The sequence below is a fragment of the Podarcis filfolensis genome (genome assembly GCF_964270895.1).
Source record: "Podarcis filfolensis genome assembly, chromosome: 2".
In the NCBI taxonomy this organism is placed as follows: Eukaryota; Metazoa; Chordata; class Lepidosauria; order Squamata; family Lacertidae; genus Podarcis; species Podarcis filfolensis.
This window is the reverse complement of record NC_139605.1, coordinates 124,274,580-124,346,021: the sequence shown is the minus strand read 5'-3', so window position 1 is coordinate 124,346,021 and position 71,442 is coordinate 124,274,580. Positions and strand designations below refer to the sequence as shown.

Here is a 71,442-nt window from a genome sequence, read left to right as displayed (position 1 = left end):
GTTTGGGGGGAAATTCCCCAAAGAGAATATATGGGCCATGCCACCACATTTGCAGTATGGACCCGGGTAAATTACACTCCCACCAACAAATTATTGAAGTATTATAAATACTTTTGTTTAAACTGACTGGGCAAATAATACCAGTGGTGTGCTACTTTTAAAGCATTTTCTCAGGTCTTAACTTAGAACCAAATGGCAAAGTGTTCTGTCCCCCCCACCCCAAGTTGTTCATTCAGATTCTCTTCTTTTTATGTACTTCCTTTACAAATAAATAACCATAAAATGCTGCTGCCTGTTTGGAGGCATCTTTCTAATTGTTCAAAAGATTTCTGATTGATCAGTCAAACTGCAGTGCTATAAAATTATTCAAATGTCTACCTATGTGCTTGTGAATCCCATTCATCCCCAGGAATACTTGTTTAAATATAATACAGGAAAGTGCAGACGAGAGATTTACAACATCTGCTTAAAGAAAACCCACTGATAAGATTATAGACAATTCACCATATGGGCAGTTGATACATATTAGGATGGGATCGTGGGTGTAGCCAGGATTTTTGTTGGAGGGGGGGAAGAACCTCAGTTTGCTATGTATTTTTATTGATTTTTATTGACGGGGGGCAGCGGCCCCCCTGCCCCCTGGCTACGCCCATGGATGGGATAGTGATAGTACCACCGTCTCAGATTTTAATTCTGAGACAAAGTTAACTTTACTTTCAGTGGCTACCTAAGAACTATAGTGAGGGCCGTGCAAAGGACGATCAGAGGAAGAAGGATTTATTGGCACTGAGAGACCAGATGAGAAGTTCTCAGGAGATCAACACATAGCTGTCCTTTTGATAATGTTACCAGTGCTGTGAAAATGACATATTTTGTAAGCATTCGCCCTCTGATTAGACATCCATGGCAGCCTATCAGAAACCTGCTTATCTGAAAAAAATGTGTATGTATGTATTTGTATGTATTTTGCTTGTATTTTGTAATAATTATGTTAAATAAAATTTAATTAAATTTTTTTAAAAAGAAAAGAAAACTCAGAACCTGAAGGGTTTTCATTAGGCCATTAGGCTCCTTCTTCCAGAGAAAATAAAAGCAAGTGGAAGTATTGACTGGAGTAATTCCTCCCCAGGGCGAATTCTCATGTTGGAATTGTGTGTACTACTGTCAATTAACCTGCAAAGCGACATATTTACTAATCTTGTAGCCAGCACAGGATAAAAATTGAGGCTGCCATCCGAAACACTTCTGCAAATGAGTAAGCTCCATTGAGTATACAAGAGCTTCGTTCTGCGTGAACCCGCCTAGGCCTCCACTGCCTGGCATTTTCTACCTGCCACTCAGCATGTGGAGTTTATTTCATGTGACCCCTGGTATGTAGGGGAAATAAGGAGACCTCTCGAAGCAATAATGGGGAACATAAGAGTAAGATTTAAAAACAAGGACAGGAGCTCGACATCAGAAAAGCAGTTTTTGGGAGGAATACCACCACAAGGTACTGAAGCTGCAATCTGACACATGCTTGTCTGGGAGTTTAGTCCAACCTCGGTGGGACTAACATCTCAGCAGACATGCACACGTTGTGACTTTACTATTTGAGCATTAGAAAAGCTAAATAATGAGCAATTGCTACTCGGGAGATGAGCCTAGCAGGCCATTAGGCCTTTCTGCATGGTATCCAGAAGGTGTAAACAAAGAAATCATACATATTTTTTGTCTTTAGCTTAGAAATAGACATGTCCATTGCATCAGTTTTGAATGAAACTGAGGACTCTATAAAGTAGTATTTGGGAGACTCTTATACTTGTAACCAGTGCTATTTTTCTAGAAAAAGAAGTACTGGAGCTCACCACGAACTTCTCCCTTGTTCTGTTAGAATGGCAATGGCCCCCATCTGAGAGGTGCCGGAGCTGAGCTCTGGTGAGCTCCAGCTGAAAAAAAGCCCTGCTTTTAGAAATCATTAGCTATGTAATTACTGTATTTGGGAGGGCGTTAAGAGAAGGGGGTACATTAGAAAGCGGGGGGTGGGGGTGGCAATCTTGTATATGCCTCCCAAAGAGAAGCAAGCTCCACGGTGCTTTCTGGCACTTCCTCTGCGGCGAGTGTGCCCAGGGTTGAAGCCTAACTTGTATATGAAACTACAAGAGCTAAGATACTGGGTCTGAGACTGTATAATAAAACCTGTATTTGTGTTTTTGTAAAATAATGCAATTAATGTAAGACAATCCGATATGATAGTTTTCCTGTTTATGTGCTGTGTCCTTTTAAAAAGTCACCTGGTTTTATTCTCTCTGCTGGAAAAGTTTAGGTTAAAAGTTATTTTATGAAGTTGAATTTTACTATTTACTGTTTGTGTCTTACTCAGAGAACATTATCAGGCAGCCTGATACCAATATAGTAATTACATGCATAATACAAAACTAAAAACATAGAAGCTGTTCAATTAGCCCCTTTGTAAAGGGCTGCATTTGACGTGTGTGCTTGATTGAGGGGGTAGAATGAATGGCAGGGCTACTTTGAGAGAACGTTGGTGGAGAAAAGAGAGAAATGAACCTGGAACTCTGTGCTTGCTTGAAAGGATGCCAGCAGATAACCAGAGAAAAATATTTTATTCAGGACTAATAACACAAGCTGAAAAACAGCAGTTTTCTAGACTCGAAGGAGATAGCTATGATGAAGACTGGTTTTTTAAATAATAAATAAGACTTAAAAAACCCCAAACATTTATTCCTACATGACATTGGGTTAAGCATGTTTCACACCATAATTGTAAAGCACATTTGAAGCACATTCTTTCCCTTAAAGAATTCTGGCAACTGTAGTTTGTTAAGCCTTGATGGGAACTGTAACTCTTTGAGGGGTAAACTAAGAGTGCCCATATGAGTAAAATAATGTGCTTCAAATGTGCTTTAAAAGTATAGTGTGCACACAGCCTGCCTCTTTGCATACCCCTGAGCTCACAATTGATCTGACATAACCCCTGGAGTTAAGGGTGAGCAATGAAGGAGCCAAGTTTGCTGATGATCCCAAATACAGTGGTACCTCTGGTTACATACGCTTCAGGTTACAGACTCTGCTAACCCGGAAATAGTACCTTGGGTTAAGATCTTTGCTTCAGGATGAGAACAGAAATCGTGGCAGCGGGAGGCCCCATTAGCTAAAGTGATGCTTCAGGTTAAGAACAGTTTCAGGTTAAGAACGGACCTCCGGAACGAATTAAGTACTTAACCCGAGGTACCACTGTAGTTCAAGGTAGTTGAAAACCAAAAACAGGATTTCAAAGAGCTGCCATTCAATGTAAGCAGGTGTAAAAGGGAATGCAATTTTTAAAAGAAATACTGTCATTTAAATATAAATACAAAGTATCTCACCACCCAGTGATTAGTGGGTCTGTTCCGTCTACAGTCCAGTTGCTGCTAACTTTGGTGGGCAAATTCTTGCTCTCCCTTCCTAGGATTATTTTTCCTTCCAGCTGACTTTGAGCAGACAGCTCTTTCCAACAGTTGTCTGACAGCCTTTCAAGGTAGAGGGCTGTCCTCTGTAAAGTGGGACACACAGGGCCACCCTAGCATGACCAGGAGTGAAGCATGACACATGGATGGTCTCAGATAATGGGTGACCACGTAGCAAACAGGGTGACATCACAATGCTTCACTGCTCAGGGCACCTGAGACCAGTCATGTGTGAGAGAGGGCAGAGAGGCTGGGAGGCAAGGTCAAGGCAAAGGTTTGCATTTCCATCTGTAATGTCAAAAAACCACTTTTTATGCTACTGAAAATACCAGTAACATACAATGAGGAGTTTTACAACCCTATAAAGAACATGCTGCTGCTGCTTTATTGCTGTACTATGTATATGTGCTAATGTGCTAATATTTCATGAAGTTTAAAGTAGTATGTTTTCAGCTACACAAAGCACAAAGGTGTAGGAAACTGCCTAAAATGGGCAATAGGAGATTATAGATTCAGATGTGGCCTCTTCTCACAAGACTGAGGCAAAGGTAGCTCCCAAACCAGAAGAAGACTGTGTCCATCTATTCACAGAACTAGCGAACTGGAGCGCTGGAAGGGACCTTGAGGGTCACTAGCCCAACGCCCTGCAAGGCCGGATCTCAACTAAAGCTTCCATGACAGATGCATATCAAATATATTGAATGTTCTTGTAGCAGAGGCCAGACCTAAGTGGTGGGTGGCATGCACAGACTCCTGGATCCTCCCTCTTGGCTGAACAGCTGCAAAGTGGCATTATGGGTGATTTGCAAGAGAGAAACACTGCAGTGAATGGAAGGGGAATGGGATGACAGCTTCCTTAATGTGTGACCCTGGAATTCCGGATCCCCCATCACACAAACTGATGCCAAAGTTTAGTGCTAGTTTACCCTAGGAGACCAAGTCCAGTATACCTCTTTCCATAAGTAGCTAATTTCTGAATTTAACTTTTTATATGGTTTTATGTATAATAGTTGTAAAACCACTCTGCTTTTTTTATGAATAGCAGTATATATAGATATTCTGATCGCCAAAGAATTGATGCTTTTGAATTATGGTGCTGGAGGAGACTCTTGAGAGTCCCATGGATTGCAAGAAGATCCAACCTCTCCATTCTTAAGGAAATCAGCCCTGAGTGCTCACTGGAAGGACGGATCCTGAAGCTGAGGCTCCAATACTTTGGCCACCTCATGAGAAGAGAAGACTCCCTGGAAAAGACCCTGATGTTGGGAAAGATGGAGGGCACAAGAAGAAGGGGACGACAGAGGACGAGATGGTTGGACAGTGTTCTCAAAGCTACCAGCATGAGTTTGACCAAACTGCGGGAGGCAGTGGAAGACGGGAGGGTCTGGCGTGCTCTGGTCCATGGGGTCACGAAGAGTTGGACGCGACTAAACGACTAAACAACAAATATATAAATATTATAAATAAATAAGATAAATGCAACAAATACCATGTGCTCAACGGATAGAAAATTTCACTGAAATCTTCTCTCCCCTATGATAATTTTCTGTTGTCATTTCTTTTCCCAGTTTATGGAGAATGATAAAAAGCAATAACAAATCTTCAGCCCTGCGCTATTGGTAATGCCACTCCATTGATCAAATTAAAATGTTGCCTGCACAAGCTTGCTAGTGGCTTCTGAATGCACAGAAGATTGTGGCTCTGTTTCTTTCAGTTGCCTGGGGGTGTGAGGGGGGAGCTGATTCAGATGGAAACCACTTGGGGATGGAACTTTAAGCCATTCCCATTGGTGCTCCCCCCCAAAGGTGCTTTTTGCATTAGTGGACAAAACGTGCAGGTAATGTACCTTTAAGTCTTCTGCCTGAGACACAAAAGATACCAGGGTGAGTGGCTGGTTAATTAATCAAGAAAATGTTGTAAAGTGGGCAGGGTGGGGGGAATGAGATTGTATATGGCACAATCTTTGTGCAAAATACTTGCTCATGGACCACATACCTACTGTGAAATGTATCCACCTCCCTGAATGTAAGTGAAACAGCTGGATGTTGTTGGCATCAGCAGCGAGCCGTTGGCCGTCTCTTCCAGGGGTTCCCAAACACTGGTCTGAGCTTCATATAGATGACCCATGGCAGGCCAGCAAAAAACACAACCCAAATTCTATTCAAATTGTAAAACAATTAAGTACAGTATAAGAAATTAAAGGAGCAATAAATAAGCAAGTAAAATCATATAGCTTCTAGCAGAGTGCTTTACAATTGCCGCAATAGGCAGAAAAAAACCCTTAAGTGGTCCACCAAGACCCACAGCAATTTTCAAGGGGTCTGTGGGGGAAGATGTTTGGGAATCACAGAGGTGGAGAGCCTCTGGATTTTCACCATTCCATAGGCAAATTCAAATATCTGTTTAGAGAAAAACATCCTCCCTGAAATCTTCTCAAAGGAATTGATTTGTGCAGCACAAGCCCAAATACTATGAATTGGCAGATAAGACAGAATCACCAGGAAGGCTGACCTTGATTTCCTCATTGAGGAGCTTTTGCCTTTCAAAAGAAGGCATTCTCTCAAGTATCGACGTAATTATTTTTAAAACGTGCCAGATACTTCTTCGGACATTGGGTCCACAAGCGTACACTAACTACTTTGAAATATAAGCAGTGGATTATTGAAAGATTTAATGGTAGTGAAGTTTAGATAATAAAATCATATATATTGTAAGACAGCTAATAAAAAGAAGTTAAAAAAACAAATATCAGGAAAGGAGGGGTGGGAAGAAATTTTTGTTGGGGATTTTTTTTGTGTGTATATGATGATAAATGTTTTGGAATATTTTGGAGATGTAATAAAAAATATTTTTTAAAAAAGAATGCCTGCATTCTGCCCCTGAGCTAAGTCTTTTCCTCACCCTCCTCTGGCAGTGGAAACTCAAGAGATCTCCCCAATTTAGTTCTGTTCCTGTCCCCCAGACAATTAGATCCAAAAGCTCCCAGTGGATCTTGGAGAGACATTTACTTTCTTTGCTCATTTGAAGCTGTTTCTGCAACTTGCTCACTTCCAAAGAAAGCTTCAACCCTAAAATTGTAAGAAGAGATATAAACAAGCACCTGGTATTATGTGTTATTATAAAATTAATATTAAAAGGGTAATTTGTGGCAAAATGGCACATTTCCTATTGGGGCACAATCCTAGCATGCAGAAGTCTTACTCAACAAAAGATGGTTATAACTTATATCTTACAATTAGGCAGCAATGCACAATTCTATGCACACTTTCAGTCCTCGCACCAAGAAACCTCCCTCCAATGTCTGGAGTACATTCACGCAGTACTTAAATTAAGGTGTTATTTTTTTTTAAAGTTACCTTTCAGATTTTTGATTAGGGACGAAGACCTATGGCTCTTCAGATGTTGTTGAACTCCCATCCTTGACTGTTGGTTTTGCTTCCTCGGGCTGATGGGAGTTGGATAGCCACACATTCCCAGTCCCTCATCTAAATGAACAGAGCACCACTCTGATCTGCAGCCAACGGGCTTTTGCATGTATCATGCCACTATTTCATGCTCACGTTCTCATAGATTACTCTGGTTCTGTTGGGTTAAACATCAGTAGTGAGTGTACTTTTTGTTTTGCACATTTCTTACCCAATATAGATCTGGCTCATCAGGGGTAAAGGTAAAGGTAAAGGGACCCCTGACCATTAGGTCCAGTCGTGACCGACTCTGGGGTTGCGGCGCTCATCTCGCTTTATTGGCCGAGGGAGCCGGCGTACAGCTTCTGGGTCATGTGGCCAGCATGACTAAGCCGCTTCTGGCGAACCAGAGCAGCGCACGGAAACGCTGTTTACTTTCCCGCCGGAGCGGTACCTATTTATCTACTTGCACTTTGACTTGCTTTTGAACTGCTAGGTTGGCAGGAGCTGGGACCGAGCAACGGGAGCTCACCCCATTGCGGGGATTCAAACCGCCAACCTTCTGATTGGCCAGTCCTAGGCTCTGTGGTTTAACCCACAGCGCCACACGCGTCCCTTTCATCAGGGGTAGACGTTGGTAATCTTTTGTAATATGGTGCCCTGTGTGAGGCCAAAATTTGGTGCCCCCCAAGTGGATCTTCTCAGTTATGGATCTTCTCCATGCGACACTCTGTGCAGGGAAACCGCCTGCACCTCTTTAAATCTGGTTTATTGTGGGAATAAAGCCTGACAATCTCCTGTCTGCTTTGTCCAGTTTGAGAGGCATTGCTGTTAGGCATCAAGATTGGTCTTGGAGCACAATCTGCTGCCAGTTATGGTCCTGCCTCGAAGTTCTTCTGCCCCCTGCAGGCACCAACTGAGGCAACTGAGGTGTAGCTCATCTTGCAACTTGCTCAGTTGTGAGTCTTCTTTCAATACCAATGTGGTAATGGAGAAATGTGCAGTGTTGCTGGTTCAGAAGGGACAAGAGGGCCACAGAGATGTTCAAGAATGCCCCCCTCCTTTGCAGTGGGGTGATCTATGTCAGAGCCAAAGTACAAAGGGAAAGCATTCACCTCTCTCCCCCTGTGTCATGGTCCCAATCCAAAGCAGCCCCCTCTGCAGTTGCTATTCAGATAACCAAACCAGATATGTGAAGTTAGGGCTGCCGTACGTCCAGATCTTCCTGGACATTAACGAGATTTCAGAGGAATTGACGTCCTGGGGGGAATTTCCGAAAGGTGGCGCGCTTTGTCCTGGATCTTAGGCAAGTCAATTGAAAAATCACATTTTGGGGGGCATTTTTGGCTCAACAACTTCCGGGTTTCCCTTAAAACTTTTTGAAATGTGGCAGCCCTATAAGTGCATTCCTGGGTTTGATGCACCTCGTTGTCTCGTGACGCTAGTTCAGTTAGAACCAGTCTCTGGCCATTGGCTGTGCTTCTGCTGTCCCCTAGTGGAGCAAAACATTCTGTCGAGCATGGATAGCTTTCCTGCATTCAAGTGTTTAAATGATCATTCAGAGCATGAATGCCCAGGAAAGCAGATCTCCATTTCCACTGGGTGCAATGGAATCAATCTTTCAAAAGAGGAAAAGGAGAAGAATACAGAGGGAAAGAGGAGTCCATGTTACAAGTTTGTATGAGGCTCAGTGGAGTCATGCCTTGGCAGTGCCCATTACCCTCCAGGACTCATTTATTTACTGTATTTGGCAGCTGCCTAATAACAGTAATTCTTTGTGTAACATACATGAAATATTGGCATACCCAAAGATGCAGAGTTCCCTCTCCACAGTGGTGTGTCATGTGGAGGAGATGGAGGAGAAATGTGACTTGGCAGGCATTTCAAGACAAATCTGTCAAATCCACACTTTCCAAAGTGATATAAGAACCCAAACACTGCTATCTTTCAAAATTTGCATTTATCTGTATTTTGTGATTCAGTTCTCCAAACTATGTTTACAAATGTGTAAGTGTGCATAAAAATGAAGAGACTCATGAAAAGAACTTAAAGAAGCATATAAAAACACATTATATTAGGGAAAATAGCATGGGCTTGTAATATGCCCAGAAAATTGAAAACTTTATCAGGAGATGAAATGTGCAATAAATCTCTAGTCTCTTGCTGTGGTTGTTTTCTAGAAAAGCTAGGAGAAATCTAGTCGTTTTTCTACCACTGACTTCAGAGGTGACATTCCTTTTAAAAAGAACTTTTAGACAATTCTCTTGCACTGGAATTAATTACATAATGTCACAATGTAAGTTTCAGCCATAGCAGATAGCAAGATGGATAGCATAGGTCTTGGTAGAAGCCAAACTGTAGCTGAATGGAAACAGTGATAATCGCCATAAACCCAGGATAGGACAGGAATTGCTGCTTCCTTGCACCCTTCGTATACCTACTCAGACTATAGTTCAGCAGTATAAAACAGCACATGGTTTTCTTTAGTTCTCCAGAATTCTTCATCCAGCTAGTTAGTAAACCAAGCAAGGGGATGCAAGAGAAAAAATTGGCTGATGGTAACACCATGGGTTTACATCCAATGCGAGTCTCAAGAAAGCGAGTAGAATTCAGTGTTTTGCTAAGTTGATCTTTCCATCAGCAGAAGACTTTCTGCTTACCAGATGGAACAATTTCTCCTCCCCACCATGTATGTGCTGTTCTGGAGGGATCTGCAACTATGTGCAGTTTCAACCTGATCACTCCATAGCACCCAGAGGGTCCACCTTGAGTCTGCTGCCGGCTCCCAGACTTGCTCATAATGGCTCAGAGGCTTCTAGCATTACAATACACACACTGTGTGTATTCTGCATGTGAGTAGCCCATTGCAGAGCACATATCCAGGTTGCAACTCCAGTTTATGTATATATGCAGGAATTTGCTTGAGAATGCTCTCCGCACAAATTGTTTCAGCTGTACCCCTATCTGCAATGGCCATGTGAACCAGCTGCAATTAGTTTGGTGCTAATTTGCACAACACTTTTAAAGGTTTGAGGCTGATTTGAAGCTGAGATTTGCATGTAGTGACTTAATCTTTTTGCTGCAGGGTTATGGGTCTAGACCGGGGTAGGCAACCTAAGTCCCAGGGACCGGATGCAGCCCAATCGCCTTCTCAAACCAGCGCACGGAAGGTCTGGGAATCAGCGTGTTTTGACATGAGTAGAATGTGTCCTTTTATTTAAAATGCACCTCTGAGTTATTTGTGGGGCCTGCCTGGTGTTTTTACATGAGTAGAATGTGTCCTTTTATTTAAAATGCACCTCTGAGTTATTTGTGGGGCCTGCCTGGTGTTTTTACATGAGTAGAATGTGTCCTTTTATTTAAAATGCACCTCTGAGTTATTTGTGGGGCCTGCCTGGTGTTTTTACATGAGTAGAATGTGTCCTTTTATTTAAAACGCATCTCTGGATTATTTGTGGGGCATGGGAATTCATTCATTTCCCCCCCAAAATATAGTCCGGCCCACCACATGGTCTGAGGGACGATGGACCGGCCCACGGCTGAAAAGGTCTAGACTGGTCTAGACTGTCACTCACACTGCACTGAAAGCTTTTAGCCAAACCAACTCATGGTGAGTCAGAAAATCTGGGCAGGCACGGAAATATTCTCAAGAGTATTTCAGATCTCTCTTTGCCCCAATCAAGACTCAACATCATTGAATAGGAATAGATTAAAAATTGCACTGAGCTGCTGCTTGTCCAACTCACTCCCTTCCAGGGGGTCAGATGTCATCCACACCCTCACACCCCATCTGCACACAACAATGCCCCATGGACATCCTGTTCACACACATCCATATACCCCGCCCCCAATCTACACTTCCATAATGCACCTTCACACTCACCCATCCCCATCCTCCCACCTTGGTCACATGCAGGCTGCATACTCACTATGCATTTAAAGTTCTCCCCTGCCAAAGAAATCATGGGAACTGCAATTCCCAGCACCCTACACAAACACCAACCCCCAGAATTATTATTTGGGGGGGGGGGGTTACTTTAAATGTATGGTCATGTAAATTTCCTCTCCCCTTATTTTTCTTTCCTTCCTTTTTCTTTCATTCCCTCCCCTGGTGGGAAGTTTTACAAAAGACAGGTCCTGTGACATATAGAGAAACCCTGAAAATAGGAATTTACATTGACTTCAGCCTTACGATTTTGATTGCAAACCTTTAAAAAAATTAAATTTAGCTTAATTCACGTTGTGCAGAGTCCCGAGGCAGATCTACACACATGGTTTTTAATGTTAGAGAAGGGTTTTGATAACGTTTTTGGACACATGACGTCCTACTTTTAAATTTCATAATGCGTTATTAAAATGGGACACCAGAGGGCACCGCAGAGCAACCAGCAACAGGAAGGCAGCGTTTTCACGTGGGGGGGGGGGGGAGGGACCAGGGTAAAAATGCTTTAATTAGCAAGTATGCCCTGTGATGTTTTAGAACAAGATATCTAATAATGTTCTAATAATATTAAACTGGTCAGTGTAGAGCCAGTGCTTGTCACTCTAAAGCAAGTGGTTTGAAGTAGGCAGTCTCTGCAGAAAGAAGAGGCCTTTGCAATCCCGTTCTTGCTACTTGGTGTGTTTTCTCATGATGGTTCTTCAGGAAGGCAAAGGTTTCTCACATATGTAGAAGTTTGCAGTGGAACAGCTCTCATCATTCCATTCCCCAGAAAAATGGATCTCTGCACAGTCTTCCTTGTTCTGATAGTCACTGGGCTGACCCTGTCTCCAATTCCTGAATGAGGAAGGGATTTAAGATACATTGAAAAATGCAGAAATGGTTCTTCTCCAGCCACACCATCCTCGACTCGCTCCCCAAATGCAAGTATATCCAAGCTATTCTCTCTAGATTTTCCATTCTGCACTTTGGTGGCTTTGACACAGCAGGGGCATAGGAAGGGGGTGAGGTCCACCTGGGGCCTGGCCTGCAGCCTGCCCAAGCCACCTGCCTCTCCTGGGAGTGACGCTGCGCCCCTTTGAGCGGATTGCCCCGCCCCCACTGCTCTGCGTGCTGGAGCAGCCAGCTGCACCCCTGGGACACAGTGACTGGCTCATTTGTTTTGTAAAATTTACACACTGCTGGGTTGTAAATAACCTCAAAACAGATTACTAAGAGAATAAAACAATAAAGTTATTGGTGAAAATAGTTAAAAACAACTTTTTTGCAACATTCAAAAAAGAAATAAAAGCAGCAATAAAGTCAAAACAGATTAAAATGCACATCAACATTTTAGCTATCTGGGTAGGCTTGTCTACCCAGCTTTCTTCCAGGGAGCTCAAGGCACATCCCACCCAAGGAAGGTCTGTCACAAGACCTAGATCTGCTTACTTTCAGCAAACCAATTGCACTGTATGACTTCATATCACATCTTAGCATAAGCTGGGGAACATTTTAGCCCAGTAGGCCAGATCTTTTTCTCACTGGCCCACGGCAGGCCAACTTTGACAGGTGGGTGGGACCTATGCCATAATGGTAGCAGGTTATTGACACCCATCAAAGTTCACAGAAGGTTGGTGTAGCGCAACCTCCTGTGAATATGTACCCCCTGTGCCAGGGAGGCTCCCTTTAACTAAAAATCAGCTGGCGGTTGGTTAGAAGAAGCCCCTTTGAAGGGGGAAATGCTCCAGTCTTTGGGGCACTGCCGCCTCTGCAGAGAAAGCAGTTTCTATTGAAATCACTGGGGGAAGCACTTCCTTTGGGGGGCAGCAGCATCTGAGGGGGTATGTGAGAGACAGTGGGGCAGAAGAAGGGGGCAAGGGGGCTCACCAGGCCAAGACCTGGTCAGCTACTCCTGGGATAAAGAAAACATTGTAGACCGGGGCTCAGCAAAGCTCCTGTCTCTGTTGCCTTCCCAGGATGGCCAAAGTTTGGCTTGCTGGGGGAGGTTGCGGCATTCATAGTCCTGTGTCTTACTTGTAGCTGCTTAAGTAATTGGTGCCATCAATCCACCTCCATTCCCCTTCTTCATCGATGTCATTGAGTCCAATCCAATAGCGTTCATTCCTGGTTTGAGACTCGAGGAAATTCTGCAAGGAAACCCCCCACAGGATAGGGCAGGCACTGACTTTTAGTTTTAAGGATACAAACACACACAACTCATAGAAGTGGCCTTATTCAAGCAGCATTGCCTGCAGGGGTGCGATTGGAGGGTTGAGGGGTTGGGTGGGTGGCTGAAGGTCCCCTCAAAATTCTGTGGCCGTTATGTGTGCACACTGCGCCATGTGCTCATTTCACTCACATGCTCATGTCCCTTGCAACACGTAATGACACAACACGTCAGCACATCGTGGGGTGTGTGCACATTGCGCAGCCCTGGCTCCCTCAGTCATGGGGCAAGCCAGCGCGGAAGATGCTCCCTGTGTCTCTGCGTGAGTCCCTGCTCTGGTCTTGCCTTTCTCTACTCAGGAAGCATCTTGATCAGCAAACCTGGATTTCCAGAGCCACACTTGCCACTAAATATCTACAGAGTGTCCACATGGCCTACTTTACAGATAACAGTTCTCTGTTTGAAAGAGTTCTCTATTTTAAGAGCTGGCTAGTTGAAGTCTAGGTTAAAGATGCAGAAGGGAGAGCAGATATACCATATTTTTTGCTCTATAAGACTCACTTTTTCCCACCTAAAAAGTAAGGGGAAATGTGTGTGCGTCTTATGGAGCGAATGCAGGCTGTGCAGCTATCCCAGAAGCCAGAACAGCAAGAGGGATTGCTGCTTTCACTGCGCAGCGATCCCTCTTGCTGTTCTGGCTTCTGAGATTCAGAATTTTTTTTTTCTCCTCCAAAAACTAGGTGCGTCTTGTGGTCTGGTGCGTCTTATAGAGCGAAAAATACGGTAACACACACACACACACACACACACATCTATAAATGAGCATATGCAAATTTTACACCATCTCTTTTTTGGTGCTACATTTCATTTTTGTAATGTCCTCAATGTCTGACTGGGCTTTCTCTCTGGGTAAAACTGAAATTTGTGACAATCACCAGCAGCTGAAACATCACATGCAGGATGTATTTTGTGCTTTTCTCCTTGCCTGCTCAGCTTGCATTTAAAGGTGATCTTACCTAATTTGCACCTTCCAAAACAATATACTCAGCTATACTCTGTATACTCAGACTTATTTATAGCATATCTTTCCTGTGTTTAGAATGATCCACCCCATCCTTCAAGATTTGAATTTCTCTGACTTTTGCAATGCAGTCTTCCAGCCGAGTAATGTGTGTCACTAGGGTGACTTTGCATATAAATGCATATCAGTGAAGATAACATAAAAAATGTGTTATGTTAGAGGAGATTGCAGGCCAAAGATGTGCATGTTAGGGGAAATTTGCACTGGAAGAGAACGTCTTTTTAAAAAATCTCTAAAACCTGATATGGAAATGTGGAGAAGTGAACTTAAGACTGGCAATAATGAAGAACTGAGAGAAACCAAAATGGACATGTTTGCCCATCCCTAGCTGCCCACAAGGGAAGCTGAGCCCTGAAGTCATTGTAAGAGGCTTCCCAGCATCCCTCACCATTGTCATCTCAGGGCGGTTGGGGCCTTGTTTCAATTTCACGTTTGCGTCTTATTTCTACTACATTAAATGTAGTTTCCCACCAAAAGACCCTGGGAAATGTAGTTTGAGGTGTCAGTAAGAACTCATTTGAGAGGCAATATATCCACACACATACAAGGACCAATATTCTAGCACCTTTACCTGCTTGGCCTCATCATGAATAACCACCAGACTTGAATTACGTTGACCACATTGAGATTCAGCTATGTGCCAAGTAAATTTCTGTACAGAGAAGTAATAACACCGACCGTCAAAGTATTCCCATTCCCTGCTTCTGGAACCACATGGGAACACTGGCAAAAGAGAAAAGGCACAGAATGAAAGCCCTGACAATGGCTTCACCCAATGGACTGCAGGTGGAGTGGGCAATAACCACCAGGCTTGAATTGCGCTCTGCACAAAGTGACTTAGCCGTGTGCCAAGTAGCCTTCCGGAGGGAGAAGTAATAACACCGACTGTCAAAGTATTCCCATTCCCTGCTTCTGGAACCGCATGGGAACACTGGCAAAAGAGAAAAGGTGACCTCTGGGTGTACGGAGGACAGTCCTCCATCTGAAGGGCTTTCTGTACAGAGAAAGAGCACTAAGAAAGGAGAGCCAGAGGTGCTGGAAGGTGCCCATCAAGGAAAGGGAGCAGCACCAGGACTGCAGGTGGAGCGGGCACACTCCGGCCATCCTTCCACAGCCTTCCCCACCAGGAGGAGAGACGTACCACCTTTCTGTTTTAATATAGGCATGCTTTCTAAATTGTGAAGAACAGTTACAATGTGGGGCTTTTTAGGGGATAGAGAAAGCCTTTTCCCCCTCTCTCAGCATAGCACTGGATGGGGGCATCCCGGGAAGCTGAAGGCTGGAACATTCAGGAGAGACAAAAGAAAATACTTCTCCACAGAGTAGATAGTTAAGGTGGAATTTGCTCCTCTAGGGGGCAGCGATGCTCATCAAGGCAGCAGCAGCAGCAGCAGCAGCCAAGCCCATTTCATCCCTGTAATCCTGGGGGCGCTGGGGTTGTGAGGGTTTGCAGCACATCAATGGCACAAGCTCATGAGTTACACCTGTTTCTAAGCTCCTCCAGCTCAAGGGACTCACAGAGTTCCTGGTCCATGAGATGCTTAGAGTTCAGGCTTCCCTGCAGGATGCCACGTTGATGGGGAAGACCTGCCTTCTAAAGCCAGGCATTGGAGGAATGATTGTGGGTGATAAATTATGCCCCTCCTGCAGTGGAAACAGGCTCTCTGGCGTAATGCCAGGCAAGAGCCACCTCCCCCAGGCTATTGCAGCCGCAAGCCCCAGATGGTTTTGGCAAGACACTTACGCTCCTTGCTCATTTCAAGCTGTTTATGCATGTCATTCATTTCTGAAAAAAACTTTGACCCTGAAATTTTAAGAAGAAATACAAGTAAACTCAGAATATTAGAAATTCAGAAGAGAGAAAAGGAGATAGGGTGGGACTTCTCCCATTCCAGCATCACTTGTCACAAACCAGACAGGTAGATTCTGGAAATCCCAAATTAAATTAGTCCCAACACCTAATTGCTATTCCTCTTGGACAGCTTCCATCCTAGGATGAATAGCAGAATTGAGGTGAGGGGAGAATAATTTTTGTTAGAGTAATGACAGAGAACATTAGTAAGAGCACATATCCTGCATGCACCTCCGGATATTTTTTATTTATTTACATGGTGCCTGGGGGAATCCCACTGACCAGGGAAAGAACTCTGAGACCCTGGAGGAGACAGTGCTGGGCTGGTTGGTCCAGTGGTCTGACTCAATATCCGGCAGAAATGTAGATGCTGCCTCATCCCCCTTGGCCATTCTGGCTGTCTTGACTCACTAGTCAGCCATTGGCCATCCCACCAGCCCAAGTTTGATTTTCTGAACAGTTTTCCAGCAGCTTTCAAAGGTGAGAATCTGAATTGGGGTGGGAACCCCACATTTGGTCATAAAGCTGGAGCATTTCAGACTTTGGAGTCCTTTAATTACCACTGGAGATCAGTAGCCCCAGCAAGATGATGATCAGCAGGTAAGCGAGAGCCAGGAGCCCATAAACCAGGAAAGAGGAGCTCCATTTCCACTGGGGGAATGACCTGCCTTTCAAAAGAGAGAAAAAGAAGAAGGTAGAATCTTATGGCCATTTGTCCTTATCTTGAACACATTCCTTTGTGGATAATGGAGGTAAGAGAGGATTTTACTCTATATTTTCAAAGCATAATGTTTCTTCCCCCCGCCCTGCCCTAGTTCCCTCCTCTCTCACACACAGTTCCAATTTTGTTAAATTCCATATTACAGTGGTGCCGCTGGTTATGAATGCTTCTGGTTACGAACGCTTCAGGTTAGGAGCTCCGCTAACCCAGGAGTAGCTGCTCCTGGCTGTGAACTTTGCCCCAGGATGCGAATGGAAATCGCGCGCCAGAGGCGCACACAGCAGGAAGCCCATTAGTGAAAGTGCGCCTCAGGATAAAAATGGTTTCAGCTTAAGAACAGACCTCTGGAATGAATTAAGTTCGTAACCAGAGGTACCACTGTATATTGCAATTTCTTCCATTCTCACTAGTGCAGATATTTTTAATAAAGCTTGCATTCAGGGGAAGGTTGCTGTATCATAAATGTAGAGAAAAACTTTAAATAAGCAAACTGTGGGCTCCCCTCATCCCATCCTCTATTTCACCAAATTAAATCCACTCTCATTCCAAACCTTTTAGTTCCTTGTAGCTGGGTTGTTTTTGCAGTTTCTTATCTCATGATCTCTAGCACACACCTGTAGTTTAGTCCAATTAAAATCCAATTAACAGGATAACCTTTGCTTCAGGAACGGGGTGGGGGGGTCATGGCAGCCGGAGTGCCCCGTGCACCCAGTGCCGTTGCCTGCCCTCGCATTCCATGGGGAAGCGAGTGCCAGACTGCCAGGCAAACTGCAGGTGAGAGCCTGGTTCCTCTTCCAACCGAAGAGGAATGCAGATAATGAAATTCCCCCATCATTATCTGATTACCTCCATCTGTCTCTCTCCCGCAGTGTTGGGAGGGACGCCAATTCTGGTGCACCGGAAACAGGAAGGCCCTTGATTAGAATTTCTGATCCTGCTTCTCTCAGACACTCAAATCATTTTTTACAATTTTTACGTGCAGTACTTTGATGATTACGTAGTATATAAATATCTTACAAAGATAAATTAAACACTAGAGCAGATGCAACCAGACCCTCTAGGTCCATTCGCCCTTCTTTGTGAGCAGGCCCCAAACTGCTCTTGTGAACCGGCAAATGGCAGGCCGAATTGTCTGCCTGCCACCAAATCGACCCTTGGCAACAGTGTGTGTTCCCTGGGGCACGGGATCAACTGCCCAATGGTTACGCCTCTTCTTTCTTTGCAGGTTCTCCTACCCTCCCTCACTTCAGGATGTTGCTGATGGTACAACCTGGTTATGGACTATGTCGGCTGTCATATTTGGGGCCAGGAAGGAATTTTTCCATTTGGCAAATTGGCATCAGCCATTGGGTTTTTGCCTACCTTGTAGCAATCACCACAACTTTCTAAAGTGGATTGGCATTGGGTAAGCTTAGATCTTGGATGGAGGGGAGGTTGTAGCCTCTGACTGCCCCTCCAGGTAAGGGTATCCTGTTAAAAGGATCCAGGAGTAGTGACTTCTGTCCAACACCTAGAGGGGGGCTAGGGCCACTGCATTCCTCCATCAGGGACCACTTTTGGGGTGCCCCGATTTGATGGAGGTCATAGGGCATTATTCCCTGTCGGTTGGCTTCAACCTTAGAGGCCCTTCCAAGCAGACGGGCTGGAGTGATATTTGTGTGGCTTATCCCAATGCCTATGGCCAAAACCTACACATCTGTAACCAATAAAGTTGTGGCCTTATTGGATCCCATACTTATTTAATCCCCAGGGAACGGGGTGGTCATGGGGCCTCAACATGCAAGTCAGGGAAGAGAAGAAGTCAATTAATTAATTCCAGCTTCAACACTGCCAGTGAATTGCTGGTAGGAACTGAGTTGGTCAAAGAAAGTTTGACCAACATTGCCAGCCTGCTAACCTTCCTTCAAACGGTATATTGCGGGCATCTCCATACGCCTGCCAGGGCCAACTTCCTGTCCAAACATCTCCTCTTCCTGACACCAGGTACTGGAAGTAGGCCTGATTATCAGATCTGAAGCTGCTTTGTGCAGTTCCACTTTGGGTGCTTATTGTGGTGCCCACTCCAAAGCCACAGGAAGGAAAGCAAATCTTTCTATTTTTCCTCTACCCCAAGTCAACTGGAAAGACTCCTAGCACAAAGACAAAGGACCTGTTAATCTGGAATTTGGAAGGTTGCTTACCCCTTAGATGCAATTTTGAGTCCCCTAATAGTGACTTCAGATCTGGATCCAGTACTGGAATAGGTTTACCACAAAGGGCTTCCTGACTTGTTGGATCTGGATCCAAACCTTGAGGCCACTGCATGCCACAAATACTTACCTGTTTTTCTTGGAGCCATGGCTTTCCCCATCCTGGCCAGATATCCGTGGTCTCCGTCTTCCACTTGCTCATGGACACCAACAATACCCATCTTGCTTTCGTCTTCAAATTTCTCTTCTCATTGCATTTATAATAGGAGCAACAAATTGAGGAACTAAGCATCTATTTCTTTCCTCCCCCCCTCCTCCTGTTTGTTTGGAAGAATGGGGGAAGTTAAAACATGTGCCACCCACTGGTTTCAGGAATTAAGCTCCTTTTAAGAGGAACTTCTAGACTTATATAATGGCACTTTAAGAAATTGTCCCTTCCTCTGAGAAAACCAGACATGGCAGCATGATATCTCCATGACCCATTTTATCTGATCTTGGCTGGATCTAGAGACATCAAAAAAGCATTTCAGGAAAATGCATTGTAAACTTCATAGTGGGAAATCACATTGGCGAAATAAGGAACTCCATAGTGCGAGTAGATAAATAGGTACTGCTGTGGCAGGAAGGTAAACAGCATTTCTGTGTGCTCTGGTTTCCGTCACGGTGTTCCATTGTGCCAGAAGCGGTTTAGTCCTGCTGGCCACATGACCCGGAAAGCCGTCTGTGGAGAAACACTGGCTCCCTCAGCCTGAAAGTGAGATGAGCACCGCAACCCCAGAGTCACCTTTGACTGGACTTAACTGTCCAGGGGTCCTTTACCTTTCTTTTTTAACCCTTTATGGATGCTAGCACTGTGGAAACAAAAGCTGAGTTTATGTGAATGGAGGAGAACTTCCACAGACCATGTGTGGCTGTTTACTTTTACCCTACTTTTCTCTTTCTCTCCATTGTAGGTATTGCCATACCAGATACACTGCCCAAGAATCCTGGGAACTGAAGGGCCCTGGGAAATGTAACCGTGAGGGGTATAATATAGTTCCCAGGATTCAGTGGGGATGTGCTTTAAATGCATGTTGTGCACACAGCCATCACCTCCTCTTTCTGTGTTTCCTCCCTTCTCTTAGCATTAATTACTCAAATGCTATAATTAATTCCTAGACTCCTCATGCCGGATACATAATCTTGTTATTCTGAATTAAAATTAAAGGATCACTTCAAGCCAAAGTGTTTACTGTTAAAATATGTGTGAGAATTCCTCACCCCGAGAGGAGCCCATTCTGTGCGAATTACCTGCCCTGTAGAATCTGCCTTAGGAGTGGCAGGAGATAAGTCCAGAGCAGAGACTCATGCAGAGACATCGCTGTAACTGAGTCCATTGTGTGAGCTGTCCATATGCTTGGCAATGGCTGCTACCGGGGAGGGGGCTTGACCCCTGCAGCAGCAGCAGCCCAAAGTTTATACATGCCTCCAACTATGTGTCTTCTCCACTCTTCTGTTGACCTTCATGGGACTCTTGTGTTCACTTCCCTGAAAAATTATTTGGAAAACGCTGACTCCAAAAGTTGCTCAATCTAAAACAAGCAACAGTTCTGAGTTCAAGAAAGCATTCCTTAGCATTCCTTATAGAACTACTCATTCTGTCCTTATTTTAAATTATTCCTCCCAGTTTATCAAAATCCCAAAGCTTTGATCAACTTAATGTTGCAGCCACTATAAACTTTTCCCACCAAGAACTGTAGTATCATTGGGCAGCTCCTGGGGGAGCTCGACTGAATTGAGGTGCCTCCATTTGGGGCATTGCCCTTTAAGAAAGCACTCTGACTCCAGGGGAATTATCTGGTATAACAGGGAACAGATCTTTCAGAAACCCAAAATTTTGCATTCCTCATACGGTGCATCAAGCTGTGAGGTGTTCTCTGCTGCTGTTCTGGAGAAGTGAATTTAAAGAGTCCCATGTAAGCATTGCAGTGAAAGTGTGTCAAAAGAAAAGAGAGATGTAGTCATAGAGTTGCCTGCATGGCACAAGGGAAGGAAGCATCTGCACATGCACAGAAGGCTGCATCCAATGTTCATCACACTCAGAGTACACCTATTGAAATTAATAGACTGAGTACAATATAGCCCACTGATCCTGGCTTCCTGAACAAAACCCCAGATGGAAAATCATAACCAGAGTGGAATGCAACCTAGCCTGAACAAATAAACTCTGCCAGCCATGTTTTAATGACAAAGGGACATGTAAAAATTTTCTTTTGCCTGTGTGAGACAGATGTTGAGACAATGTGTGATTGACAAGGGCATGTCTGGATCTCAGATTTCTGCCGACACCACTCTTCTTCTGTGACATATCCGTGATGTTTTGATGACACTGTAAGAAATGTATTGTGGGAAACTGTGAGAACTTTTAAAAACTCGTGTAACCTTTCTTCTGGCCTTCTTCTTCTTTGTTCGCTTTACACATCAAAACCTTTGTTGCAACAAATAAATGATCAGCCTCCTGGTCACTGATTTGCTCCTTCATTGCTTGGCTGAAGTCTCTCATTTTCTGACCAATCCAGATCCCACAGGGCTGGACTCTAGCAAAGACTGGAGGTGCTTTAAGCAGCAGACCCCAAGATTTGTCCTTTTAATGCACAGATGGCAGTGATGTAACATAGCATGCAGGTGTGGAGGCTTGCAAAGCAAGGTCTACAAAAGTGCTGTTCAAAATCCCTAAACTGCAGAACTTCAAGGGCGTGTGTGAAGTGACCCTAATTCACCTATGGGACTGTGTTGAGATGTCTGTTGGCTGAGGTTTTGGGGCATGGGTGTAGTCAAGGGAGGGGGGCAGCTGCCCCCATTAAATCAAGTAAATCAATACTCAACTAAATGAGGTTCTGCCCCCTGACATAAATCCTGGCTATGCCCATGTTTTGGGGTTCATTCTCTGGGAAGCAAGTTTCGACTCATGGCTGTCAGCTGGTCTCAAATTAGGAGCTTTGAATCTTTGGGTAAAGCAGTTTTGCAGAAATGATCATAGAATCATAGAATCATAGAGTTGGAAGAGACCACAAGGGCCATCGAGTCCAACCCCCTGCCAAGCAGGAAACACCATCAGAGCACTCCTGACATATGGTTGTCAAGCCTCTGCTTAAAGACCTCCAAAGAAGGAGACTCCACCACACTCCTTGGCAGCAAATTCCACTGTCGAACAGCTCTTACTGTCAGGAAGTTCTTCCTAATGTTTAGGTGGAATCTTCTTTCTTGTAGTTTGGATCCATTGCTCCGTGTCCGCTTCTCTGGAGCAGCAGAAAACAACCTTTCTCCCTCCTCTATGTGACATCCTTTTATATATTTGAACATGGCTATCATATCACCCCTTAACCTCCTCTTCTCCAGGCTAAACATGCCCAGCTCCCTTAGCCGTTCCTCATAAGGCATTGTTTCCAGGCCTTTGACCATTTTGGTTGCCCTCCTCTGGACACGTTCCAGTTTGTCAATGTCCTTCTTGAACTGTGGTGCCCAGAACTGGACACAGTACTCCAGGTGAGGTCTGACCAGAGCAGAATACAGTGGCACTATTACTTCCCTTGATCTAGATGCTATACTCCTATTGATGCAGCCCAGAATTGCATTGGCTTTTTTAGCTGCTGCGTCACACTGTTGGCTCATGTCAAGTTTGTGGTCAACCAAGACTCCTAGATCCTTTTCACATGTACTGCTCTCAAGCCAGGTGTCACCCATCTTGTATTTGTGCCTCTCATTTTTTTTGCCCAAGTGCAATACTTTACATTTCTCCCTGTTAAAATTCATCTTGTTTGTTTTGGCCCAGTTCTCTAATCTGTCAAGGTCGTTTTGAAGTGTGATCCTGTCCTCTGGGGTGTTAGCCACCCCTCCCAGTTTGGTGTCATCTGCGAATTTGATCAGAATGCCCTTGAGTCCATCATCCAAGTCATTGATAAAGATGTTGAATAAGACCGGGCCCAAGACAGAACCCTGTGGCACCCCACTAGTCACTCTTCTCCAGGATGAAGAGGAACCATTGATGAGCACCCTTTGGGTTCGGTCAGTCAGCCAGTTACAAATCCACTGAGTGGTAGCATAGTCAAGACCGCATTTTACCAGCTTCTTTACAAGAATATCATGGGGCACCTTGTCAAATGCCTTGCTGAAATCAAGGTAGGCTACATCCACTGCGTTCCCTTCATCTACCAGGCTTGTAATTCTGTCAAAAAACGAGATCAGGTTAGTCTGACATGACTTATTTTTCAGAAATCCATGCTGACTATTGGTGATCACAGCATTCCTTTCTAGGTGCTCACAGACTGTTTGCTTAATGATCTGCTCTAGAATCTTCCCTGGTATTGATGTCAGACTGACTGGGCGGTAATTATTTGGGTCCTCTCTTTTCCCCTTTTTGAAAATAGGGACAACATTTGCCCTCCTCCAGTCTGCCGGGACTTCGCCTGTTCTCCAGGAATTCTCAAAGATGACTGCCAGTGGTTCTGAGATCACATCTGCCAGTTCTTTTAATACTCTTGGATGCAGTTCATCTGGCCCTGGAGACTTGAATACATCTAGACTAGCCAAGTATTCTTGTACTATCTCCTTAGTTATTCTGGGCTGTGTTTCCTCTGCTGAATCATTTGCTCCAAATTCTTCAGGTCGGGTATTGTTTTCTTTGTCGGAGAAGACTGAGGCAAAGAAGGCATTGAGGAGTTCAGCCCTTTCTGTGTCCCCTGTCTGCATTTCACCATCTTCTCCTCTGAGTGACCCCACTGTTTCTTTGTTCTTCCTTTTGCTACGAACATAGCCATAAAAGCCTTTTTTGTTGCTTTTAACCTCTCTAGCAAGCCTGAGTTCATTCTGTGCTTTAGCTTTTCTGACTTTGTGTCTACATGTGCTGGCTATTTGTTTGAATTCCTCTTTGGTGGTTTCCCCCCTTTTCCATTTTTTGTACACATCCTTTTTTAATCTTAACTCAGTTAAAAGTTCTTTAGATAGCCACCCTGGATTCTTTAGGCACCTTCCATGTTTCCGTCTCATTGGTATTGCCTGAAGTTGTGCTTTTACTATCTCCCTCTTAACAAACTCCCAGCCATCATGAACTCCCTTTCCTTTTAGTATTACTGTCCATGGGATCTCACCCAGCACTTCCCTAAGTTTTATGAAGTCGGCTTTCTTAAAGTCGAGAAATTGAGTCCTAGTATGCTTGGCTGCTCCTTTCCGCTGTATAGTAAACTTCAGAAGAGCATGATCACTCGCGCCTAATGATCCTTCCACTTCTACCCCACTAACCAGGTCATCAACATTGGTTAGGACCAGATCTAAAATGGCTGTTCCTCTTGTTGCTTCTCCCACTTTCTGGACAATGAAGTTGTCTGCAAGGCCAGTGAGGAATCTGTTTGACCTTATGCTCTTGGCTGAGTTTGACATCCAACAAATATCCGGGTAATTGAAGTCCCCCATTACTACTATCTCCCTTCCTTTTGCATGCTTGGCCATCTGTTCCAGGAAGGCATCATCTATGTCCTCCGTTTGGCTTGGGGATCTATAGTAAACTCCCACAATGAGGTCACTGTTATTCTTCTCTCCCTTAATTTTGACCCAAATGCTCTCACTTTGGCTTTGAGGTTCTAAATCTTGGATCTCTTCACAGGTATACACATCCCTGACATATAACGCCACTCCTCCTCCTTTCTTGTCTGGTCTGTTTCTCTGAAATAGATTGTATCCCTCCATTATTACATTCCAATCGTGGGACTTATCCCACCAGGTTTCAGTGATTCCTATTATGTCATATTTAGTTTGCTGTACCAAGAGCTCAAGCTCATCTTGTTTATTTCCCATGCTTTGCGCATTAGTGTACAGACATTGAAGTCCATTAATCATTCCCCCGTGTCTCTTATTTAAGGATATTTTCCTCCCACCACTAGGTCTGCGTGCTGTTTGCTCCATTCGGTCTATGACATTTGGATGATCATCTTCATCAATTGATAGACTCCTACCTTCAGGAGCACTGTCTCCCTCCCCCACATTAGTCAGTTTAAAGCCCTCCTGATGAGGTTTCTGAGATTTTTTGCAAAAACATTCCTCCCAACCGTTGTGAGGTGCAGCCCATCGCTTGCCAGAAGTCCATCTTCAAGAAACTGCATTCCGTGATCTAAGAATCCAAACCGTTCCTGTTTACACCATTTGCGAAGCCAGTTGTTCACTTCCACTATTTTTCCCTCTCTCCCTGGGCCACGTCGTTCAACTGGGAGGACAGATGAGATGACAATTTGTGCATTTAATTGCTTCAGTTTCCTGCCCAGAGCCTCGTAATCTCTTTTGATCTTCTGGAGGCTATTGCTTGCAGTGTCATTGGTTCCCACATGAACCAAGAGGAAGGGGTATTTGTCAGTGGGTTTTATGATTCCTTGCAGTCGTTCAGTTACATCTTGGATCTTAGCCCCGGGGAGACAGCACACTTCCCGAGACATCTTGTCAGGCCCACAGATCACTGCTTCTGTTCCCCTCAGTAGGGAATCCCCTATCACCACTACACGCCTCCTCTTAGGTCTGGTCGGGGTTCTTCCGTGAGCTGTCCGTTCCACGGTCGCCTGCACATTCCCTGAGGACTGCCTTTGCTGCTCGTCTTCATATACCTGATCGACTGTAATGAGGGAGAGATCCTCAAATGGAGTCTGCTCTTCGTCTTCCATGCTAGGGGAAAGGACCTCAAAGCGATTGCGTATTTCTAAACAATCAGAGCGAACCCTGGGCCTCCTACTTCTTTGAGTCACGTTTCTCCATATATCTGGCTCCTGTGTTGGTGAACTAGCCTCCTTCTCAGGGGAGTCCCCTGTCTCCTCCTTGGTGGAGACGGTGTGCTCTGTTGCTTCCAAGAAGAGCTCCAGCTCTCTAATTCTTTGGAGCGTAGCTACACGTTCCTCCAGTTGCTGGACTTTGTCTTTTAAGAGGGCAATCAACATGCAATTGCTGCAGGTAAAGCTGCCTGCAACCTTCGGCAAGATGGTAAACATTGCGCAGGAACCACAGGCGACTGCAGCTGTTCCCTCACCCTCCATCTTGAGAAGGTGTCGTTGGGGGTGACTACAGCGGTCCTCCATCATAAAAAGCGTGAAGACAGGACAAATAAATCCCCCCAAATAAACCTATATCTCCCCCAACAAACGTTTGAGACTAGCTCCCCTAAATCTAAAAGATGGATCAAACTGCGCGCGCCGCTAGGCGCGCGCCGCTGCCCTACAAGCTCTGACAAGCTCCTCCCACAGCTAATCACCTACCTCAACAGAAGCCCTGCCCCCTCTGACCTTTGCACAGGGAGAGCAGCTAATCAGCCACAAGAAACTCACACAAGAAAACCCTTTTTGTTCCTTCTTCAGCTGCTGCCCTACAAGCTCTGACAAGCTCCTCCCACAGCTAATCACCTACCTCAACAGAAGCCCTGCCCCCTCTGACCTTTGCACAGAGAAAGCAGCTAATCAGCCACAAGAAACTCACACAAGAAAACCCTTTTTGTTCCTTCTTCAGCTGCTGCCCTACAAGCTCTGACAAGCTCCTCCCACAGCTAATCACCTACCTCAACAGAAGCCCTGCCCCCTCTGACCTTTGCACAGAGAAAGCAGCTAATCAGCCACAAGAAACTCACACAAGAAAACCCTTTTTGTTCCTTCTTCAGCTGCTGCCCTACAAGCTCTGACAAGCTCCTCCCACAGCTAATCACCTACCTCAACAGAAGCCCTGCCCCCTCTGACCTTTGCACAGAGAAAGCAGCTAATCAGCCACAAGAAACTCACACAAGAAAACCCTTTTTGTTCCTTCTTCAGCTGCTGCCCTACAAGCTCTGACAAGCTCCTCCCACAGCTAATCACCTACCTCAACAGAAGCCCTGCCCCCTCTGACCTTTGCACAGAGAAAGCAGCTAATCAGCCACAAGAAACTCACACAAGAAAACCCTTTTTGTTCCTTCTTCAGCTGCTGCCCTACAAGCTCTGACAAGCTCCTCCCACAGCTAATCACCTACCTCAACAGAAGCCCTGCCCCCTCTGACCTTTGCACAGAGAAAGCAGCTAATCAGCCACAAGAAACTCACACAAGAAAACCCTTTTTGTTCCTTCTTCAGCTGCTGCCCTACAAGCTCTGACAAGCTCCTCCCACAGCTAATCACCTACCTCAACAGAAGCCCTGCCCCCTCTGACCTTTGCACAGAGAAAGCAGCTAATCAGCCACAAGAAACTCACACAAGAAAACCCTTTTTGTGAAACCCTTTTATAAAGAAAAACTACTCATCATTTTTTTGGAAAAAATAAATATAGTATATTGCATAAGATGCTGCTGAAATTGCTTACTAGGTCAGAATACAAAAAAGGAAAGAAATATCCTATGTTCCTAAAAACCAAAGTAAAGTTTATGGGCCGTATTCAACTACTCTATTTTGCTAGCACAACGGGGCTTCCCCTTCTCCCGCGCCTCCTCCAAAGACGCCTGGTGGCTGGGCTCCCAGAAGAGCAGGTGGCACAGGGAAATCCTCCACTGGGCAAGCAGAAGTGCTATGCTGGATTCCATCCTAGATGTCCCTGAACCCCACGATAAGCTTTGCGATATCCCATATAAGAAATCTCCATGATGAGGGGACTCCCTCCTTTATGCCCAAGAATATGGTAGTTTATTCAGTCCAAATTACCCTGCCCCTGCTGTATTTGCACATCAGAGAGTGGGAGGGAGATGCCCTCACCTGATGCAGATAACCTTTTGGTGTGTGTCCCCCCCTACACCCCCAACTCCTATTCACCAAGCTGTTATCTGCCCATGTGTGTTCAGATGGCTGTTAGGGTCTCTTCACATTACTGCCCACTCTGCATCCAGTTTTCTGATCAGACTCAAGCTGGTTTGAAAAAAGAGACTACAGTAATTGAACAGCAGTCTTTGTCAAGAAACCACAGGATCAACATGCATTGTGGCTAATGTCATGTGAATGTGGCTTAAAAAAAAAATAGCAGTGAGGTGCAGAGTCAGTGGTATTGCGCCAGGGAGGCAAATCTGGCATTTGAGGCTTAAAAAAAACCCCAGACCCCCACCTTCCAACCAACTGATGTCACTCTGATGGATAAGAGGATGGGTTTGATTTTGTCTTAGTTGTGCGCCCACTTCTCTAGAAGAGTAGTGCTGCCTGCAAAGGGGCTTTCAAACAGCCTCTCACTGCATTGAAGTCCCAACACCTGGGGCATCAAAGTGCAGCACGAGCTGATGTCCCTATGATTTCCCTACGATTTCAGGCGTTTGTCAGGTGGGTGGTCCCAGTGACTTGTGAAATTTGGCACTCCAGGGGTGAGGGAGATAACACACTCACACCCCATTTTCACATACCATCCATGCCCCAAATTCATCAACTTTCCATTCAGGCTCATCCATATACAGTTACACCCCATTCATAAACACCCACACATTCCTATTCTACCCCTATACACACCATACATTTAAAGCATACCCCAAGAATCCTGGGAGCTGTAGTCTTCCCCTCACAAAGCTATAATTCCTAGCACTCTTAAAAACTACAGCTCCCAGAACTGCCTTTAAATGTATGGTGCATATACAGCCATAGCCATTTAAACCACTACTGGCCTTATTCTCTCTGTCCTTCCCTCCCCAGGTGCGGCAATTGGGACTACCAAACACACAGAGAGACACGTCTCGTGGCATACAGAAACAACCTGGAAAGAGGAATTGACATTGACTCCAGCCTCCGGACATGATTCTGATTACAAAACTTTACTTAGAGTATAATATGGTTCTTATTAAATTGCTTAGAAACATAAAGATCTTTATATAAAAATTCTAGCTACATTCAAGTTGTGCAGAATCTTTGTCACTCTAAAGCAGATAGTTTGAAGCGGAGAAATGGCCTGCTCTTGCAGCCCTGTTCCTGCTAGTTGGTGCCTTTTTCATGGTTCTTCCTCAGGAAGGCAAAGGTTTCTCACATGCATAGAAGCTTTGAAAGTTACAGGGCACATCATTCCATTCCCCAGCCTCATGGATCTGGGCACAGTCTTCCTTTGTTTCATGGTCGTTGGGCTCGCCTTGTCTCCATTTCCTAAACGAGGAAGGCAGTTAAGATACCCTGAAGAACCTGGCAAGAGTTCTTCTCTAGTCACACCATCCTCTGCTCCCCCTCTGTCCCCAATCCAAGAACTGCCAAGCTATTCCTTCTCTATTTTCCGTTCTTCACTTGGGCGGCTTTGGACACAATCACTAGCTTATTTGTATTGCTTATCTCGCTCCCTTCTTCCATGCAATTCAAGGCATCCCACCCAGGCACAACCAATCAAAGAGGCTCCCTTTAACTGACAAGCAGCTGGTGGTTGGTTAGAAGGAGCCTCTGCGGAGGAAAAAAAGCTCCGAAGCAGCAGCACCCCCCACCCCCTGCAGAGAAAGCAGCTTGTATTGAAACCATTGCGAGGAGCACCTGGAATGCAAACCTCTTCCTTTGGAAATAACAAAAATGCTCCTTTTAGAAATGAAGCTTTTCCCTCCTCTCCAAAAGAACTTGCAAAGCCCCTTTTTGCAGTGCTTCCTGAAGTGCTATGCAAAGAGCTTTGCAGGCCCTGTGCTTGGGAAACACTGAACCCTGGGCTTGCTAAGCACTTTGTCCAGAGCCCCCCAAACACCTGATGATCTGCATGCTTGGGAAGTGTTGCACAAGGGACTTTGCAGGCATGGCCAGTGGTTAGTGCCTTCAAAGCCCCCTTCAGGCAAGGTTTGCCCCTTATGTGCCCCACACCTGAAACTGTCTACAGGCTGCTGGTTCCCTGCTCCCACCTCAGCCATTGTTTTTTCTCTTCCCATCCACGGCTGGTGGCAGCTGCTCCTATTCTGTCAAGCTGGAGCAGGCTAACCAACGTGGTGCATTCCAGATGTGATTGGCCGCCAGCTCCCATCAGCTGGGGTTGGACTAGATGGCCCTTGGGGTCCCTTCCAACTCTACAATTCTATGATTCCCCCTTTAAAAAAAAATAGGAAACAATTCCCTGAGTCTGTCCAGTTCTATGAATTTGGGTTCCTACACATGAACAAATACATGAGAGAAGTTATGGGGATGGGGAGATCCTGATCCAGAGTAAAAATCTGGACTGAATAATCTTTGAGGTTGCTTGGAGGAGTTTGCTATGATGGTGGTATAAATCAGGAAGGGTGAGCCTCTCAGAAAGGTCTGCCAACTCTCAAGGCAATTTGCGGGTGGTGTGAGAGAGAGTGGGGTGCAGCAGAAGGGGGGTCAAGGGGGGGTCACCGGGCCAAGGACTGTTCAGCTACTCCTGGGATAAAGAAAACATTGTAGACCGGGGCTCAGCAAAGCTCCTGTCTCTGTTGCCTTCCCAGGATGGCCAAAACAGAAGCCTTGCCAAGTGCTTGCTGGGTCACAGGACACAGCAAGGGCTTGGCTTGATGGGTGAAGTGGTGACGTTCATGGTCCTCTGTCTTACTTGTAGTTGTTTAAGTAACTGATGCCATCAATCCACCTCCATTGCCCTTCTTCATTGATATCAGTGAGTCCAATCCAATAACGCTCATTCTTGGTTCGAGATTCTAGGAAATTCTGCAAGATCAAAAAGGAGAAGATGGTATCAAGCTGGAGAAGCTGCTCTGGTTCCATATTCACAATCACCAACACAAATTAGAAGAGTAAATTCATTCACAAAATGGAGGCTCAGTACAGCAGCAGGTTATGTAAAATCAAGAATGGTTCCTGTGAGCTGGGATCAGTTAATCCAGGGAAAAAATAAGGATCCCTCTGTACCTCAGCATCCATCTGGATGACTGCCCCTCTTCCAGTGCAGTCCTAGACATGTCTACTCAGAAGTCAGTCCTACTGAGTTCAGAGTGGGGCTTACCCCCAATGATGAGGGTATAGGATTGCTGAGTGCATGATTCAGTACTGAGATGTACTTCCAACCAATCTGCTTTCACTGAAGGTGGGGCCACATCTCGTCAAATCAATCCCAATGAAGAAAAACAGAAAAGCTCCCTGCCTCTGAGGAAGATGCTCCCTGTGTCTCTGCATGAGTCCCTGCTCTGGGCTTGCCTTCCCTAGTCAGGAAGCATCTTGATCAGCAAACCTGGATTTCCAGAGCCACACTTGCCACTAAATATCTACAGAGTGTCCACGTGGCCTACTTTACAGATAACAGTTCTCTGTTTGAAAGAGTTCTCTATTTCAAGTCCAGGTTAAAGATGCAGAAGGGAGAGCAGAGATCTTCAAGCTGCCCGTCTACATTTAGCAGCACTGGGACAGAGGACTGAGCAGGCAGACCCAGGGGAGAGGGTATTGTATTCCTATTTAAACTGAAGCCATTATATCTATATTTGTGTTTATCTATATATTTATACATATTCATATGTAAATTTTATGTAACTCTCCTCTTTTTTGATACTTTGTTTCATTTTTGTAGGTGATTCATAAGTGGCCACCATCAATGTCTGGCTGGTCTTTCACTCAGGGTGAAACTGAAATCACTGACAATCACCAGCAGCTGAAACATCACATGCAGGAAGTGTTTTGTCCTGTTTTCCCTGCCTGTTCAGCCTGCATTTAAAGGTGATCTTACCTAATTTGCACCTTCCAAAACAATATGTGAACCTAAGCAAAGCCATCATTCAACATTTGAATTTCTCTGAATTTTGCAATGCAGTTCTCCAACCAAGTACAAAAAAAGCATCTATTAGGGTAATAGTTGCACATAAACGCATCTATTAGTAAAAATTGCATAACAAAATGCATTATAGCTTTCCAAAAATTCACTGAAGAGGCAACAAATCCCCACCCCGCACCCCAGCCAAGACTCCAGCACCTTTACCTGCTTGGCTTCATCATGAATAACCACCAGGCTTGAATTGCGCTCTGCACAAAGTGACTTAGCCGTGTGCCAAGTAGCCTTCCGGAGGGAGAAGTAATAACACCGACTGTCAAAGTATTCCCATTCCCTGCTTCTGGAACCGCATGGGAACACTGGCAAAAGAGAAAAGGTGACCTCTGGGTGTACGGAGGACAGTCCTCCATCTGAAGGGCTTTCTGTACAGAGAAAGAGCACTAAGAAAGGAGAGCCAGAGGTGCTGGAAGGTGCCCATCAAGGAAAGGGAGCAGCACCAGGACTGCAGGTGGAGCGGGCACACTCCGGCCATCCTTCCACAGCCTTCCCCACCAGGAGGAGAGACGTACCACCTTTCTGTTTTAATATAGGCATGCTTTCTAAATTGTGAAGAACAGTTACAATGTGGGGCTTTTTAGGGGATAGAGAAAGCCTTTTCCCCCTCTCTCAGCATAGCACTGGATGGGGGCATCCCAGGAAGCTGAAGGCTGGAACATTCAGGAGAGACAAAAGAAAATACTTCTCCACAGAGTAGATAGTTAAGGTGGAATTTGCTCCTCTAGGGGGCAGCGATGCTCATCAAGGCAGCAGCAGCAGCAGCAGCAGCCAAGCCCATTTCATCCCTGTAATCCTGGGGGCGCTGGGGTTGTGAGGGTTTGCAGCACATCAATGGCACAAGCTCATGAGTTACACCTGTTTCTAAGCTCCTCCAGCTCAAGGGACTCACAGAGTTCCTGGTCCATGAGATGCTTAGAGTTCAGGCTTCCCTGCAGGATGCCACGTTGATGGGGAAGACCTGCCTTCTAAAGCCAGGCATTGGAGGAATGATTGTGGGTGATAAATTATGCCCCTCCTGCAGTGGAAACAGGCTCTCTGGCGTAATGCCAGGCAAGAGCCACCTCCCCCAGGCTATTGCAGCCGCAAGCCCCAGATGGTTTTGGCAAGACACTTACGCTCCTTGCTCATTTCAAGCTGTTTATGTAACTTTTTCGCTTCTGAGGAAAACTTTGATTCTGAAATTGTAAGAAGACATATAAACACATACAATGTTACCAGTTCATATGGGGCAAAAAGAGATATGGTGGAGAGACCTCTTCTCTCATTCCATTTGAACTAACCCAGAATAAGCCAGACTCTGGCAGCCTGGAAGCCACATTTGTTAGAACATAAACCCTGCTGAGAATCCCACTGGGAACTCAAATGACAAAGTAATTTGAGGGGAAAACACTCTGTACATGCTTAGACTTAGACACAGTGGCCACTTTCCATGTTCCAAGTTTACCTTTCATTCCCTCCTTTTCCCAGGTCATCAGGAAAAATACGAGAGTCATCATGTATGATCAACTAGAAGAGCCATTTTGAGCAAAACTTTTTTAAAAAAAACAGTGGTGGGCCTGATATAACAGTGCAGTCACTTCATCAAGTGAAAACCTAACTCTCCTTTGCCCGACTATACTGTGAAATATAGTTCTGCAACTTTGCAGCTGTACTGAAAGGCTTCCCAGCCCATGATGTCACCAAGAGACTTCCTGCTAGTCCCCAGAACTGTCCATATATAAGGACATGAGCATCATGCAGCACATAAAATATTCTCAGTGGGATTTCCAGTACTTATTTAGATTCTTGATCAGGGATACAGAACGTGTGGCCCTTCAAAGGCTGCCTTTCACAAAGCACATCTGCAGATATGCACGTTTCTTCTTCAGTTGACTTCTGCATCCTTGTCTGCCATCAGAGGCATTGCTTCTAGGCAGCAAGAGGGGCCTTCAACCACATCTGTGGCTGGTTATTGCGTTACCTCAATGAAGTCCTCATCCCTCCAGCAGGCCTCCTCACAGCACTGCTCCAAGAAGGCCAAAAGCAAGAAGGGAGACCCTGAAGGAAACAGGGCTGGGCTGGGCGGGTGGCCCAACAGTCTGAATCAAGGTAAGGGAGAAATGAACAGGTTGTCCACAGACTAGCTGCCCGTTCTGGCAGCCTTGGGCCCTGACTCAGTAGTCAGTCGGTGGCTACAAGTCCAATCTGGTTATTTTAAACTGTTTTCAAACTGGGCTTAAATATGAGTCTGAATTGGGGGGGGGGGATCCGTCCCACATTTTGTCATAATGCTACTGAAGCGTTTCAGACTTTGGAGTCCCTTAATTACCATTGGAGAGCAGAAGCCCCAGCAAGATGATGATCAGCAGGTAAGCGAGTGCCAGGAGCCCATAAACCAGGAAAGAGGAGCTCCATTTCCACCGGAGGAAGAATCTGTCTTCAAGAAGAAAGATAGCAACAAATTTTAAGCAAAATTGTATGAAGTTGGCTATCAAGTAACATCCAGTGGGGTCACTCTGGGTGTCTAAAATTACGAGAAATATGAGGGATGGACCATGTCAGTTTTTGTTGCTTTAAAGGTTGGTTCTCCACCCCCACCCCCAGTTTATGGTGGACGGTGAATTATGGTGGACGGTGAATTAAGCAGAGCAGTTCTGGATTGATGTGTTTGAGAGCTGTTGGCAGGAGGGAGGTACATGTGTTCCAGGCCCCCAGCCAGCAAGGGCCCCAGACTCTTAGCTATCATTTAAAAAATGTAAATGAATCAGACATTTCTAAAGGAAATTATGAAACAGAGTGTGGAAACAACTTTAAAGCTTTGGCACCTGGGAAGCAGCAGCGTTGCTTTGGGTTCATTGACATCCCTACCAGCAATGGAAGAACAGCTCAATTTCAGTCTCCCACTTTCTCGTTCCAATCTTAAAGTCACACCTCCACGTTTCTGCAGCATTTCACATTTATATATAAAACCCCCTCATGAAGATTCATGAGCATAATATTGTGAATTTATCTATTTAAATATATTTTTAAATGCAGTTTTCACTAATGTATGTATTTTACAACAATTTCCCTCAATAATGCATCTTGTATGTTGTTTTCACTAATATATTCATTTTTATGCACACTCTCCTCAAATAGATGTATTTTTGTAAATACTGGTTAGAGAACTGCACCACAAAATTCAGGGATGTTTAAATTTTGTAGGATGGCTGTGCTTTGATTCTCATATATGTTGTCTAGCCGCCTTGGGTCCTGACCCAGTAGTCAGTTGGAGGCTAGTCTACAAGTCCAAGTTGGTTATTTTAAACAGTTTTCAAGCAGTACTTAAATGTGAGAATCTGAATGAGGTGGAAATGAATTAAGCAAATTTGCCTTTAAACATGAACAAAATTGAGTTCCTCATCCCTACCTGTGACTAAACCTGACTAAACAGAGCAGCAGGGACCCAGGAGCTGGGTCTGCTGGTACAGGTCCTAGAACATAGCAGTGCAATCCACCGTATGTTTTCTTGGAATAAGTCCCATTGTGTTCAATAGAGCTTACTCCCAAGAAAGTGAGAATATAAATGAACTAGACCTCCTATCTCCAGGTCAAGTGAAGTGCAAAGTAGTAAACTGCTGTTAGAGACCGGGTTGGTCAAAGAAAGTTTGACAAAAGTCATGAGCATGTAAATCTTCCTTCCAGCTGTATCTTAAAATACCTGCCACTGCCAGTCTCCTGCCCTAGCATCTCCTCTACCTGGCACTAGCTGTACCAGGTACCTGAAGCCAGGTGAACACTTTGCTGCTCAGTGTGCAGTTTCACCGTGGTTGCTTATTGAAATGGTGCCCACTCTAAAGCCACTGGAAGGAAAGAAAACCCCTTTACTTCTCCCCTTTCCCAAATCAGCTGTAGACTCCCGTCATAAAAGCCAATGGACATATTTATCTGAAATTTGGCAAGTTTTTCACCCTGAGGAATTTTGATTCCTCTGTGATATCTACTATTTTCCAACCATTTGCTCAGTAATATCATCTCTTTTCTAACCATTTGCCCATAAAACACTATGGGATAAAGTGACCCCCCCCCCATAATGATAGTCTTCCCTTACGGGAGAACCACTGCAGCTATTTGGCAGGCATCTCTCCCTTGGAAAGGAGGACAATGTCTGCAAATTTTATCAACTTCTGCCCATAAATTTAAGTTATGCACATTTCTTAGTCCCTGGATATATATGCCTGTACTTTAGCAGGAGGACTAGGCCTGCCAGTTTGGTAAGCTTCTGTCCAAAGCAAGTGGACCACTTAGATCCAATAGTGAATTCAGATCTGGACTCTGTTACCACAAAGTGCTTCCAGATGAGAGAGAGTGCTCCTGAATTGCGAAATCTGGATCTAAATCTTGAGGCCAGGGCACACCCCAAATATTTACCTGCTGTTCTGGGTGCCTTGGCTTCTTCCGTCTCTGCCAGGTATACACGGTCTCCATCTTCCTCTTGCTCATAAACACTAAGTAGAACCATCTTGCTCTTGTTTTCAAATTTCTCCTCTTGCTGGGTTATAATATGAGCGGCAAATTGAGGAACTTTATCAGGAAATATAAAGATCTATTTCCTTCTCTCTCCTCCCCCTATTTCTTAGGAAGATCAGGGGAAATTCAGACATGTGCAGTCCCCTCGTTTCAGGGAATAAATTTCCTTAAGAAGGAACATCAGTTTCTGACCCCTCCTCCTCCCAGTCTGCTCCCTCTTCTCCCTCTGACCACTCATCATCATCATCCCACCAAAAGCTGTAGCCATAAATAAAATAATTGTTTAAGCCCCACACTTTGTTAATGTTTTCTATGGTGACTTAGACACATGTGTGTGCATGCATGTGCGAGTATCTCAAAGAGATGCGGCACTCGTGTGCTACAGCTGCTGTTGTAACAATGGCTGCTGCTTGGGCAGGGGAGGGGGTGTTGAGCCCTGCAGCCCCCTCCCCAAAGTTTCAACCTGTACCCCTAACCATGCATCTTCTCTACTCTTCCCTTACGATGCCTGCATTGGAATCACATGTTCACTTCCCCATAACTGCAGCATGAAAATTTATTTGGAAAGTGCTGACTCCAAAAGTGCAAACACCCAAGAGCGTCTTACTCATCCTTTCCTTATAAAATGGCTTGTTCTCTTTGTCTTTTAAGGCCCTGCCCCAGTTTATCAAAATCACAAAGCTTTGATTAACTGAACATTGAAACCACTATAAATCCCCGCGCCCACAAATAACTGTATTGCCTGCCTGCTAATGATGGGAGTTTGAATGACTTGAGGTGCCTCCATTTTGTGTATTGCTCTTTCAGAAAGCACAGTGACTCAGGTGGAATGAAGTGGGCACAGAGCCAGGGGGTGAAATGACCCTCATACCCCCACTGGATGTGCAGAGATGTCTGTTGCCTCTTTAGGATTGTTAGGGCTCAGGAATTGGCTCCAGTACTGAGGTTTTGGGATTTATTCTCTGGGTAGCAAGTTAAATCTCACGGCAGTCAGCTAGTCTCAGATCAGGACCTTTGAATCTTTGGATAAAAATCCTGCTTTAAAAGAAAGACCACTCAATGTATCATTAGGATTTTACCTGCTCATCCTTTGTCTCCCATTCCAACAATATGTTATACCTTTTAGACAGCACTTTTACATTCCAATCCAACAGGTCTCTCTCCAGTTGTGATATTTATTCCCCAAATCCTCATATCCTATCTTTCTTAAATACTTCATTCAAATGATATTGTGTCCATGTTGTTAATTTCCCTGATAATTCCTTAAATTATTTAAATTTATACTCTCCTCCCTCGTTTTAATAAATTTCTATAAGTTGTCCACCCTTCTATCATGTTCTATTTCTTTACTGCTATAGCTTCCAATGGTGAGAGCCAAAGTGGTGTTTTTACCTCTAATAAATTCTTGTATTTATCCCATACTCTATAGAATTTTCTCCTAATTATATGATTTGTAAATCCTTTATGAACTTTCATCTTTTCATACCATAAATATGCGTGCCAACCAAAAATATTGTCATGACCAGTGGTTTTTTTCCCCAGGGGGATGCAAGGGTACACATACCCCTAAACATTTTGTGAATCTAAGTTTGGCCTCACTGAGGGGCAGTATTTCAATATGAGTAGGAAAATGAGAGTACCCCTAAACATTTTTTTAAAGAAAAAAAAAGCACTGATCATGACTTTCTAAGTCTAGAACAGTGGTACCTTGGTACTTGAATGGCTTGGCTCCAGAAACTGTGTCTGTGGCATTTGAAATGAGGAAGAGACATCACCTTCATGGGTTACCATGTGGAGCTTTGGAACAGAGAGAGCAAGTTCCAGGACACACAATGGACTCCTCTGGAGTCCTGTTCTCATCACACACTGCCTTGGCATAATGGGAAGGAACAGGAGATTCAAATCCTGTTGTCCTTGTAAAAAGCAAGTGGTGGGGCAATCAGGATTGTCCTTCTTAAAACTGCTCTAATGGGATGATGGGCTGTTGTCCAGTGAGAGGGGATTTGCTTTGTATGCAGAAAATTACCTGTTCAATCCCCGGCATCTTCAGGTAGTGCAGTGAATGTCCCCTGCCTAAGACCCTCCCAAAGACACCACTGAAGGACAGGATGGGGGGTGTTTGTGTGAGAGGGAGCCTCTCCCTTTCCCCACTGAGATCTTGATCTAAATCAGCCCTCTCAGTGTCTTCTCATAAAGGAAAATCTGTGCAGAGTCCCAAGCAAAGGATCCAGTGTTGCCAGGATTGTGTACACAGACAGTTTAAAGTGGATCTGATATATTCCAGGTATACTTGTTTTTCACATTGCCCACACAATGTTATACTCATCCAAGTGGCAGCCTGCATTCTCCCCTCCCATATTTAATTCAGGTTTTTGATCAGTGGATAATGCAGTAGGGTAAGAAAATCCCATATAAAATCAAATATTAGCTAACTATGGATCTTTTTAAAAAAGGAAAAAGAAAAAAAGATGCGTAGTGATGTTTTGCTGGGTGTCATCTGTCACCACACACTGCTGACAGGGCCCTGTGTGACACACATGGTGGTGCTTTGGGCTGCTATTGTTGTTTTTTACCCACTGGACTGGTCTACTGGTGAACATACACATTTAAAGGCTGCTAACCAAAAACCTTCCCACATGCCCACAGTGGACCTCAGTGTTCCAGAACTCAGGCAGAGTGAGGGACAAACATCCCGTGGTGTGAAAGTATCTCTTGGGGTTTTATTTCAGTGTCAAGCCAAGCTTCAAGGTATACAGACTGAAAGCCTATCAAATCCATTTGGCATAGCTGCTGCTGAGGTGCCAAAATAATTAAAGAGCAGAAATCTTGAATACAGTAGTCAGCAGGGATCTTCAGCGTCAGCCAGGAGTTAACCAAAAAGTAGTCAAATGGTTTTTAAACTCAAGTTATCTTTAGAGCACCTCTTTGATTACGTTAGGGAAGTGACATTTCTGTGTGGGGAAATCCCACAGCGCCTGGCCATAGAGCCTCGGATGCCTGCCTGGGCGAGGTTCCGCCAAAGTGCTTAGGTCCCCCTGCCCTGCTTCTCGCTTGGCATGGGCTTCTCACAGATGTAGTAGCATAGGTAGCTGCAGTAGACGTCGTTCCATTCCCCAGAACCCCAGAGATGCGCACAGTCTTCGTTCCCACTGTTATTCGGTTCCCCTGGCTTCCAGTACCTGCATTGAATGTTAAATACTTTGAAAAATATCGAAAATCCAAGATATACAGAATTTGATAGACTTCCCTCTTGATATCTTTTTCATGGCCAAAAAGCAGTTTGGGTGGGGTGCAGGAAGAGAGATTTGGACTGGGGTCATAGTGCCTGAGAGGTCTAATCATGCAACAGAACTGATCCAAGTCCTCTGGCTATTAGTCACAAATATATTGGGGTGGTGGTGTTCTTGCATTGTGCCCCTGTGTTTGAACAGGATTGCAGTGCTCCACTCTTCCCCCTTACGCCATTTTCTCACTGAAACCATCTCCACTGCCATATCTTGCTGTAGGCAGTCCGTGAGGACTATTTTTCAGAGCGTCTATGGTGGATTTCAGTTCAAAAATGAAAAAAAGGATCCAAGGACATACTTAAGGGGATGTAGAGTTTGACCCTTTAGAAAAGCATTTCCCAACCTTGAGTCTCTATATGTTGTTGGACTACAAATCCCATCAGCCTGGACCATTGTCTATGCTGGCTGGGGATGATGGGGACAGTAGTCCAACATTTGGGGTCCCAAGGCTGGGAACAGTCACTGTAGAAGGAAGCTTTTGATGAGGTTATGCTTGAAAGAACATCAGTCATGTGAGAATTCCCGCTGGCAGAATTTGAGAAGAGAATGCCATTTCCAAATTTGTTTTGACCGCACTTGATGCCAGCTGCATAACAAAAGGGATGACAACTGCTCAGTGCTTACGTGAAGCCCGAGTAGTAACTGCTGCCATCAATCCATCTCCACAGTCCTTCAGTATCTCTGTCCGTGAGGCCCATCCAATAACGGTCATTCCTGGTCCGGGTCATAAGGAAATTCTGCATGAGAAAGAAAAATCAGATAAATATGGCCATGAGAGTACATGGACTTTCTGTTGGAAGATGACGTTTAGGAGGATCCAGAATCAGTTTCTTGGCCATTGCTGTGTTGGGTTCCACAGGGTTCAGTTCTGCCACTGGTACTGCATCAGCGTAGAGCTTTATGCAGCCAAAGTAGTATGACCCATGTGCATCAACAGACTGGTGGTGGTCCCTAAGGTTAGCAGAAGTACATTTTGTCAGGGGGCGGGGGAGAAAACAAAAACAGCTCAATGAGATCTGAGAATGCTCAGTGAAACACTGCCTGGCTGTTTGTGTGCAGGAAACGAAAGCTGGGTGTCAGGGAGTATTGGACTGGAGGCTCCTGGCAGAGGGTGCAGCTTCCTGGCTGGCTGGCCCTCTGAAAGCACGCCATGTGGCAACATTTTGTGGTGAGCATGGCTGGCCACTCAAGGCCACTCCAGCACAGAACCTGGCGGGAAGAGTAGCAGCTCAGCGGCAGAGCATCTGCATTGCTTCCTGAAGGTCCTGGGATCCATCACCCGGCAGCTTCAGGTCGAGCTGGAGAAAGACTCCTGCCTGAAATCATGGAGAGCCGCTGAGAGTCAATGTAGACAATCCTGAACTAGATGGATTATTGGTCTGACGTGATCTAAGGCTGCTTCCTAGGTTTCTGTGTTGAAAAGCACAGTGCAGCATGGAGCACGAGTAGCCATTAGATGGGTTTATCAAGGAAGAGGCAAATCCTCCCAAGTTGAATTCACTGGAAAATCTTGAAGGCATTCAGAGCCAGGTACAGGTGTACAGAAACACATCCACTGGGCCAACCATGGACAGTATGTTGATACAGGGGAACATCCGTAGTGGCGGTCAAACTGACTTTCAGAGACGTTTGTCCACAATTTTCTTTTTGAGGAACCCCTGATAAGCATTCAGGAAAACCCCAGGTTCTCTGGAGCCCAGTTTGGAAACTGTAGCCTGGCTGTGTTCGGGAGATGGATGCCAAGTAAGTTGGACTGAGGCAACTAAGCCCCCCAATCTCTCTGGGTGCAATGGTTTTCCCCAACTTTCCCTGATTCCTCCAACTCCAGCACACCAGCCCTGGCTGTTTCCTTTCTTTTTACCTGTTCAGGCATACTATCAATGACAACCAGCTTTGAATTTCTGACAGCGCAATCATCCTTGGCCTGCATCCAGTTAGTTTTCTGCAGGGAGAAGTAGTAGCATTTTCCATTGTGGTATTCCCACTCTCTAGTGTCAGGATTGCATGGGAACACTGAGCAAAGGAAAGAGAGACAACATTAGCCAATGGCTTGAAAAGTAAAGTAAAGCTTAGAGATGTCTGAGAGCACAGAAAGTGTAGTAGGCATGTATCTAGCTATGCAGTCGTCCATCCATTTAAAGGAGGAGGAGCTGGCAAAGTGGTGCCCTCCAGATGATGTTTGAATGCAGCTCCTACGTTCATAAGAAGAGCTCTGTTGGATCAGGCCAAAGGCCCAACTAGTTCAGCATCCTGGTCTCACAGTGGTAAGCAGATGCCTATGGGAAGCCCACAAACAGTCCTCTCTGCACTTGTGATTTCCCAGAAAATGGAAGTTCAGAAGTTGGCTGCCTCCAAAAATGAACATTTTGGCTGGGACTGATGGTAGTCAGCCTGCTTTCACATGGCAGTTAATTCCGTTTTAACAGCTGTTCCATACCCTCCAACATGTCATGACAAAAAACTGGGACACCATCTTCCAGGGCTGCACTTCTGCACAAGTTACATGACCTGTGCAAGATTACAGTCCTGAAAAAACACTTTATTAGGGCACAGTGCCCCAAAGAGATTGCCTCCCCCCCAAATAAAAACTTTTCTTAGGGGAAAATTGCAGTGCGAAATCAAGCAATATTGCAGTGCCCAAAATGTTTGCCATGCACACGAGAAAAAAAACAGGATTTCTCATTTCCTGGGACGGTTGAGGGATATGCTGTTCCCTAACTGTAAAGTTCTGTATTATATGTGAGCTTTCACAAAAGCCACTTCTGGAACTGTAGAGGAGTATAGTGCAAGTTTAGTGCCCATTTCTGTCTTATTTGCTTCCAGAAAAAAATCTGTTTGCAAAAAATATGGAAACAAATGCTAAACTTGCACCATATTCCACTATAACTCTGGAAGTGGCTTTTAGATCATGTGAAAGCTCAAATATAACATGAATTGCAAGTGGAGAGTGCTGTTCTGGACTCAAAGGGTCTTTGGACAGGTTCAGCAAGGTGCTTCTGATATTCCTTTTATACTTGAGATCAATTAGGAGAGGCTTGAAAGCTCATAAGAGAAAATCACTGAGGGCCACCACTGCTATGTGAGGCACCACTCCCTAGCTTTCAAGCTCTGCTCCCTGATGTTTAGGGTCTGAGATTCAGGAGAACTGATCACCCTAGAGAAGAATATAAGTTTGGGGTGGGGGGAAGTAGGCTGTAAGCAGAGACCTTTCTAACGCTTGGATCCAGCAAGTGTTAAAATATAAGTCTGGCTAGTTTCCAGTGTTGAGGTGATAGTCCAGGTGATGGGCCATTAAGGAAAACAAAGTGGATCTGTGAGAGGGTATTTAGGAAAAAGACAAAGGCAAGAGTTGAGAGTTCAGTGAGTGAGCCAGAGGGAAAAGGAGCAAGCTGGAGAGAGAGTCAGAGCAACAATTGAGAACATTGTTTGATTATTTCTGTTGGGGCGGTCCAAGATGGCGACGGCTTAGGAAGCAGGCTTTGGAGCTCCGCAGAGGACGGGAATGTAGTTGGCATTGACTGTCACCCAGGGAAGTAATTTTTCCTTTTTGCTTCTCTACTTTTTAACTTACTGAGAGTCTGGCAGCACCTTCTCGTCTATGCTGCGGGAGGCATCCTGGGCAAGTTCTGTGAAGCATCCTGGGCAGGCCGCCAGCTGCTAGCTATTAACCGCCAACTCCCTTCTATACTTTGTCCTTGAAACTCCTGGCAGTCTCCACACAGAGAAGCTCCTAAATTGAACAAACTGAGCACTTTCTATTCTTTTCTCTCTTTTTTGGTTGGGGAAACCTCTCCTTGTTTACTCCCCACGGTGACGCTATGCCTGCTAGTAAACGCCACAGGGATCCAGAGGATGTAGCTCTCTCACCGGTTCCCAAACAATCTAAAATAGAGGACTTTTTTAACAAATCTGCTTTTACAGTTCCAACAAAAAACCGGTTTTCTCCTCTTGAAGATGATTGTGAGTGTGGGGAGAGTATTCAAGGTGAGAGCGTGGAACTGGATCCAGCAATGGCGCAAGCTGATCCTGTGCTCCTCAGAGAGGAAGGAATAACAAGAAGGGAGAGCACCCAATTAACTCTAATTGCAAGAACGGTTGAGCATATCTTCCAGCAAATTAGAGGTATTGCCTCTCAAATAACCCAGTTATCCAAAGAGGTTCACAGTTTATCAGTTAATAACAAGCAGGCATCAACAGAACACCATAGTACCAAAGGAAATTGGCGACAACAAGAGCAGACCCCTAAGCTCAACATGGAACGTGCAGAGGCTCTTAAAACAAACTCTTCTTATTTAATCTTCCAACCAAAAAAGATCTGCATGACAATTTGTGGAAGGCCAGATCAAACTCCTAGCTGGAAAGGTGCCCGGCGTTCCAAACGACATTTATCAGATTTACTTGGCATTGGACTTACGGAGATCGACCTCGTTAGGACTGAACTCTTGAGTACCACAAATCAAAGCCAAAAAATTATGTTAACCTTTTCCTCTACTAGACTGCCCTCACTAATTCACAAGCTGAAATTCAGATTGTCAAGCAGAGGAGTTTTTCCAACCCGGGTATTTCGCGATTCTATTGTTGCACCCTTATGTAAGATGAGGACTGCTGCTTCAGAGGGGCTCGCAAAACCAAAGCCTGGATCCCCAATGGAAGTAATGACATCACAAAAAAACTTGGCTGGTGGGGAGGAAACAGACATGTCTGAGTTGAATCCGCAGGATCATGCCCAACATCAAAATAACCAGGTGAGCCAAAAGGGACAGCCGATTCCTCTAGACAATCATCTTCAGGAATTTGAGCACTCTGTAAATCCTTTGGAAGAGGATTTTCTCAGCTCCTTTAGGAATCTCCCTCAGGAAGAGCAACAAACAGTTATCAAGAGGCTTGATCTTATGAGCCAGACATTGAAAGAGATTAAAGAACTGGAGGCAGAGACTGATAATAGACCCAATGGACACAACAGAATGATAACTATAGAATCACCGGAGCATTGGACAAAGATGAGATATTTAGAAGAGGAGGAGTCAGGAAATACACCCAAGAAAGCCCCATTGGCAAACAATTTGCAAAGAAAAGGCCCAGTGATTACAAATGTGAGCACTTTATGTACGACGACTGAAATAATCGAACATCTGGATTATCCCACTAGCATTAGCAATAACCTGTTGCCTCAAAAACCGGTAAACTCCGAAGGCACATTGGCCAACAATTGACTAAGAGCAAATCACTGTAAAACAATTAAACTCCTCTCATGGAATGTAACAGGGTGGACGAACAAGATCCAAGACAGTGATTTCTGTTCTTATCTACAAACACATGATATCATCTTTCTTCAAGAAACATGGGCAAAAGAGGGCACTATGGTTGAACTACAGGGTTTTACAAGTTACACTCAACCAGCTCTTAAAACAGTAAAGTATGGAAGGCCTAGAGGGGGGCTGGCAGTGCTGGTGTCAACCTCTCTTAACGTATCAATTCAACAGTGTCCCTCGTTGACCACCCCTAATTTTCTAGTGTTGTCCCTTTCTGATAGTCTCCTGAGAAATACTTATTGCATATGTGTGTATATACCTCCAGTAAAGTCTTGTGGGGAACTGAGATCATATTGGGATAAACTTGACCAACTACTCGAAAGCATAGACTCTCTGTCACCTAACCCTCGGTTTATCTTGGGAGGTGACTTTAATGCCCGGATCGGCCTTGTTTCCCCACAAAATACAATATTTTTCTGATTATTTCTGTTTGGAATCCAAGGCTGTGGATATGCGAGAAACCAGACCCTCTTGGGTTTTTAATGCTGTGATCCCCTCCATTGTAGGATCGGGTTGCATATGTATTTCTCAATAAATCATAGAGACACCACAGTCTCCGCTAAGCCTCATTCCCAAAGGAAACATGAACCCTGGGTGAGAATCTGGAAGACCTTGGATCTCACACCGTGCAGGGATTGGAGTGGCAGGCAACAATATGTTACAAGACTTACATTCATAATCATGTCCCGTTCGCGGCTTTGGACTCTCATCAATCAATTCACTCAGTTCTGATGAAAGTGTTGTTGCTTAAAATTTTAAAAGAGGAAAAGGGGGAAATGTTAGAAATTTAGAGCTGAAATGAAACATATTAAATGGCAGACGTTATGATGCACGGAGGTGTGATATGGTTTATTACTCTTGAGAGACAGCAAATCAGGAGAGGTTTAGCGATGAAATGCTTAGTAATAACTTTGAATGTCAGTGTTGTGCTAATTAATCAATTAACTTTGAAACAATGCCTCCCTTTCCCACACCCCTCCAAACATCACAAAGTGGTTTGAAGTTGGCATTACGCTAATTGTATAACAAATCCTAATATAAGGGTGGGAAACCTGTGGCCCCGCAGACGTGGACTGCAACTCCTGTTATAGACGCCCCCATGTATAAGATTTCCCCTATTTTGGGGGACTCTGATTTAAGAAAATGGGGGATGGCCCCCATGTATAAGACACCCCCAAATTTTGGACATTATTTTCAGGGGGAAACCTAGTCTTATACACGGAAAAGTACGGTATTTTATTTAATAATAATAATAATAATAATAATAATAATAATAATAATAATAATAATATCTTTATTGTCATTGCCCCCTCTCAGGGACAACGAAATTACTTGACTGCTCCATAAAAACACTAATTAAAACAATACAGTATAGTATTTCATAAAACCACTTGATTGTAAACCTCAAAGTGCTTTACAAAAAGATAAAACAATAAAATTAAGAAAAAAGTCACAACCCTAGTTTAAAATAATTGAGTAGACTTATCTAAACAAGAATATTTTAGCAGGTGTCAAAAAGAGTACAGTGAAGCCTGCTTGATCTCAATAGGCAGGGAGTTCCAAAGTGGAGGTGAAGACCCAGTTCTTATAAATGTGGAACGGGCATTATGTGACGCCTGTTGTAGTGCCAGTTCTGTCAATCAATGTGGTTGAGTGGCGCATGTGCAGTAATCTATCGACCATGTTTGCTTGGGTTGATGGGCGATGGAGACCAGTAACACGAGTAACAATGGGAACATTATATTAGACCTTTTATGGGCCTCTACACAGACCAGAACCCTTGCCGGTTGTGCTTTGGCCGCTTCACCGCCAGGATCTACCATGGGATGAGGCACCTTTCCTTCCCAGATGTCTGCTTCTGCTCTGTGGGTCCTGGACTCTCCCGGCTCTGTCCTTTGGGGCCTCTCCACTCTTCCAGCCAAGGTTCCCTCACGCAAGTGTTGTCTGGGTTCCTCTTACACTGCTCTCAGCTCCAGCCAGGCCTTAGGGATCCAGCCCCTGGTCATCCAATAAAGTTTCACTTGAGGATCCCGGATATTTTCCCCCTGCTGCCCCATTTCTGGCACCACAAGCTAGAAGTTCACCCCACAGCATCCTTGTTCTCGCCATCCCTTTCCAGCCTAGCAGAACATGGACAGTTACTTTCCAAGGCCGTTGCTTAGCAACTTGGTGAGATGGGGTGGATGCTTCAGAGAAGAGAGTGTGGCCTTCCTCACTGACCAGTCTAACCAGGAGACATGCACAAAAACCCATCTTGCTCCTCCTGGCCTGGGAAGTCAGGAGGTAAGAGAACTTCAATAATGTGCCACCTGCATGCAATATGCCCCCTTTTTTGGTCTGGGCAACTTCGCTGGCTTTCCATCCCTACCTCTGCCCCTCTTACATGAGGTGGTAAAAGCCCTCAGGGAAAGCAGGAAAGAACCTGCCTGTGGGATTCAGCTCTCTCACCAGAAGAATCTAACTTCAACCAGAGGCCCTCAGACCACCACTAGGGTAATGGGAAACATAGTCCAGAAACGTATGGGGACCATAGTTTGAAGAACCCTGAGTTAGTGGATGGGGGCCAGCCAACACGCTACCCATTTCATAAGGATGTTGTACTGGGACATTTTGGGGAGAAAAGTGACAGATGATGGCAGACTGCTGCTTCCTCACCCCCACGAGTGGCAAGTCTGTCTCCATGAACCCTTAAAAATCCCCCAATTGCCAAAACAGGACCCCCATCAAATCATCACCTGTGAATGGAGTGGTAAATGTTGGCAGTGGATTTTTGCCTCCTGCTAGACTTCAGGGACGCGGGTGGCGCTGTGGGTAAAACCTCAGTGCCTAGGGCTTGCCGATCGCATGGTCGGCGGTTCGAATCCCTGCGGTGGGGTGAGCTCCCGTCGTTCGGTCCCAGCTCCTGCCCACCTAGCAGTTCGAAAGCACCCCTAAGTGCAAGTAGATAAATAGGTGCCGCTTTATAGCGGGAAGGTAAACGGCGTTTCCGTGTGCTGCGCTGGTGCTGGCTCGCCAGAGCAGCTTCGTCACGCTGGCCACGTGACCCGGAAGTGTCTCCGGACAGCGCTGGCCCCCGGCCTCTTAAGTGAGATGGGCGCACAACCCTAGAGGCGGACATGACTGGCCCGTACGGGCAGGGGTACCTTTACCTTACCTTTACCTTAGACTTCATTTACCCTTCCCTGGAGACCCTGAGGCAAGGACTCTTGGTCAGACTTCCAAAAGTTGGCAGCACTACAACTGAACACAAATCAGCTTTCACTTCCCTTCATTTAGTGATTTTGCTCATTTTTGTTTAGGCGGGTATTGATAGTTATTTTTCTATCTAGTTAAGTCAGATTGATTCACACCCTATGCCATTATGAGCAGGGCTGATTATTGTTGTGCCAGTTGTGCTAGAAATATTTATATTGAGGGGCAGCATAGAAATCTTTAAAATAAATATATAAATTCATTCATAGTTATTAAAGAATAATAAACCAACACATACACCTCCCTTTGTTTCTGATGGAGACAAAGCCAAGAAACAATGTCCTTTATAGATGAAATGTTTTGAACGATAAAGAGGAAAATGGTCAAAGTACCTTTGGAAAGAGCCACGATGCAGAAAACAGCAGCTCCCAGGACAGAGACCATCAGCAGGATGCAGATGTGGAAGACCGGCCTCCGGGTGAAATTGAGGTAACGTCTTTCTTTAAATAAAGAAAAGAAAAAGAAGAAAAAGATATAGCCATTGTTCCATGACTGCTGGAATCATGCAAGAACCTTTATTCCAACAGAGTTTCCAGCAAGTGCTTTGAGTTGAGGATATGCACCCATTGTGAGCGCATTGTGATGAGTGTGCCAGGCCCCTGTAATCCCTGGATGGTGCAAGTGTTAAATCTAATCTGTGCTAGATGGCAAATGGGTGGGGCCCCTCACTCAACTCAGAGATAGTTGGAAGGACAAAGCCTGAACTGAGAGTTGAGAGTTGCTCTGATGTGAGCTAGAAGCAAAACAGCAAATGAGGAGCAAGATAGACAGAGCAATGATTGATTTCTGTTGGAATCCAAGGTTGTGGCTACCGGAGAAACAAGACCCTTGCTGTGAACTCCTCCATCGTAGGCTCAGGTTGTATATATGAGTAAATAAACCATATATCATAAAGACACCAGAGTCTCCGCTGCGCCTCATTTCCAAAAGGAAACACAAGCCCCTGGTAAGTGCCTGGGATCCCTGGAATCTTGCACCCCTTGGAGACTGGGGTGGTGTGCAACGGTATCACACTTGCTTTGGTGCAGACTTTCTTGCTATCTTACTGCGCTTGCACGATGTCTTGGAACTTTCTTGAAGTATCAGCTGTGCTGCTTGCTGTGTGGCTGCAGCCTTGTGTTGTTTTGTGGGGGGAGGGGTTATTATTATGAACTAATAAAGCAGAATAAATCTTGCACTATGGTGGGGTTAAGAAACAAACATGCCCACAATAAAGCAGCAGTCTTGGAAGGGCCCCTGGAGTCACTTTCGCCCCTCCACCTCTGATTTCCTTAGCTGCTTCTGTGCCCGGCAACCTGGCCTGAACATTAAAAGAACCTCTGGATGGCCTTTTTCTTAAGCATTCATTCGGATTTGCTATTACAAAGCTTACAGGTCTTTATTTAGCAGGCATCCTTTGTTTGCAGGGAGGTTCAGTGACAAAAGAGGGACAAAGGATTTGCTTGCAGGTCTTCCCATTAGCCATTTGTTCACAGCACATTTTTCAGTGCATTTCCACCTGTCACTTTCCTAACCGTAAAAAAATATTTTTTTTAAAAAGTGAATTTGTTGCAGTAAGTTGACTAGAGTGCTTTAATTCACATTATTTGTGCAAACTTCAATTTCCAGTAATATATGTGGAACCAGGAAGTGCTCAGCTCCCTAAAGTACAATAGTGAAAGCAATTATTTCTTGGCCCGTTAACTCCATCTTGTCTAACACCCCATTTCCCTCCCTGCCTTGCATATTTTCAACATAGACTTAATAAGCATCTTTGAAAGCCTGTTGGCTGAAAAATAAATCTGCCTTGTGGCATTAGACAAGCACATATATTGCAGCACAGAAAACAGGGGGGGAAACACAAGACAGAATGAATAAATAAATAAATAAATAAATAAATAAATACATACATGAACTATTGGACAAGGCACAATAGTGTCAAATAGAGATCTGAGCCAGAGACTTCCTTGCCACAGTCAACTTTCTTAACTGCGACAGAATTAAGGTTGCGCTGCTGTTAACAGTGCCAAGGAGGAGGAGAAAGAGGAGGAGAAAATATTTACCTTTATATGTCCGGAAGTCATCTTGCATTTTTTCTTCCTCCATCTTGCAGAGGTCCTTTCCCCGCTCCAGATCTTGACTTTCCAAAATGAGGACTTTACAGTTTACCTTGGCTATTCCATGAGAAGAGTTAATCTGTAACTTGCAGGGATGGCAGAGACCACACCTCTGCCCCTCTGCCCTCAGCCTGCCTGCCAGTTTTTTAAAATGCAGTGGCAGCTGAAACATCCTTCATTGAACTGTGGTCCAGAGAGTTCTTAGACAACATGGTAATGAATTTAGTGCCTGTTCAAAATCTTTGTGGGTGGAAATCAGTGCTATAGTCTCCCTCCATGAAGTATCAGCCTTGATCCGAATGGGCAGTGTGTGTATGTATGTATGTATGTATGTACAGTATGTATAAATAAATAAATAAATAAATAAATAAAGAGTTGGAAAGGATCCCAAGGGTCATCTAGTCCAACCCCCTGCAATGCAAGAAACTCAACTCAAGCATCCCTGGCAGATGGCCATCCAAGCTCTGATTAAAAACCTCCAAGGAAGGAGAGTCCACCACCCTCTGTGGGGGACTGTTCTAGCTTTGTCAGAAAGTTCTTCCTGATGTTTAGTTGGAATCTCCTTTCTTGTCACTTGAAGCCATGGGTTTGAGTCCTACCCTCCAGAGCAGGAGAAAACCAGTATGATCCATCTTCCATGCAGTGGCGTAGCGTGGGTTGTCAGCACCCGGGGCAAGGCAAGTAATTTACGCCCCCTAACCCATGGATTTGCGCCCCCTAACCCGTGGATTTGCGCCCCCTAACCCATTGATTTGCCCTAACCCCAGATGTTGCGCCCGGTGCGGTCCGCCCCCCCTGCACCCCCCACGCTACGCCACTGCTTCCATGTCACAGCCCTTGAGATACTTGAAGATGGCTCTCATATGTCCTCTCAGTCTCCTCTTTTCCAGGCTAAACATCCCCAACTCCCTCAATCGTTCCTCATAAGGCTGGTTTCCAGATCCTTGATCATCTTGGTCGCCCTCCTCTGCACACCTTTCAGCTGGTCAATACAGGAAGCGACCATTTTACACGTGTCCACTTGATGCACTTCACATACATGCTTGCTTCTGGCGACCCTGAAGTGGCCCCCAAATGGAGCTGGGGGCGGAATGGGACGGGGTGGTCTTATCATGCTCTGCTGATGCATGCAGGGGTCAGGAACAGAACCCCTGTGCAAAATGGTTGCTGCCTGTATCCTTCTTAAATTGTGGTGCCCAGAACTGGACACAGTATTCCAGGTGTGGTCTCACCAAGGCAGAAGGGAGTGGCGCCACTTCTTCCTTTGACCTGGACACTCAACATCCATTGATGCAGCCTAGAATAGTGTTTTTTGCTGTTGCATCACACTGTTGACTCATGTTGGGCCTGGGAGTAAAGAGGCAGGGCCCAGGGGTTAAAAACCAGAGCTAGAAATCTGATGCCCCCCCAATGTTTGCTGGGTGATGGGAGTTGTAGTTCAGCAGCAACTAGAAGGACAAAAGTTCTCCATATCTGAGCAAAAACAAGGAAACTGGAGGAGGAAACTGTGGCTCTCTACAGGTTGGATTGATTGATTGATTTCATAAAATTTATATACCACTTTACAAAGAAAAAAAATCACAAATTTGAAACATTTGAAAGTTTAAATACTAAAATAGATTAATCAACTTTCTAAGTCTCTGGCTAGGCTTGTCTAAACAGGAAAATAGTATAGTGAAGGCACCTGATCTCAACAGGCCAGGATGTCCAAAATGTAGGTGCTTCAACACTGGTCCTCCTCTCCTGCTCCTCTCTCTCTCTCTCTGATTTCTGGCCATTGGCAGAAATCAAGGTTAGGAGGCAAACACAGTTGAAATCAATAGTCCTTGTTAGTTTAGGCTGCAATAAGTGTAAATATTATTACACTTTCTAATCAGAGAACAGATCACTGTTACACACACACACACACACACACACACACACACACACACAGGTACCTCAGTTTATGAACTTAATCCCTTCTGGAAGTCCATTCCTAAACCGAAACCGTTTTTAAACCGAGGTGCGGTTTCCCTAATGAGGCCTCCCACTGCCGGTGCCCTTTCACCGTTCAGATTCCGTTCTTAGACCGAGGTAAAGTTCAAAAACCGGGACACTACTTCCGGTTTTGTGCAGTTCATAAACCAAATCGTTCTTAAACAGGGCTGTTCTTAAGCCAAGGGATGTGTGTGTGTGTGTGTGTGTGTGTGTGTGTGAGAGAGAGAGAGAGAGAGAGAGAGATGTTTAGCTTTCTACTGACCGCATTTTTGGGTCAGTAAGTCCACTCTGAAAAGTTCATAGAAAGGGGTGGTGTAATAAATCCTGAAAATAATCACGTAATAAATGAAAGGTGCAATCCTATACTTGCGAAGCCCTGGTATGCCAGAGGAACTCAGGATACGCAGCAGCAGAGTGACAAGGATTGCCAGAAAAAGCCCAGTGAGACGGGGGAGGATCACCCCCAGACTGCACCGGTGTGTGAGGCAGTCAGTTGCAGGTGGAAGTCAAGGAGGGAGAGGACAGATGACGGCCAATGGCTCCTTCTGAGATCTACCCAGCAGGGCAAGCCTCTCTGGCCAAATTGCAGGGAGGGGGACGCTCTGCATGCTTATTTTTGTCCTGGCTCTATTCTTTGGTGACTTGACAAAATGAGTCACCTCTGACTCTTGTGCTCTCCACATGTTATGAGTCTTGAGGCATCACCAAGCTCAGGAGTGGCATGGCAGCTGGATGACATAAGGGGGTGGGGGGAGGCTGAGACTGGAGACCAGAGACTGGAGGAGATGGCTGTTATGTACTGAAGTTCTCACCCTGGGCTAGCAGGGGGATACTGTAGATAGTTATGCAAATGAAGGATCGAAAGTGACGTTCAGTGATTGGATAGTTTGTATGCAAATGAAGGATCGAAAGTGACATTCAGTGATTGGATAGTTTTAGAAAATGGCAACAGTTACATTGTTCTGGAGCTCTATATAAGCAGGCTGACTGAGCTCCTCAGTCAGTTCTGTTCCAGCTTACAAATAAAGAGCTGCTTTGGAAGAATCGCTGTGTTGTCTGATATGTTCGCCCACAACTTAACAATGGCACTTTCCCTTCCCAGGATGCCCCAGGCTGGGGAAGCAGGATGCCCATCTCTCTTCTTTCCTCCTTGGGGATGAGGATAGTCAGAAGGGGAGGGCACAGCCTGGTCACCCAGCACCCGATGGCACTCCCACTGGGGGGAACAGTTGCATCCTCCCCAACTCATGCTCAGGGATCTTGCAAGGCACACGAGTTGTGAGTAGGTCTGCCTTGCTCTATAGCTCTGCTGCCTCTATAGATTTGGAACGGGTGCCGAAGCAGCAAGCAGTCGTCATGACTTGTCTGCGAGGTGCTCATATGATAAACATTACTTATGCACAAAGCAAGCGACATAAACTGGCGCCCACAGCCCAGTTAACTCACCCCTGACTTAGAGGCCCTTTCCCAACTCTCATCCATCTCTCAGATAAGGAAGCAGCTGACAGGCAGTCAGCGTGAAAAGACTCCCTTTTCCCAACTAGCTATGTGCCCCAGGCAGGGGCGCCAACTTGGACCCCAGATTGTTACACCATGCACCACAGCAGTGCCTGGGGACCCTGGAAGTCACATCCAAGGCCCTGTGAGGCCTTGGACAGCACCTCCACGTAACTTCAGGTGCTTCGCGAGGCACCGGAAGTCACATCGGAGGCCCTGCATGGTTTGGGTGCTGAACACCCAAAACAATTTTTTTGTGGGTGCTCAGGCCCTCAGGGCCCCCTTTAGTTGGCGCCAGCGGTTCCAGGCCCACAGCTGAACATAGTATCAAAGCCAGCCAATTAGCATATACAAAAGCAAATGCATAAACAAACACGAGCTTATTCTTTCAACAACTAACAATTAACCCCCGAGTTATCTTGACCAGCAAGATGGCATCCACAGGCCTTCCAGAGCATTTGCACCCCTTGATTCTCTGCTCATGCTGATGGGGCAGAGGGCAGTTGGAGTCCAGAAGATCTGCAGGGCCCACTGCTTTCCCACTGCTGACCTCTGGCCTTATGCCAGCAGAGCAGTGGCATTTCTCCCTTCCAACCAGTGTCCTATGAGCATATGTCTCCTCTGTTGGGAGACATAGTTTCCTGGATGATATGTATTCCTACCTATCGGCTCAAGGGCCAGGCATCCTTTGAAAGTCCTGCCTCAGGCTCAGAGAGCTCCTGACCATCAGCCTCAGGTTCTGCAGGTTCCTGGCCACCAACCCCAAGGCTTAGTGTCAGGAACATGGAAGACCAGTTGCCCAGCTGGTGGTACAGCAGACCTAGAACTCAAGGCTAGGGCTAAGCCATATACAGAGTTCAAGACTGTTAGTTGTGTTTTTTTAAAGGCTTAGGTGTGAGAAGGCCAAGCACTAATGGGCAGCATCTAATGAAGTTCCAGAGTCCAGAGACAGGCTGAGCTAAATCCTAGTGGTTAAGGGAGAAGCATCAAGACAACACTTCCATCCTACCCTAAAGGTTGGTACCATATGGTCAGGGACTGGTCAGATGAAGAGGAGGGGTGGAGACCAACCACCACCCCAGGAGGCTTCTGGGCAGTAGGCAGGTGCAATTAGCATGGACCCAGATGCGTGGTGGTGGCACGCTGGGAAATAATGGAGGAACAGGAGCAAGCTAGCAGATGCTCCAGTCCTACACAGAGACAGGAGTCCGAAGTGGGAGAAACAGCACAGCAGGCAGTGGACAAAATGTCACTTGAAAGCCTGGTAGACCCTCCTCCTCCTCCTCCTTGTACCAGGCGTTCCCTACGTATCTTAGAGCGGAAAGTCAAAGAGAGACAGAAAGATTCCTTTGCTGGGCACCGTAGGCAGCAGGAGGGGTTGGGAAGCTAGCAAGGGGGGGTGGAGCAGGCATTCTGAGCAAAGTCTCAAGATTGGGGGAGCATAATTCATGGCTTCTCTGTGTATTTCTGTTGATTTAAATAAAAGAACTGAAAGAAGCTCTCTGTGTCTCTGATTTCACTAGGCTCACGACACATACCTGCTGTGCAAATACGTATCAATATTGGGGGGTATCTTTTATGTGAAATTTCATGTGGGTGTTTTCAAAAGGGTCAGTCACTAAAATAACAAAACAACACATGTAGCAGATGCATTTATATAATACTTTATAGCGTTGAAAGTGCTTTTCTTACACCATCTCAGGAACCCTGTAAGGAAGGACAGAATTATTTCCCACAGTTTGGAAGAAACAATTGCTTAAGAATTTCTATGTCAGCAGTAAATCTGCCATTTTCCTCAAATAATTGGGTTTTAAAATGAAATCTTGAAAGTTTGTTTGATATTTTAGAAATAATAATGATAATAATGTTTTCCTGACATTGCTTTTTTTGGAGCTGTCAGCAGGTTAGGGTTTGAAGTGGCTCATATTAGGCATGAAGATCAAGGCAGGTGTTCAGGTCCTCTTGGATGCAGATGTCGGCTTCACTGGTAAGGCTTTCTCACAGACATAGAAGGATTCAGAACTGCAGGTGTAGTCATTCCATTCCCCGTTGATCCAAAGTTGGCCACAGTCCTCATCCTGGTTTTGATAACTGTTGGGTTCTCCTTGCTTCCAGTTCCTGTGATGGAAGCAAGACGTCTCTGTCTCTCTCTGAGCATCATCAGCATAATCATCACCACCAAAAATTCACTAAACCTATTTATGTTCACCCACTAGGAATTCTAGGCCACTCTTTCCCAAACCTCTAACAGATTAATATTTGCCTCCCTAAATTAAAATTGAAAGCCTATTTACTTTTACAACTAAAAATATTTATTCCCTGTACACGTCTACTCAGAGATGAGCTTCACACTGTGTCTGTTGCGGCTTATTCATAGGTCAAGTGGGCATAGGATCACAGCCTATCATATATTATTATTTTTTAATAATATTATTATAGGGTTATTATATTATTGTTCCATAGGGTTGCAGCCTTCCAAACACAGGGTGTGACCAAGTTGCTTCCCATACGAAAAACTGGCAGTGACACTGTCACCCCTTGTGACCTCCAGTCACTGAGAAACAGCCGTGAGGGGGCCGTGGCCTCGGGAGTGGGGAGTGCAGAACTAGGTGGGCCTTTGGCCTAGTCCCACAATGACCCCAGAGGAGTTGCCCAGTGCTTACTTGAAGCCTGTTCTGTAATTGCTGCCGTCCAGCCATTTCCACTCGCCTTCTGTGTGTTGGTCATGGAGTCCAATCCAATAGCGCTCATTCCTGGTCCGTGTCTGTATGAAATTCTGCAAGAGGCAAATCCAAAATACAGAAATATGGGGCTGTGTCAAACAAAGGCATCCCATTAGCGCAAGGACTTCCATCTTCCTCTCCTTTTCCTCACCCTCCCTCCCATTTTTTCCCTGGGGTTCTCCAACGTCCAGAGCAGACTTGGGGGGGGGGGCACAGGGACAGGAATTCCATTGTGTAGGCGGAAGTGCCTGTGTCGATGGGGCCAGTTCTCTTCTTACAATCATTGCTTCTGTGTTTGCGTGAAGATGAAGATTCTGGGCTGCCTACTTTGCAGAGAAGGAGAAGAGTTGCTCCGCTGCAGTCAATGGGCAAGAGCACTTTGCCTGCCTTAGGCAAGTGAGTGAGTGATCAAGGAAAATATGTTTCACATCTTGTTACCTGTTTGGCCAAATTGTTAATGATGACCAGCTGAGAGTGCTGCTGTTCACACTGCGCTTTGGCCATGTGCCAGGACACGGCCTTCAGGGAGAAGTAGTAGCATTTCCCACTGAAATATTCCCATTGTCTGGTGTCGGCACCACACGGAAACACTGAGCAAAGGAAAAAGACGAGAGAGAGAGAGAGAGAGAGAGAGAACTTGGCACTAGCCTAGCTTGTCAATTTAGCAGGGTCTAAAAAGTACCAGAGAACAACGGCTGGGTGAAGGGACTGCTCTAGTGACCCAGCGTTGTGTGTTCAATGCTGCAGATGTAGTGTTGAACTGTAACCGTAATTCTTGGGGAGGGGGCAAGCCATGTACTTTGAATGTGCTGTGTTCAATGTGCTCTAGATTGATGGTGGTGCATAGGTAGCCTAAATGAAATACATCTATCCTTTTTAAACTGACTTATTTATTATTACATTTTTATTCCACCTTTCTTCCAAGGATCTCAAGGTAGCATGGGTGGTTCCTCGCTCCCCTGTTTTATCCTCACAACAGTCCTGTGAGGTAGGCTGGGCTGAGAGGCATTGCAGGGCTCAGTGCTTCGTGCCTGGTTTCTCAGGTTCAACGCTGCAGACACCTCTCCACATGGCTTCCCATCCATAAACTTTAATTTGCACAGTTTATTCTGGAATGTATTTACATGACTAATGTGACTCCAGGTATGGACATGTAACACTAATCTCAAAAAAGAAAACTTTTTAATTTTAAGTCATTAAGTAAATAAGTTACAGGTCAGAAGTCTTGCCGATTATGATCACTTCACAAGGAGAGGCTGAAATCAGTTCATTTATAAAAAGCAGAAACGGGTAGTTTTTAGAAACAACTCTCTTAGTTTGAGCTTCTTGTGGGATCACCTAAAAGGACTTGGAGCAGAATTTGGGTGGAGGCTGGGAAGGCAGCCCCTCCCTGCAAAGGGGAATATACTGTTATAAGCTTGGGCTTGGTTTGGATGGTTTTGGGGTCCCCTCCAAGCCTGTGGTTTTCCATCTGTAAGATGAGATTCTGTAGCAGAAGGAACCATTTTCTTTGTTAATGGCCAAGCTTGTTAAGGGTCAAGAACACTAGCTAACCAAAGAGAGGCCTTCCTCCCTTACCCGGCTGGAGCCACGTCATCCCTAGGGGGTAGGAGAACAATTGGCCAGAGGCTGGTCTCATCTTGCTCTCTGTGCTGAACCAAAGCTATTGCTTTGTGTGTGGCGAGATGTCAGGGACTGGCTGGATGAGGAGGAGTGGTGGAATCACCTGACCAAGATCTCCCCCGGAAATCCCAGAAGAGGATTTGGATCCTAGATCCTGGTGGTGGACAACTGGGCACACCTCAGAAGAAGGGAAGAGCTTTAATAGAGAGACTGGCGTTTCCCTGTTGTCCTCTGATCTGTGATGGAGCTGTTCTCTTGGTCAGCTCCCTTGACCCAGAGGTGGGGGAAGGTCTGGAAGCTTAATGGGGGAGCAAATCTGTTAATGCTATGAGTCTTTCCATCTTATGCTCGGGATGTATATACAGTGGTGCCTCGCAAGACGAAATTAATTCGTTCCGCGAGTCTTATCGTCTTGCGCGGTTTTTCGTCTTGCGAAGCACGGTCAGTCGCAACTGCACCTCTTCAAGCGGTTTTAAGAAAAAAGGAAACAAACTCACAAGACGTTTTCGTCTTGCGAAGCAAGCCCATAGGGAAAATCATCTTGCGAATCAACTCAAAAAACGAAAAACTCTTTCGTCTTGCGAGTTTTTCGTCTTCCAAGGCATTCGTCTTGCGAGGTACCAGTGTATGTGTAAATAGAACCCTATATCAAAAACACACCAGTCTCTCCTGTGACCTTCATTTCAGGGAAACTGAACCTGAGGTGAACGCCGACACCCCTGAAGTCTCTCAACGCTTGGAGACTGAGGTCTTTGTAGCAACAGAAACTTACAGTGAAAATCATGTCCGTAGGGATCCTTCGCAAGGGCTGTGTGGAGCTTGCTGATTTCTGAGGATGCTAATGCAACTGGCGTGATAAAGAGGGGGAGAAAAATATATGTCAGAATCTTCCTTCATCCTGCTACCCATTTCCAATTACATAAGAGTAGGAATGCCAAGCCACCATGAAAAGGTCATCCTTGTTATGGGTGTTTTTTTAAACCTTTGAACCTCTTGGCAGCTTTTTTTGTATAACAAGCAAAGGGCAGAATCAACCTTGTGCTCACAGAATGGCTTTGGGTCCACCTCTGGTGGCCGAAGAGGAGGGAAGAGGACTTTCCCCCTCACCCATCACACCACCTCCCTCCTAATTCTGAAGGGGCCCCAAATCTGGAGCCCATTGCGAGGAAGGCATTGTAGGGCAGAGTGGGGCTCCAGGGACACCGTTTCTCCTCTTCTGGCATGAGTGGAGAGGCATCCACAGAATGTGAAATCAAATCATGCGGCTTCCTGCAGAGAATCCTGGAAACTGCAGCTCACCTCTCACAGAGCTACAATTCCCAGCACCATTAACAAACAACAGTTCCCAGGATTCTTTGGGGGAAAGAAATGTGCTTGAAATTTATGGTATGGATAAGTCACCTCCTGCCATCTCCGACCATGCTGGTTGTGCCCCACAGGAAATCCTGCAGGCAGGGGCAGCACATCCCTGCCACCCCACCCTGTGCCACTCCTACACCCTCACCTGGGAAGCCAGAGAGGTGGTCTCCCCACGGGTGCGCTGCCCACCCACCCCAGCAGAGCAGAGGCACCAGCAGAAGCGCCAGAGAGATCTTGCAAGACTGCTCTGCTGGCTGAAATGGCAGGCTGAGGTGTCCATGGGGATGCTGCTTGTTTGGCTTCTGCCGCCTGAGGTGGCTCTTTCACCCTGCCTCATGGGTGGGCCAGTGCTGTCTGGAGGGCACCAGGCTGAGGAAGGCTGTGCTGGAAAAAAAGCACCTTTGGGAAGTGCAAGGGGACCAACTGGAGTCCACCCAAAATGCTGGACTGGCTGTCAGAATTTGGGGATGTGCTGATATATTTAAAAAGTTAAAATCATCAGTATCATTTTCAGTGAGTGTGTATGTTTGAACCTGTAGCCCACACATAAACACTCAAGTGCCATCTTTTTTACCTCTACCGGAGCACGCAAGGCTGTGCTGTATGTTTCCTTGATTGCTGCATCTTCTCCTGCACTCTCAGGGTTGGGAACATAGGAATCTGCCTTATAGTGGACCATCTTGCTTAGTGTGGGCTGCACTGGCTTGCAGCAGCTCTCCAAGGTTTCTGACCACGGACATTCTCAGCCATATCTGGAGGTGCTGGGGACTGAACCTGGGACTTTCTGGACACCAAGGAGATGCTCTGACACTGAGCTGCAGAGCTTTCCCAAGGCATCCTCACTGTAGCAGTTTGGCTGGATCAGCTTTTATGCCCCAGATTCTGTACAGCTCTTCCCTGCCTCAGAACCAAAGCACAGCCTCTGCCAGCCAAAGGAGGGTAGGGAGAGTTGTCACAGGAGCCTGCCAGTCAGTATCACACAGTTCAAAGTTGGAGTTAAGTCTTTATTAGCAAAACCACAATCTCCACAGACTTAGCTAAATGTCGGGCCTAATGAGCACAGGCCCCTTCATGGATCACTGCCTTGCCGTGGCGAAGGGGCTTGAATAACTCAGAGAAGCTATGAGCTATGCTGTGCAGGGCCACCCAAGATGGACAGGTCATAGTGGAGAGTTTTGACCAAACGTGATCCACCTGGAGCAGGAACCGGCAAGCCACTCCAGTATCCCTGCCAAGAAAACTCCATGGACAAAGGCAACAGACATATAAAAGTTATGACGCTGGAAGATGAGCCCCTCAGGTTGGAAGGCGTCCAACATGCTACTGAGGAAGAGTGGAGGACAAGTACAAGTAGATTCAGAGCTGATGAAGTGGCTGGGCCAAAGCTGAAAGGTTGCTCAGTTGCAGATATGCCTGGAAGCGAAAGGAAAGTCCAAGGCTGTAAAGAAGAATATTGCATAGGAACCTGGAATGTAAGAACCATGAACCTTGGTAAGTTGGATGTGGTCAAAAATGAGATGGCAAGAATATTGACATTCTGGGCATCAGTGAACTAAAATGGACGGGAATGGGCGAATTCAGTTCGGATGACCATCATATCTACTACTGTGGGGAAGAATCCCGTAAAAGAAATGGAGTGGCCCTCATAGTCTGCAAAAGAGTGGCAAAAGCTGTACTGGGATGCAATCTCAAAAATGATAGAAAGATCTCGATACGAATCTAAGGCAGACCTTTTAACATCACAGTAATCCAAGTTTATGCACCAACCACTGGTGCTGAAGAAACTGAAATTGACCAATTCTATGAAGACTTACAACACCTTCTAGAAATGACACCAAAGAAGGATGTTCTTCTCATTATAGGTGATTGGAATGCTAAAGTAGGGAGTCAAAAGGAACAACAGGCAAGTTTGGCCTTGGAGTCCAAAACGAAGTAGGGCAATGGCTAATAGAGTTCTGCCAAGAGAACAAGCTGGTCATCACAAACACGCTTTTCCAGCAACACAAGAGACGACTCTACACATGGACATCACCAGATGGGCAGCATCGAAATCAGATTGATTATATTCTCTGCAGCCAAAGATGGAGAAGCTCTATACAGTCAGCAAAAACAAGACCTGGAGCTGACTGTGGCATCAGCTTCTTATAACAAAATTCAAGCTTAAACTGAAGCAAGTAGGAAAAACCACTGGGCCGGTAAGATACAATCTAAATCAAATCTCTTATGAATACACAGTGGAAGTGAGGGACAGGTTTAAGTGAAGGACTATGGATGGAGGCTCGTAACATTATACAGGAGGCAGCAACGAAAACCATCCCAATGAAAAGGAAATGCAAGAAAGCAAAGTGGCTGTCCAACAAGGCCTTACAAATAGCGGGGGAGAGAAGGCAAGAAAAATGCAAGGAAGATATTGAAAGATACAGGAAATTGAATGCAGATTTCCAAAAAATAGCAAGGAGAGACAAGAAGGCCTTCTTAAACGAGCAATGCAAAGAAATAGAGGAAAACAATAGAATGCGAAAAACCAGAGATCTGTTCAAGAACATTGGAGATATGAAAGGAACATTTCGTACAAAGATTACCATAATAAAGGAAAAAAGTGGTAAGGACCTAGCAGAAGCAGAAGACATCAAGAAGAGGTGGCAAGAATACACAGAGGAATTATACCAGAAAGATATGGATGTTTCGTATACCCCAGATTGTTTGGTTGCTGACCTTGAGCCAGACATCCTGGAGAGTGAAGTCAAATAGGCCTTAGAAAGCACTGCTAATAACAAGGCCAGTGGGAGTGATGATATTCCAGCTGAACTATTAAAATTTTTAAAAGATGATGCTGTTAAGATGCTACACTCAATATGCCAGCAAATTTGGAAAACTCAGCAGTGGCCAGAGGATTGGAGAAGATCAGTGTACATCCCAATCCCAAAGAAGGGCAGTGCCAAAGAATGCTCCAACTACCGCACAGTTGCACTCATTTCACATGCTAGCAAGGTTATGCTTAATATTCTACAAGACAGGCTTAAGCAGTATGTGGACCGAGAACTCCCAGAAGTGCAAGCTGGATTTCGAAGGGGCAGAGGAACCAGAGACCAAATTGCAAACATGCGCTGGATTATGGAGAAAGCTAGAGAGTTCCAGAAAGACATCTACTTCTCCTTCATTGACTACACAAAAGCCTTTGACTGTGTCGACCACAGCAAACTATGGCAAGTTCTTAAAGAAATGGGAGTGCCTGATCACCTCATCTGTCCCCTGAGAAATCTCTATGTGGGACAAGAAGCTAAGTTAGAACTGGATATGGAACACCTGATTGGTTCAAAATTGGGAAAGGAGTACGACAAGGCTGTATATTGTCTCCCTGCTTATTTAACTTATATGCAGAATTTATCATGCGAAAGGCTGGGCTGGATGAATCCCAAGCCGGAATTAAGATTGCCGGAAGAAATATCAACAACCTCAGATATGCAGATGACACAACCTTGATGGCAGAAAGTGAGGAGGAATTAAAGAACCTTTTAATGAGGGTGAAAGAGGAGAGCGCAAAATATGGTCTGAAGCTCAACATCAAAAAACGAAGATCGTGGCCACTGGGCCCATCACCTCCAGGCAACTAGAAGGGGAAGAAATGGAGGCAGTGAGAGATTTTACTTTCTTGGGCTCCATTATCACTGCAGATGGTGAAAGCAGTCACAAAGTCAAAAGATGCCTGCTTCTTGGGAGGAAAAGCGATGACAAACCTAGACAGCATCTTGAAAAGCAGAGACATCACCTTGCCAACAAAGGTCCGTATAGTTAAAGCCATGGTTTTCCCAGTAGTGATGTATGGAAGTGAGAGCTGGACCATAAAGAAGGCTGATCGCCGAAGAATTGATGCTTTTGAATTATGGTGTTGGAGAGTCCCATGGACTGCAAGAAGATCAAACCTATCTATTCTGAAGGAAATCAGCCCTGAGTGCTCACTGGAAGGACAGATTGTGAAGCTGAGGCTCCAATACTTTGGCCACCTCATGAGAAGAGCAGACTCTCTGGAAAAGACCCTGATGTTGGGAAAGATGGAGGGCACAAGGAGAAGGGGACAACAGAGGACGAGATGGCTGGACACTGTTCTTGAAGCTACCAGCATGAGTTTGACCAAACTGCGGGAGGCAGTGGAAGACAGGAGGGCCTGGCATGCTCTGGTCCATGGGGTCACAAAGAGTCGGACACAACTAAACAACAACAACAACAAGCACAGGAGCTCATTCCTGGTGGTCTTACTCCATGAAAACCAGTTGCTGAGACCCTACCCCCTCACAGCCGTCTAAAATTCCCTCCTCTCTAGGGCTTTTCCCAAGCAGTCAGAGACTGCACCCACATGCAGCCAACCCCTCATCTGCCCTTTTCATGCCTTTCTTGCTTCTGGGAGACAGGAGGGAGGGGAGCTTGTCACAACAGGAGGGGGAGATACCTGTGACTCTTCCCCAGCTGGACTCATCTCTACCTTTTGACTTCCCTCCTCTCACTCACCTGCTTCAGCTTCTGATCTTCTCTCTGCCACAGGCTCTCCAGTTCACTAAGCCCTATAGCCCCTTCGGTTCCTGACACCTCCTCTACCCAGTTTCCCCCATCTTCTCCCTGCAACCACACATTGTCCCACTGCCACTTCCTGGGCTCTGAGCCTTCTTTCTATGGTGGCTTCCCAGCTGGTTCTTCCCACCGTTCCTCTATGTCCAACCAGTCCGTGACAAGAGTGTTTGCTACAGGCTCTGCTGCTACCTGAGCCCATAAACTCCACCCAAAACAGTTCTCTGATTTACAGATGATGTGATGTAGGCAGTAAAGGAGAAAACATACCTTTGGAGAGGGCCACCACAAAGCCAATGACAATCAGCAGGTAGGAGACACCCAACAGTGCATAGATCAGGAAAAATGGCCTCTGAATAAGATTTCTCCCTTCATAAGAGGAAAATGAGATGATGGGAACTTGACCCTATGCAGACTTCTCTTTGGTAAAAAGTAAGGTAAAAAGTATTTGCCTTCAAGAAATGATTATGGCTGGTGCATTTTCCCTTCATAGGAGCTTCTAATCACTTTTACATGCATACAGAGATGGAGAAGAATTTTGTTAGGTCTGCATGTTAAAGCTAACCAACCTAATCTGCACCTATGGGACAAATACCTGGATCCAAACCAGAGATGGATAAATCCACTAAGCTCAGTTTCTCTTGGTTTCTCATTTTTCCATTCTTAAATTCAATTTTCCACATTTCACACTGCATCAGTGTGCAATTTTTTTAAAAGTCCTCACAAAATTTTTTGTGAACTGAACATAATTTCTCCACCATTCCTAATCAGAACATAATTCTGCCCTACACTGAATTTTGTGATAACAGTTCTTGACAGAATATATGCGCAAAAGGGAGGTGCCGTGGGTTAAACCACAGAGCCTAGGACTTGCCGATTGGAAGGTTGGTGGTTCGAATCCCCACGATGGGGTGAGCTCCCGTTGCTCGGTCCCTGCTCCTGCCGACCTAGCAGTTTGAAAGCACGTCAAAGTGCAAGTAGATAAATAGGTACCGCTCTGGCGGGAAGGTAAATGGTGTTTCCGTGCGCTGCTCTGGTTTCCCAAAGCGACTTTGTCATGCTGGCCACATGACCCGGAAGCTGTACACCGGCTCCCTCGGCCAATAAAGCGAGATGAGCGCCACAACCCCAGAGTCGGCCATGACTGGACCTAATGGTCAGGGGTCCCTTTACCTTTATATGTTTAGAAATGTGTACATTGAGATATGTGTATTTAAATACTATCCTGTGACAAAGTAAGTATCTAAATACAATTCTTATTTGATTGATGCACGCATTGTATTTATACCCCATCTTTTTCTTCCAACCAGCTTAAGGTGACATACATGGTTCCCCTCCTCCTTATTCCATCGCCACAACCCTGTGAGGCAGGTTTATCTGAGAGGCAGTGATTGGCCCAAGGTCACCCATCCAATTTTTTGTATGGATTAAAAAAAAAGATGAAAGTGGAAGCTGGATAGAAGGGACTTATGAATGCAGAACTGACAGAGCCTGGAAGTAGACTAATCCACCCCTCGCTCTGTGATCTGGAGATATGCTCCCCCCGCCTCATTTGGACCGAGGTCGGCTCTTCTAATTTATTTTATTGAGAGGGTAAATAGAGAGACTAACCATTTGTGGTTAATGATTTAGAAATGTGGCATTCAACTTTTTTAGGCCATCAAAAAGATTTGCTTCATTAACCACAAATGGTTAGTCACTAATTTTGATGGGCAAAAAACGTAGCAAGCAAATATGTTCTGTGTGTGGCACAGAAGTCGCAGCTCAGTGAGTGGGGACGGAATGAAGTTCTTTCGTGCTCATTGAGGCTGCCTGCCAAAGCAGCGGGCCTAAGACGACCACTTCACCCAGACGTGCAAATCTGCAAAGTCTTGTGGTTTCAGCGTCTGCTCCTTGGCTCTTCAGGCTGGGGTGAGGATTTTCACACTCACTCACTGGGGCTGCCAAAATGAATGTATTCTTTAGGGCAGGGAATAATTAGCAAGCCTAACTGCAAGGGTCCACTTAAGTGTTTTAAGGCAACTGACTGCCACCCACACTTCAAATGAAAAAAGAAATAGCAAATCAATATAGTAGTATTCAGTTCAAAATACAAAATCCAAGAAACATTAAAAGCACCTGAAAAAAGCAGCAAACTCAGCAGCATTCCAAGTTAAAAGTGACTTTAAAAACAGGTTAAATTCAAAGATCTTTGCTTGGGGCTGAACAAAGCTCCAAACAAGCATAACTTGGGAGAATGTTCCAGAGATCGTGGGCTCCACCACCATCCCTAGACTTGCTGCACTTCAAGCGGATTTAGTCACCTGGAGAGGATCCTTCCCAAGAGCTGATGGATCTCACTGATTGGCCGATCCTTCAGGAAAAAGCTACAAAACCTTTGGCAAATGCCAAACAAGGGGAACAGGGAGATCATCTTTACCTTTAGAAGTTCGAAAGTTATCTGCATACTTTTCTTCATCCATCTCAAAAAGCTGTGTGAGGGAAAGGTGTTGTTTGCCTTTGGTGTTGTTTTGAAACACTTTTGAAAATAGGGACTTTTGTCATTTTACTGGGGTTGCTCTGCATAGATGGTTAATGATTAATTTAGGAGAAGCCCCTGTTCTCCTATCCTCAGACTACCTCTTTCCAGAACATACCTCCCCCTTGAAAGCATGCCCATTGCACACAAATCCAGCAAGGTTCATGGGCAACTCGTCGTTTGATGAATCCGTAGCAGAATTTTGCAACTGTACCAGATTAGCAGAAGCTGGGTCATTGTTCCCTGTTCTCAGCTATGTAATTTCGGGAAATGGGATCACCCTAAAGCGCACGTCTGAAGGTGATTTTACTTGGTCAGGTAGCAGGCTTTAAGTTGAACAAGATGAAAACTAAGGTCTTAGAGAAAAATTTAACTGTGATTGAGAGAGATAAGTTTCAGAAGGAGACAGGATTAACATTGGTTAAGAAAGTGAAATATTTAGGGGTTAATATGACTGCTAAGAATGTGAACTTATTTAAAGACAACTATGAAAAATGTTGGACTGAAGTGAAAAAGGACCTAGAAATATGGTCAAATTTGAAGTTATCACTGTTAGGCCGAATTGCTGTGATAAAAATGAACGTATTGCCAAGGATGCTGTTTTTGTTTCAAACATTGCAAATTTTGGACAAAATGGACTGTTTCAAGAAGTGGCAGAGAGACATTTCTAGATTTGTCTGGCAGGGCAAGAAGCCTCGAATAAAATTTAAGATATTAACTGATGCTAAAGAAAGAGGTGGATTTGCCCTGCCAGACCTTAAACTTTATTATGAATCAGCCGCCTTTTGCTGGCTGAGAGAATGGCTGCTTCTTGAAAATACTGATGTGTTGGATTTGGAAGGTTTTAACAATGTATTTGGTTGGCATGCATATCTGTGGTATGATAAGGTTAAAGCACATAAAGCGTTTAAAAACCATATTGTCAGAAAAGCATTGTTTAATGTCTGGATAAGATATAAGGACCTGCTAGAAAATAAAACCCCAAGATGGTTGTCACCTATGGAAGCAAAGGCTCAGAAAAAAACTCAATATGGAGGCCAAATGGCCGAAGTATTGGGAAATTCTGGAACAAGAGGGAGACAGATTAAAACTGCAGAGTTTTGAAAAATTAAAAAATAGAGTGCGAGACTGGCTCCATTATTATCAAATAATGGAGGCATATAATTTGGACAAAAAACTAGGCTTCCAGGTGGAAAAATCAAAATTGGAAACAGAATTGTTAGATCCCAAAGTTAAGAATTTGTCAAGAATGTATAACTTGCTGTTGAAATGGAATACGCAGGATGAAACGGTGAAATCTGCTATGATTAAATGGGCACAAGATGTTGGACACAATATTATGATGGCTGACTGGGAACAGTTATGGACCACAGGTATGAAGTTTACAGCATGTAATGCCTTAAAAGAGAATCTAATGAAAATGGTACAGGTGGTACATAACACCAGTCAAGCTTGCAAAAATCTACCATTTGCCCAATAATAAATGCTGGAAATGTAATGAGACTGAAGGTACATTCTTTCACCTTTGGTGGACATGCCCAAGGATTAAGACTTTGTGGGAGATGATTTATAATGAAATGAAAAAGGTATTTAAATATACCTTCTTGAAGAAACCAGAGGCCTTTCTCCTGGGCATGGTCGGCCAATTGGTGCCAAAGAAGGATAGAACTTTCTTTATGTATGCTACAACAGCAGCAAGAATACTTATCGCAAAGCATTGGAAGACACAAGATTTGGTCGGAGCTAAACAATACAAATTGAGAGCATTTCCAGATGATTTGGTACTTACGTTACAAGAGCCAGAATCTAGTACTAAAAGGGTTTTAGAACTAATTCAAGATTTTGGCCAAGTAGCAGGATTTAAATTGAACAAATCTAAAACTAAGGTATTGGAGAAAAAATTAACAGCTATGGAAAGGGAGAGGTTTCAGAATGAGACAGGTTTAACTGTGGTTAAGAAAGTGAAATACTTGGGGATTAATATGACAGCTAAAAATGTGAATTTGTTTAAAGATAATTATGAAAAATGCTGGACAGAAGTAAAAAAAGATTTAGAAATTTGGTCAAAATTGAAGCTTTCCTTGTTGGGTCGAATTGCAGCTATAAAGATGAATGTATTGCCTAGAATGTTATTTTTGTTCCAAACATTGCAAATTGTTGATAAGATGGACTGTTTCAAGAAGTGGCAGAAAGATATTTCTAAATTTGTCTGGCAGGGCAAGAAGCCCAGGATAAAATTTAAGATATTAACTGATGTAAAAGAAAGGGGGGGGGAGATTTGCCCTGCCAGATTTTAAACTTTATTATGAATCAGCAGCTTTCTGCTGGTTGAAAGACTGGCTACTTCTGGAGAATACAGATATTTTGGACCTAGAAGGGTTCAATAATACTTTTGGGTGGCATGCATATTTGTGGTACGACAAGGTTAAAGCTCATAAAGCTTTTAAAAACCATATTGTCAGGAAAGCATTGTACAATGTCTGGATTAGGTATAAAGACTTGCTGGAGAAGAAAACTCCCAGCTGGTTGTCCCCAATGGAGGCAAAGGCTGCGAAAAAACTTAATATGGAGTCTAAATGGCCGAAATATTGGGAAATTTTGGAACAAGAAGGGGATATACTGAAATTGCAGAGTTATGAGAAATTGAAAGATAAAGTGCGAGACTGGCTCCATTATTATCAAATGATGGAGGTTTTTAAGTTAGACAGGAAAATTGGTTTTCAGGTGGAAAAATCAAAATTGGAGACAGAATTGTTAGAATCCAAAACTAAGAACTTGTCAAAAATGTATAACTTGCTGTTGGAATGGAATACACAGGATGAAACAGTTAAATCAGCTATGATCAAGTGGGCACAAGATATTGGTCATAACATTATGTTTGAGGACTGGGAACGGTTGTGGACCACTGGTATAAAATTTACGGCATGTAATGCCTTAAAAGAAAATATTATGAAAATGATTTACAGGTGGTACATGACTCCAGTCAAGCTCGCAAAAATTTACCACTTGCCTGATAATAAGTGTTGGAAATGTAAAGAGACTGAAGGTACATTCTTTCACCTTTGGTGGGCATGCCCAAGGATTAAGGCTTTCTGGGAAGTGATTTATAATGAAATGAAAAAGGTATTTAAATATACGTTCCTGAAGAAACCAGAGGCCTTTCTGCTGGGCATGGTCGGCCAATTGGTGTCAAAGAAGGACAGAACATTTTTTATGTATGCTACAACAGCAGCAAGAATACTTATCGCAAAGTATTGGAAGACAGAAGATTTACCCACCGTGGAAGAATGGCAGATGAAGGTTATAGATTATATGGGACTGGCAGAAATGACCGGCAGAATCCGAGACCAGGGAAAAGAGACGGCGGAAGAAGATTGGAAGAAATTTAAGGACTATCTTAAGAAATATTGTAAAATTATTGAATGTTAGAACGATGTTGATTTAGAAATTAAGTGGTTATAAGCTGTAATGATTATGTAATCAAGGAAAGAAAGGTCAAAAATTATATAGAAATTAGGGGAAGGATTTGCTGAATTGAATTAATTAGAGATTGGAATACAGAAAGGGGAGGTATGAGGAGGTCGGGAAAGTAAGTTTTATGAATATAAGGGATTGAAATTATACTTGTTGTTGTATGTGTTTTGTATGTATTTTTGCTGTTTCTGTTTTTTGTTTTTTCTATTTTATATAAACTTTTAAAACTTTAATAAATATCTTATATATAAAAAAAGGAAGACACAAGATTTACCCACCCGGGAAGAATGGCAGATGAAGTTGATGGACTACATGGAACTGGCGGAAATGACTGGCAGAATCCGAGACCAGGGAGAAGAGTTGGTGGAAGAAGATTGGAAAAAAATTAAAGTCTATTTACAGAAATACTGTAAAATTAATGAATGTTAGAAGGATGCTGGAATGAAGTTACATGGCTTCAGCAGAAATGTTATAAAGAATTAAGTAAAAATAGATTGTTAATGGGTCAAAGTGGAAAATTTAAGGTTAGACTGGGTTAAGATAAATTATAGAACAAAAATTGAGTAAGATGGAAAGGATTTGCTGAAACAGCTAATTGAATTAGAATACAAAAAAGGAGGTGTGAGGAGGTTGATGAAACAAGTAAATGAAAGATAAAGATATGGAAATATTGGATGTGTTTTTAACTGCTTTTGTTTATTTTTCTGTTTTACTGTATTGTTTTTTTTTCTTTCCTATGTATTGTAAGGTATTGATTTGTTTTATTTAATTTTTCATTTTTTCTTTCTTCTTTTTTCTGTAATCTTTAAACCTTTAATAAATATTATTTATATGAAGGTGATTTTACTAGCTGCACGGGTTGATATGGGAGAACACAATCCTATCATTTTCCTGGGCTCAAGCTGTGAAGACTTGAATGTGAAAAGCAGTACTTTGAACTGTGTCTGGGAATAAAACTATAACTGGCGTAGTCATGAAAAGATACTCTAATGATTTTGGGGTGTTCAGCAAGATGCCAGACCTGGATGCCAATCCCTTGATCTGGCAAGTGCTAGAATTTAATCAAGGCTTCCATTCTTGGAACAGCCAGGCTAGTTTTCTGGGGAGTTGACAGCCTGGGTGATGAGCCATTAAGGGGGATTCAGGGGCAAATGGGCAAGATAGCAAATGGGCGGGGGCCCCTCTCAACAGATAAAGTCAGAGTTTGGAGCAGTGATGTGACTTAGAAGCAAAGCAGTGAGCTGGAATCAGAGCAATGCAGAAAGCAACGAGTGATTTCTGTCTGAATCTAAGGCTGTGGCTGTGGGGGAAGCAAGGCACTTTTGGGGTGCTGTGAACCCCTCCAGCATAGGCTCAGGTTGTATATATGTGTAAATAAACCATATATCATAAATACAGTGGTACCTCTGGTTAAGAACTTAATTCGTTCTGGAGGTCCATTCTTAACCTGAAACTGTTCTTAACCTGAGGTACCACTTTAGCTAATGGGGCCTCCCGCTGCCGTGCCGCCGGAGCATGAGTTCTGTTCTCATCCTGAAGCAAAGTTCTTAACCCGAGGTACTATTTCTGGGTTAGTGGAGTCTATAACCTGAAGCGTCTGTAATCCGAGGTACCACTGTACAACACAGTTTCCACTGTGCCTCAAAAGTAAACAGAAACTGCGTAATGTGGCACCCTGAGGACAAAATTTGGCACCCCCTAAATATTTCTTATTTTTTATGGATCTTCTCAGTAGGTATTATTATTATTATTATTATTATTATTATTATTATTATTATTATTATTTTGCACTCCCTCAGCTTGAG

At 44.7% G+C, this 71,442-nt stretch overlaps 2 protein-coding genes across 2 annotated transcripts; both read right to left on the bottom strand.

The window, feature by feature from the left end:
* Nucleotides 1-11,087: 11,087 nt before the first annotated feature.
* Nucleotides 11,088-36,078, bottom strand: LOC310758147 (uncharacterized protein). The gene is made up of 13 exons (XM_083604077.1): nt 35,858-36,078; nt 33,777-33,884; nt 32,584-32,643; nt 31,619-31,770; nt 30,248-30,360; nt 28,728-28,860; nt 20,513-20,621; nt 18,916-19,029; nt 16,436-16,543; nt 15,768-15,827; nt 14,595-14,746; nt 12,810-12,922; nt 11,088-11,630 (listed from the first exon to the last, which is right to left on the bottom strand). Exons 1-13 carry the CDS (start codon nt 35,946-35,948, stop codon nt 11,495-11,497), a joined length of 1,449 nt encoding a protein of 482 aa, XP_083460203.1. The 5' UTR covers nt 35,949-36,078; the 3' UTR covers nt 11,088-11,494.
* A 2,709-nt stretch (nt 36,079-38,787) lies between these two features.
* Nucleotides 38,788-66,210, bottom strand: LOC310758146 (uncharacterized protein). The gene is made up of 12 exons (XM_083604076.1): nt 66,065-66,210; nt 63,916-64,014; nt 58,496-58,570; nt 56,539-56,690; nt 56,041-56,153; nt 55,331-55,495; nt 49,850-50,076; nt 48,140-48,247; nt 45,227-45,301; nt 41,105-41,256; nt 39,868-39,980; nt 38,788-39,135 (listed from the first exon to the last, which is right to left on the bottom strand). The coding sequence occupies exons 1-12, from the start codon at nt 66,105-66,107 to the stop codon at nt 38,982-38,984; spliced, it is 1,476 nt and encodes a 491-aa protein (XP_083460202.1). The 5' UTR covers nt 66,108-66,210; the 3' UTR covers nt 38,788-38,981.
* Nucleotides 66,211-71,442: the final 5,232 nt, after the last annotated feature.

Coding starts and splice junctions, on each gene's coding strand:
- LOC310758147 (XM_083604077.1), bottom strand. CDS start 35,948: ATGGTTCTACTTAGTGTTTATGAGCAAGAGGAAGATGGAGACCGTGTA. Junction 16,544..18,915: donor CATGGCTCCAAGAAAAACAG/GTAAGTATTTGT, acceptor CTCTTTTGAAAG/GCAGGTCATTCCCCCAGTGG. Junction 12,923..14,594: donor TTCATGATGAGGCCAAGCAG/GTAAAGGTGCTA, acceptor GTTTCCTTGCAG/AATTTCCTCGAGTCTCAAAC.
- LOC310758146 (XM_083604076.1), bottom strand. CDS start 66,107: ATGGATGAAGAAAAGTATGCAGATAACTTTCGAACTTCTAAAG. Junction 58,571..63,915: donor TGTGGTGGCCCTCTCCAAAG/GTATGTTTTCTC, acceptor TTATCACGCCAG/TTGCATTAGCATCCTCAGAA. Junction 50,077..55,330: donor TCTGCATCCAAGAGGACCTG/AACACCTGCCTT, acceptor AGTTCAATGAAG/GATGTTTCAGCTGCCACTGC.